The sequence below is a fragment of the Watersipora subatra genome, chromosome 9 (assembly GCF_963576615.1).
Source record: "Watersipora subatra chromosome 9, tzWatSuba1.1, whole genome shotgun sequence".
Lineage (NCBI taxonomy): Eukaryota > Metazoa > Bryozoa > Gymnolaemata > Cheilostomatida > Watersiporidae > Watersipora > Watersipora subatra.
In genome coordinates this window covers 5,691,498-5,742,849 of record NC_088716.1, presented here as the reverse complement: position 1 = coordinate 5,742,849, position 51,352 = coordinate 5,691,498, and the positions used below count along the sequence as shown (strand labels likewise).

General features: G+C 33.7%; 1 protein-coding gene across 1 annotated transcript; it reads left to right on the top strand.

Moving 5' to 3' along the window:
• Positions 1-20,355: 20,355 nt before the first annotated feature.
• On the top strand, positions 20,356-47,569 carry LOC137404728 (papilin-like). Its single transcript, XM_068090960.1, has 11 exons — positions 20,356-20,546; positions 24,583-24,762; positions 26,326-26,490; positions 32,601-32,804; positions 34,156-34,302; positions 34,419-34,607; positions 36,799-37,002; positions 40,724-41,416; positions 42,264-42,452; positions 43,784-43,965; positions 47,430-47,569. Exons 1-11 carry the CDS (start codon positions 20,356-20,358, stop codon positions 47,567-47,569), a joined length of 2,484 nt encoding a protein of 827 aa, XP_067947061.1.
• The last annotated feature ends 3,783 nt before the right edge of the window (positions 47,570-51,352 follow it).

Genomic DNA, 51,352 nt, shown 5'->3' with positions numbered 1-51,352 from the left:
TCAAACTAAAAAAACTTGAAGGTTATCTCATGGAACATCCTCCAGATAATAAATGACTGTTTGTGTAAAATACATAGACTAAACTGCTATCATGCCTCTTTCAAATCGGTTAAAAGCTGCTCCTTTCTGTCGCCATAATAAGGTGGAATTATTGACACAAATGGATCAGAAAAAATGTATTATTTTCATAATCTCCTGGCAACAGACGACATTATGGGCGTTGCAATACTTTTATTAGACAGCTATAAATAATGTAGATTGTATACACGAGAAACCTAAATGTAAGGAGGTAGCTTATGCTCATTGAATAATAAGATATCAATGGACCATGAAGTCGGCGAATGATTCTATTTTATCAAAGCTTTGACGTCAGTCATGGCTAGTGATCTTTAATTTAGAGTCAGGAATACAGAAATAAATTAATTGTATAATCTACATGTACCTATGTTTTGTTTATCACTCATGACAGCTGTATTCTTCACTTATACCAGGATGGTATTTGTGTAATGATATACAGGAATCAGCAAATGATACAAAATAAAATAAAAATTCAACTTCTTTAGCTGATGGTCGATTGGCCAGCTAGGAGAAATTAGCTGCTTAAATAATCATTTTTCGCTATTCATCACTAGAAGCGTACAGTATTACAATTTCTGCTGATGTATAGTATACAAGTATACAGTAACAATACTAGCTGTGATAGCTATATAGGCTGGCTAGGATAAGAGAAATCATAAGTGTAGAACAAGTGGTTGCTGGGCCGAGTTGCTATTTATAGTCAAGGAAGACTGAGGCATAGTCTCTAACATTATGATCGACGAAAGATGCAGTCATTAACTTTATTTTATGAATAAATCAGACACTAATTTAAACACTATACTAACTGTAATTCTATTAGACTTGTCCTTATGATGTAGAGCATTGTGTAATCTAAAAATGTCTATATACGTTTACCATAAAAGCCCACTGTCACCATTATACCTGTACCTATTATGGATTGCACTCAAACACAGCAATTTTCAGACTCTATCATACACAGCAACATAAGATCATCAACTACGCATAAACATTAACCATAATTCTCTTTCACTTGTTAAATAATGATTGTCATTGTTTTGCGGCATGCTGACTTCAATCGGCATTTTAAAAAAGAAACTCACAAATGTCATTTGCTGTTTATAACAAAAACTTTACTAGTAATATTTTATTCTATAAAGTATTTTCAATCATGTTAGCTTACAGATGATTGGTCAACTGAGAAAAATAAGCTGCCTAATTAATCATTTTTCTTTGTCCATTATATTAAGCGTATGCCACTATAATTTTGTTTTGGATTTTTTACACACTGTTTGTGACAACGATCATTAGTAGTGGTGGCCCTCTGTGATAGTGACCCTTTTTGATGAGGATTTGTGACAAGGACTTTTTGTCATAAACACATATTAGGGCGAGGACCTTTTGCGATGAGGACAAGGAAGGAGAGTGCAAAAATAAAAACTTAAGCATCTCAGTGCAGCCAGAATCACATGAGAAAAATAATTATATTGTCTCTTTCGAATAATTTATCAGCACAAAGACCAGTATTTCATTATGAGCCTTAACAAATATGTTGAGTGTGGACAACCTTTAAAACACTGGGTAGATATTCTATTAAAAAGCTAGCAATATCAACAGCTTTGACGCATTTCACACAAATATGCCTTCAAGTTCTTCGTTGGACCATAACAGTAATGTACGTAGATAAATTTCATGTCACTATGAATCAACTGTTCTGTTTCTGGAGCTCTTCATAAGTAACACCTAAGGCACTAGCTATATATTATATTTATAAGCGAGCAGGATAATCAGTTTTGATGAATTACACACAAATATACAAATATGTCTTAAAGTTCTTGCTAAGACCACAACAGTGATTTATGTCAATAACACTTATGACATTTTTAATCAACTGTTCTGCTTTCTTGAGCACTCCATAAGTAATACTTAAAACACTAGCTATATCTTCCATTTAGAAGCAAGCAGGATACTCAGATTTGATTAATGACACACAAATATGCCTTAAGGTTCCTTGTAACACCACCACTTGGATACATGTTAAAAGCATTCATGGCTTCAGAATCAACTGTTCCAGCTTTGTAAACTGCGTAACCTCAGCAAAAGTATTGCAGAACAATTTCTGATAGTTACAATTTGATAACAACTCATAGAAACTGAGATATTTTCTATAAAAAAGTATCTTTTGAAAGCAGAATATATTTCTAATGACTCTTACTATAATATAAATGCATAAGGTTCTATCCTACTCACATCATGCATCCAGCTTGAAGCAAGTGGTTATTGTTTGTTTCTCAGTATTTTATTTTGCTGAGCTGCATTTGAAAACTTTAGTGCAGACTGCTGTTTGCGCACACACAAAGTTTATTTTTTCAGAAAGGATTTTCAGAATATTTATGTGCAAATAAGATATGCATATATGAGATGCAAGTCAGGGACATACACATGAAATGTAAGTCGGAGGTGTATGTATGGGATGTAAATCAGAGATGTATGTATGATATTTAAGTCAGAGATGTAGCTATAAGATGTAAGTCAGAAATGTATGTATGAAATGTAAATCTAAGATGTATGGGATGTAAGTCAGAGACGTACGTATGAGATGCAACTCATATATGCACATATGATATGTAAGTCAGAGATGATTGTACAAGATGTAAGTCAGAGATTTATGTATGAGATGTAAGTAAGATATGTACCTTATGAATTGTGGGTCAGAGATGTATGTATTATATGTAAGTCAGAAATGAACAAATAAGATGCAAGTAACTAAGGCGCTACAAAATAAGTAAAACTCCAAAAAAATTATAGACACATCATTTCGTTAAATCCAATCTAACCTAATACATATTTACTAGAAGAGAATACAGCCTCAAATCAATACATTTATTATCTGGCTGATTAAAAATGCTGTTGAACCTGTGCATAGACATGCAGACTGAATGTGTTGAAACAGCTCAGCCTGTTTGTTACCTGCACCTACCTATAATATAGTTGCACAGTAGTCCAATAGTCTCATACTCCTATCTACTATAGCTGTAAAAGGAAGGGGCTCTCACACATGTCCCTATTAAACTAAAAGGGATTTACATGAGTTTAGACTATCTATATTTGTTTCAGAAGATAAACCTGCTGTATGAACTCATCATTCCTACAAAATAATGCCTTTAAAAAAGAACTACCAGATGATTCATTTGTAGTTGAAGTAGGTATGTACATAAACAGGCCAAGATGCTCCAAGACTGTTGCCTGATGACATTTGTAAAGTGACCTGCTCACGGCATGGCATGTCCTTGAACTTGATGCAGAAAAACTGTCTCAAATTTTGATTAAGAAAATGGTCAAGTGTAGCCAATTTAAAGTCTAACGGTAAGTCTATTACTATTTGGCGGTTTTTAAGGATTTATTACATGCAAAAAAAAACAGTCATATGATACTGATTTTGGCTACAATATTGAGAGAGTGAGCAATTTCTGACTAGCACAAACAAGCCTTTCAATTTAAGGAACCAGTGGCAAAACAAACTCAATACTATTAATTGAAGAGAGGGTGTGGGTCATAGCAACTAATCGTGTGACAGGAAATGAGTGATGAACCATAACAGCTAGTCATGAGACACAAAAGATAGTTTGCTTGCATAGGAGTTATAGAAGCACTGTTGGTGTCAACTTATTTTACAACAAAAACTAAGAGTGCAATTGCTATTGATTTGTCGTTAATTTAGCTAAACTCTTCATCATATATATTACAGATTCACAGCCAGTAAAACATGAAAACTGTACATTGTTTATATGTTTTGTATATTTTTGATAGTAAAAGTGGAAGAATATAAATTTATCAGCTAGATTCATGTTAAATCATATCATATAAAAAGTGTCAGAGACTGTACACATGATAATTCTAGCATAGTTTAATCTATGTGCCATGGAATGAGATCTTCTCATAAGAGACTTTCATCAAGCAACAGTCAGTAGTAGATATGAAAAAGACAAGGCTAGTGAGATAGCAGATACCAACGTTTAGTGACGGCAAGTTTGAAACTAGAAAACACGCTGATCAATTTATTTATGTATGTATTTATTTTCATTATTTTTATATACAACATATAAAAGATAAAGAGTTGGTAGAAAATGAGGTTCCACATGCGCAATAGCAGAGCTAATCATGCCGTCAAACCCAAGTCAGCAGACAAAGCAGCTAAAAGTCAATAGACCTAAGCTATCCCAGTAATCCAAGCAGATGTTGTTTCAGAGTCACTTTAAATTTGTGAGCATTGGCAATCAAGCGTAGACTGCCAGGCAATAGGTTCCAAGCCCTTGCCATCTGATAGGAGACATGTCTATGTGCACATGTAGTAGAAGAAGACGGGAGTGGAAGAGATAGTAATGAATGTCTAGTAGGATAAGCTGGATGTGATAAAGGATGGTTGTAGAATTTATTCTGTGCTAGAATACAAATGCGTAAAGTATAAAGTTGATGAACAGGTAAGATGCTACAAAGTTTAAACAGTGAAGCAGAAGAATATGTGGGAGGTTTATGAAAAATGATTCTGCGTAATCTTTTCTGTATGGTAAGTATTTTATTTAGGTATGTAACAGGTGCATTCCCCCTTGCCTCAATACAGTATATTATTTTACTGTTTATCAAGCTGTTGTATAGCAATATGAGGGTGTTAGTAGGAAGATAGCTAGAAGCTAGGTAAATTAAACCTAAGCTTTTGTGAAGTTGTATTAAATTAGCTATATGAGCGAACCAATTTAGTGTTTGATCCATAGTTATACCGAGGAATGTTATGTTGCTTGTCTCTGAAATAGATCAATGATTAATTTTTAAATTTTCAGCTAGCAAAAATTTGTTTGGTGGGTTTTTTATTACAATATAATTTGTCTTATCAATATTTAATGTAAGTTTATTTTGATTACACCAGTTTTTTATTTTGTTTAGTCCAGAGTTTATTGTATCAATCTCATCATTTATTTTATTTGAAGAAAAAAACAAATTTGTGTCATCAGCAAAGAGGATTGTTTTAAAGTTTCTAGAAAATTTAATTAAATTATTTATATATAACAGGAACAAAGTGGGTCCCAAGATGAAGCTTTGAGGAACACCACATGAAATATTGAGAGGCCAGGAAGTATGCTTGTTTACAAAAACACATTGAGTTCGATTTGACAAATAACTTTCTAAGAGTTTCACAGCTTTATTTGAAAAGTTTAAGCTTTTAAGTTTGTCAAGCAGAATACGATGATCAATTGTTTCAAAAGCCAATGAAAAATCTATAAATATTTCCAAAATAGCCTCGTTTAAGGCAGCAAATGTGTTATTAGAAAATCCAATAAGAGCCTCTTTAGTGCCTTTTTTCTTTTGAAATCTATATTGATTTTTGCAAATAACGTTTTCTGAATCAATGTGATTGTGAATCTGAGAATTTACTATTTTTTCAAATATTTTTGAAAAAACTGGTAAAACAGATATGGGACGGTAGTTATTACAAGAAAATTAACTTCCTCTATTTTTGTATATCGGTAAAACTTGTGCACCTTTCATAGCATCAGGAAAAATTCCTGAACTAATACATCTGTTTATTATATCAACAAGTGGTGACACAATATAATCTGAACATATTATTACTAATTTGGCAGGCACTCGATCAATTCCTTCTGCTTTTTTATCATTCATTTTTGTTATTTAATCTAAGATATGTTGTTCATCAACTGGTTGAATATGAAAAGCTTTATAGGAAGCACTATGATTTGTTACCATATGAGTTTCTGTAGGTATGGCATTTGCTAATTGAGGTCCTATTTGAGTAAAATGCATGTTAAAAACACGAGGCAATTTGAACCGGATCACGGAGTTCAGTATTAGTTTCAGGATCGAGCAGCTTTTTTATTTGTGTAGATTTTGGCATTTTTAATCCGCAAGCATTATTTATAGTATTCCAAAGCTTTCTATGGTCAGATTTTTCTGAAATAATCATATTAAAATAGCTTGCTTTTGCTTGTTTAATCATAGTGGAAATTTCATTTCGTAGTTTGATGTATTTATCACGTAATCGAGGGCTAAAAAGAAAGGCTTTGAATTCTTTGTATAATTTCTCTTTAGATCTAATTTTAGATTTAAGTTTTCTTGTTAACCAAGGACATGATTGTTTTTTTTTTATTCACCATTACTTTTTTGTAGGTGCCAAAATATCAAAGGTTTTAACAATTTCATGAAGAAAATTTTTGTAGGCTTGGTTTACATGTTTTACATTGTATACAGCTTCATTCCAGTTCATACCACCAAATACAATCTTGATGTCATCAGTTTTAATGTTATTAAAACATATTTTTGTTATGTTTTCCGGCAAGCTAGTATTCAAATTTTCAAAGCAAGCAAATATCAGAAAGTGATCGGATGTGTCTTTTTCAATTGTTCTGCAGACTATTTCATGGTTTCAAAGTTAATAAACATATAATCAATGCATGTTTCAGTTAGAGGGGTTGTATGAGTAGGGATGAAAATTAAACTTTTAAAATGGTACTGATTCATAATATCTACATACTCTTCTGATTCAGGTTTAAGAAGCTCAATGTTAAAATCTCCAGTGATTATATGATGTTTACGTCCTACCCTAGGTGTGGACAAAAACAGGTCTAAATCATATAGAAACATACCAGAGTCAGAGGATGGAGCCCTATAAATTGAAGTGATTCTCAGTGACTCACCACCAACACCAGCCAGTTCCACTGAGACAGCCCCCGCTCCCGAAAGCATAACTGGTCCAGACGCCATGACCACCAAACTAGTGAACACATAGACCCCCGAGCCACCACATCTAGATTTTCGGCTGCCACCTATAAACACATAAATAAGAATCGGAAAGCCAGTGTGTTGATACTTGTAAAGAAAAGTTTCACTAACACAAATAACATCAAATTGAAAACTAAAGTTAGACAATAATTCTGTAAGCCTGTCAAAATTTTTCCGTAAACTGTGAATGTTACAATGTATAATACTAAATCCATTTTGTTTTATATTAGCAAAATTTTCCATAGAAAAATGTGGACAATTATATCCTATTTCCATTAATAATGCAATATATAAGAAATACACTACTTAGTTACAAGAAAAAAACAGTACTTTTACTGTTATTAATCACTGGCAGTTAAGGATTTCAAATCACTTGCATGTTTAATAATAGTTTAATAGCCGAAGAATCTTGTGTTTTCTTAATATAAACCGATTGATTACTAGTCCATGCATATTTATAGTCATGTTCAGTTTTGTATTTTTGTACTTCATAAAAAAGTTGTCGTACACTGAATGGCAATAGGTCGTTTGCATATATTCTGCTTTTTGTTTCATATCTTATATCGGTACTGTAAAGCACTTCAGCATCTTTAGATTTAAATGATTTCAGAAAACTGTTTTTAGCATGGGTTTGAGCAAATCTGACAATCAGTGATTTCTTGCTCTTATTTTGATAAATTGTGTCTATATTGTTGCTCTCTAAGTCAACATTATTTTTATCGGCAATAGAAAATACATTATCCATTAGAATTTATTCACTATTAAAGGGAACTCCCTGAATAAATTTGATTGCAACCTTCACCTTGCAAACAGTCAGTGGCTCTGACATTAATTATTAACTGGGTTTGGCAATATGCCCAATTCGCAAAATTATCATCAGGATTATAGACTCTGCTGTCACGCTGCCTCAGAAATAGAGGACATAAATAATTGTAAAATTGTGGCTTTCTACATTAGTACAAACCAAAAAAATAAAGTGGAAAAAAGCGGATACCAATACAAGCTAGAATTCTCTTCACCTAAAGCTACACCACTAAAGGCAAGACATAGACAAAGAAAAAGAAACATAATCTGGTATAACCCCCCTTACAGCAACACCGTACACACCAACATCGGGAAAACTTTCTTTAAATTAATTGATGAAGAGTTTTCTACTGACCACAAGCTACACAAAATCTTTAACAGACATATTATAAAATTAAGCTATAGCTGCATGAACAATGTGAAACAGGCTATCAACTCTCACAATCAGAAGCTACTATCACTGAACCATCAATAACCAACTAATCCTGGCTGCAATTGCAGGAATAAGAACACCTGCCCGTTACCAGACAATTGCCTAGCAAAATCAGTGATATACCAGGCAAGCGTAACAACCACCGATAACAATAAACCTGCAGCCACATATATAGGGCTAACCGAAAACAGCTTCAAAACTAGATATAACCTTCACAAATCCACATTCAAGGACTCTTCTAAACGCTACTCTACCGAGCTAAGCAGCCACATATGGAAACTCAAAGAAAGCGGCACTGACTACAACATTGCCTGGAAGATTTTATCACACGCTAAGCCATACTCTAAAAGCAGCGGAAATTGTAGATTATGTACATTAGAAAAATATTTCATCATTTACAGCCCTGAGAAGGCAACTCTTAACAAACGTAGTGAACTAATATCCACATGTAGACATGCTAAGAAACACCTTTTACGAAATAGCATTACATAATAGATCTTATCCATCTAGCTTTTAATACCTGAGCTTTTATTTCAGCTTACCAGCTAATGCAGAATCTTGTGTGTAGTCCCCACTAAGCATTTTATCTGATGAGTGTTACACACCTTTTGTGTAATACCAAACTTTTAGTAATTTTTTGCTTAGTCAAATTTTAATAAATTTCTTACCAAATTTATATATATATATATATATATATATAGGTCATTACCTGGTTCAAGAATATCCAGAACAGAGATAGAGCTATCTTTATAGAGTTTGATGTAGTCAATTTCTACCCCTCTATCTCAGTCGAACTCCTCCAATCAGCACTGAAATTTGCATCAAACTACAATAACATTACACCCGAGGACACAGACATCATCATGCACACCAAACAATCAGTATTATTCAACGGAAATACAACATGGGGCAAAAGGGGAGAAAACTCCCATTGTGACTTGACAGTGGGGAGTTACGACGGAGCAGAAACGTGCAAATTAATTGGCTCATTCTTACTACACGAGATCAGTAAGAAGCACAGCATCAACCTAGGACTGTATAGAGATGACGGTTTAGCAGTAACAGGATCTACACCCCGCCAAGCCGAAAAAATAAAAAAAGACCTCTGCCTTATATTCAAGAAACACGGACTAAACATCACAGCCGAAACCAACAAAAAAGTGACACACTTCCTAGACGTCACCTTCAATCTAACAACTGGGAAATACTCACCGTACAACAAACCCAATAATATCCCGTCATACATCCACCCTCAATCCAACCATCCACCCTGCATTATAAAGTAGCTACCTTAAGCAATCAACCACCGACTATCAGCAATCTCATCCGATGCTAATGAGTTCAACCGAGCAGCACCACCGTTCCAGCAGGCATTGACAACAAGCAGATATACACACCAGCTGAAATTCACACCCCATGAGACCACTACACCAACTAAACAACACAGACGACGATGAAAAATCACATGGTTCAACCCACCATATAGCAGAAACGTGGCAAATAACATCAGCAAGACATTCATCAAAATATTAAATAAATCTTTGTCGAGCAATCACCCTCTAAGAAAGCTATTTAATAGAAACAACACAAAGATTGGCTACAGCTGCATGCCTAACATCAAACAAACCATCAACAATCACAATAAGAAGCTCTTGAACAACGCCTCGACGCACCCAGCAAACAACAAAACGTGCAACTGCCGCGCACCAAATGAATGCCCTCTCGAAGGAAACTGTCTTAGCAAGTCGCTCATTTACCAAGCTGTAGTCACCGCAGACGACGGTAGCAAACCTACAGAAAGTTATATTGGCCTCACAGAAAATACCTTTAAGACACGACTCAGCGGCCACATATCATCTTTCAGGCACCAGGAAAAGCAATCTGTCACAGAGCTTAGTAACTACATCTGGCAGCTAAAAGGCCTGAACACACCGTATACAATAAAATGGAAAATCGTTCAACACGCAAGGCCATACGACCCAGCCACCAAGCGTTGTAACTTGTGCATATCAGAAAAGTACATCATCCTCACAAAACCAGAAATGAGCTCACTCAACAAGCGTAACGAGCTAGCTTCCACATGCCGACATTCTACTAAATACACACTACGAAATGCAATTACATAGCTATCAGTTGTTATAGTAATTACACCTCTCTTACATATATAACTCAGTTGGACCAAAACAATTTTATCTGATGATTGTCTGCGTAACAGGCATGAAACTAATAGTAATGAAGTTGTTTTTTATCTAAGGTTTTACATGAATAAATTTTATATATATATATATTTATATATATATATATATATATATATATATATATATATATATATATATATGTGTGTATATATAACAAGGCAACTCCAAACGAAAATCTATCACACTAGAGACGATCCAAGATGCAGACTGTGCAAAGATGCACCTGAGACCATCCAACACATCATCAGTGGGTGCAAACAGCTAGCTGGAAATGCATACACTGAGCGGCATAATCATGTCACAGGTGTTGTGTATAGAAGTCTATGTGATGAGTGTGGCCTTAATAATAAACCACAACACTGGTGGGAAGCTCTTGGTAAGGTCAATGAAAATGGCCGCGCTAAGATCCTCTGGGACTTCTACATCTGAACTGACAAGCATGTCCTAGCAAACCAACCAGTTATAGTAGTGGTAGACAAGGAGAACAAGAGAGCTACTATAATAGATATAGCAGTACCCAATGACTACAATATAGCCAGCAAAGAAAAAGAAAAGGTAGAGAAATATCTCCCTCTTGGAAAAGAGATTGAAAAATGCTGGAATGTAAGAACAACTGTAATCCCAGTAGTCATTGGGGCACTGGGCGCAATAACACCGGCACATAAAATGTGGCTTGCCCAACTGCATGTACCAACAACAATCAACTCAGGTGAGTTGCAGAAAAGTGCGCTATTGTGAACAGCTAAGATCTTGAGGCGAGTGCTCAAACTCCCAGGTCTCTGGTAGGAGACCCGAGTTAGAGCAGAATTTACCATCCATACAGAGTATCCGGGGTGAGGAAACAATTTTTTTTTGTAGGTAGATGTAGGTACATGTGCGTACAGGTATGCACATGTTTGTTTGAGTATGTACACGTATATACAAGTATGTACGTTTATGTGCAAGTATGTATATTGATGTGTAAGTGTGTAAATATATATATATATGTTAATATATTTAAAGATGCATATAAAATAAATATAAATAATATAATAAATAATAACATAACATAAATATATATATATGTATATATACATATATTTATATATATATGTATGTAAGCGTAGGAACATGAACGTAAAAGTATGTACCTGCATGGACAAGCATGTACATGTATGTATATGCATGCACATGTGTGTACATGTATGTACATGTATGTACATGCATATACATGTATATAAAGTAATGTACCTGTGCGCACATGTCTGTACATGTATGTAATTGTATGTACACGTAAATAAACAAAGGTGAAAAAACATGCATGTGCATGTACATGCATGGACATGTATTTAGATACATGCAAATTAATTTACTTGTAGGGACATGCATGTACAAGTATTTAAATACATGCACATGTATGTACATGTATGTACACATGTGTGCATGTTTGTATGTGTATGTATATTTGTGTACAGGTATGTAAATGATCGTGAAAAACCAGTATGTGCATGTACATGCATGTATGTGTAATCATATGCAAGTACTTGTTTGTACATGTATGTACATGTATGTACATGTTGTACATGTATGTATGTGTATGTACATGAACATAGAAGTATGTACCCACATTGACAAGGATGAAAATGTAGGTACATGCTTGCACATGTTTTACATGTATGTACATGTATGTACGTGTATGTAAGTATATGTACATTCATGTAAATGAACGTGAAAAAATTGCATGTGCATGTACATGTATGTGCGTATATGTACATGAATGTACATATATGTACATGCATGCACATGTATGTACATGAATGTTCACATATATACATGTATGTACATGTACGTACAAGTATCTACATGCGGGCATGAATGTACATGCAGGTAGACATATGTACATGTATTAACATGTATGTACCTGTATGTACAAATATATACCTACACCCACATGCATATACATGTGTGTACTTGTATGTGCATGTAAGTAAATGTATGTATATGTATGTAAATGAGAGTGAAAAACATGTATGTGCATGTACATGCATTTACATGCATGTACATGTATGAACATGTAGGTAGCTGTATGTACAAGTATGTACCTGCTTTCACTTGTATGTACATGCTTGTACATGTATTTAAATGTATGTACATGTTTGTAAATGAACGTGAAAACACATATGTGCATGTACATGCTTGGCCATGTATGTAAATGTATGTACTTGTAGGTACATGTATGCACATGAGCACAAAAGCATGTACCTACATGGATAAGCATGTACATGTAGGTACATGCATGTACATGTATGTAAATGTATATACATGTGTGTACATGTATGTACACGTATGTAATCATCTGAACATATATCTAATTGAATGTGAAAAACATGTATGTACATGTACATGCATGTACATACATGCATGTATGTACATGCAAGAGAGGGAAGTGTAAAGAGAAAAGTGATTTCATTATTGGAAAGAGAAAAGTGTATGTGTATCTAAATTAATTTACATTGATGTGAATACATGTACATGTACATGCATGTACATGTATTCACATCAATGTAAATTAATTTAGATACACATACACTTTTCTCTTTTTTCCAAGAGGGAAAGGAGATATCTACATGCATGTACATGTTTGTACATGCATGTAGATATCTCTTTTCCCTCTTGGAGAAAAGATATAAAAGTGCTGAGATGTGAGAACAACGGTAATCCCAGTAGTCATTGCGGCACTGAGCACAATAACACCGGCGCATAAGATGCGGCTTGCCCAGATACCAACAGCGATCAACTCAGGTGAGTTGCAGAAAAGTGCTCAAACACAAGGTAAGAGACCCAAGTTAGAACAGAAATTAACACCCATTTGGGTTAACCAAGGTGAGGAAACATATATATACAAATATATACATTCTAATTAATTAATAAATATACACAAAAAAAATAAAAAAATTGTTTCCTCACCCCGGATACCCCGTATGAGTAATAAATTCTGCTCTAACTCGGGTCTCCTACCAGATACCTGGGAGTTTGAGCACTCGCCTCAAGATCTTAGCTGTTCCCAACAGCGCACTTTTCTGTAACTCACCTGAGTTGATTGTTGTTGGTATATGGGCAAGCCACACTTAATGCGCCTGTGTTATTTCGCCCAGTACCCTAATGACTATTGGGATTGCAGTTGTTCTTACATTCCAGCATTTTTCAGCCTCTTTTCCAAGAGGGAGATATTTCTCTACGTTTTCTTTTTCTTTGCTGGCTATATTGTAGTCATTGGGTGCTGCTATATCTATTATAGTAGCCCTCTTGTTTTCTTTGTCTACCACCACTATATCTGGTTGGTTTGCTAGAACATGCTTGTCAGTTCTGATGTAGAAGTCCCAGAGGATCTTAGCGCGGTCATTTTCATTGACCTTACCAGGAGCTTCCCACCAGTGTTGTGGTTTATTAAGGCCATACTCATCACATAGACTTCTATATACAACACCTGCGACATGATTATGCGGCTCAGTGTATGCGCTTCCTGCTAGCTGCTAGCATCCACTGATGAAGTGTTGAAATATATTTATATATATTTATGTTATAACAATTTATGATATAATTTAATTATTGTATTTATTTATAATATTTATATATTTATATTATTTTATTTCTATTATAAAATATAATTTAAATATTTATTTATATTACATTTTATTAATATGTTATATATTTATTTTATATACACAAATCTCATTACAAATGAGAGTTGACACATTCTTTCTTTAATCCGTCAGACAAAGACAGTATATTAGGTCATTTTTACATTTGCACCAGTGTCGATTTTGTAGTGTTTTACGTAGTTGAAATAATTTAAGAGCAAAAATTAAAAAAAATTAATGTTAAAGTTTTCAAACAACTGCAATTTTCCAACTTCATATCACGAAGAAAATTTTTTGTGCAGGTCAAATAAATCAAAAACTGAAACAACTATAAAAGGGTTGCACGTCAGTAAGCAAAAATTGTTTGTTGCTATATTTATTTCTTATCATAAGTAGTTGTTACTTTTGCTTTCATAACTGTAAGCTCTGTAACTGATGTGTTGACTTATCCGATGTGATATTCCTTGTGTGTTGGTGAGGATGCAAATCTGGTAGCTAGTATTTGTAAATGTGAAATTTCATGTTCTGGTGTTGTTCAATACACATCATAGACAGACTCTAGAGAGCGATTTGAGTTGACATCACTTAAACTTTGAAGCAGGTCCATGTATAAATTATCTGAGAAAAACCGCATGAAGCAGATGCTCAAGCTGGTTGAAATTAAATATATTTTATGCCTTCAGCTCGCAACCAGCCCCGGGGAGCATGTATTTAGTCATGGGCACCATCATGTCATTTATAGAGTGAGAATAACTTCAGCAACTTTAACAAAGTTTATATTTTTTAATTTAATCACCAAGTGCATTAAGAAACCATCTCAGAAGGTATGATAAAAGTCAACTGCACCAATCAAAGTTTTATATTTTTCTAAGCTGTCGTGTTTGGGAGTTATCAACAACATTTACATGGGTGAGCAACTTCTATGAAAGCAGAGGTGGAACAAGCTAGCTACCAAAAAATTAGAGAATTTAAGGGGAAATTATTTTGTCTAAATAAATGAGTTGAATCAATCCATTTGAAGTTAGGATAGTTTAATTTTCGAGCATTTAATTGTAGTATTCTGTTTATTGAATTGAAATGAATCGATTCGTACCCGATCTATGATGCAAAATAATTGAGAGTTGAATTGTTATTTTTTATTAGAATCAGACTGAATCAGGTAATTTTTTAAAGCTTTGAAAGATGTATGGAGGGTTTTGTGAAAAAGACAGTGTAAGTTTTAATCAATAAAGCTGACCCAACTGATTGCTTTTTATTTGCAGTAGCTTTTTACTGGTTGGTTGAATTGTGTTATATAGTCTGGTGTGTTGCATATCAGTCAAGATTAGAAATATATCACTCATTTTTAGACTGCATGCTGCGATACAGTGTGCCCTATGACAAGAAAATTATGATTCGGGCAGATGATGAACAAAAATATTTTTATCCAACTTCTTCTATATAGTGTAAAAAAACACCTCGGTCTCAAATATGTGTCATATAGGTCTCACTATGCTGGCCTCACTATGCTAAAAGTATATAAAGAATGCAAGTGTAACAATTGATGAAAAATCCTTGTTTATTTTTAGCATGAACTAACAATATTCACAGCTTCAAGGTATGATCTGTTTTTCCTTGTCACTAAGTGGCAGTATTTTTCTCACAGTTTCCGTATACACATGTTTGAGTTGTTCATGTAACTAAATATTATATTATGAGCAGCCTGTAATTTATAGGGATTGATTTAACGTGATTTGAAAATTCTTAACATTTTATGGCTCTTATTCCCACCAGCAAGAGATCTGTGTTACGTGAGCACAATAATAAATGTCATTGCTACTCATGACAGGCAGAAACAGGTGCTAATATAAACATAGCATACCTGCTTGCAGTGGCATGCTTAAGTATACATTTCATTCTGCCCCCACAAGTCACTCTTGTACTTGCCTCGCATCTTTCAGCATGTTGATCACATCTGCTTATTTTGTTATTGATGCATATTTCTTAAAGTCGCTTCTGTAGTCAATATTAACATATCAAACTGCAGAAGAACGAACAGCAATTAGGGTCCACTGTCTTAGTATAGTTTCACAAAGTTTGAACAAAACTTTTCACCAATTTTTACCAAGTGAGCTCCTCGATACAGCAATTGCATTAAATAGATGTAAGGAGTCTGATTGTATACCTTTCATTACTTTTCAACCTATCGCTTCAAAAGCATATTTTTTATGTGCAGCGATATTTAAAGAAACATTGTGACTTGGCAGCTTCATAATTAAAGTATTTTATTAGTGTAGGCTCTACCGTACGACGCATCTTCTGTGATGTTATATATAAGTAATGTTCTGGAAGTTCACTGCGCCATGAGAGATTGCAATGTGTTATAGCATTGTGCACAATCATTTATAAATACCCTAGGACACTTATATTTCGCTAGAATTTAGTTTCGTGAGTAGTATACAGAGTAAAATTTTGCTGCAATTTAATTTCGCAGCTTTGAAGGGTGCAAAAATATAGTGCTGTGAGAAATAAATGCAGCAGAACAAAGATAATTAGATTCCTCATGTTCAGTTCACCGATAAAGAAATTTCCATTTGGGACTAGTTTGTAATTGTGAACCACAGGTCGAATTGTGTAGCCGAGATTGATAATGTAATTTGATTGCTTGCTGCCATTTGTTTCTTGGACTATCAATGAACAAAGCTATTTAATTTCGCGTTTTCGCTCGTTCGTTATGATAGTTTAATTTCGAACATGAAATTTTCGCGAGAAAATCACTCGGCAAAAACGCGAAAGTTAGATGAGGCGAATACATAAGTGTCCTAGGGGATGTTAGGTTGGGTGATATTTAGAATCTAAAATTCTGTGTTAAATTCCTATGCGGAGCATTATTTTCCTTAACCAACTCAGAATGGCTTTGAACAAACACGGCTCTTACAAAACAAGGATTAAATTAGGTACTTACATGTATCATTATCATGGGCTAGGGTTCAAACGTTTTTGTTAGTAACCAAGTTTTGGCCTTACTCATGTATCTTTGTGTTTTTTATTAGCTCTCTAAATCTGTTACTGTTGACCCCATGCATACATGTATGTTAAAATGCTGCTCACACGGTCCATCACCTGTAATAATACTTATATGACATCACATATTTTAGCTGGCAGTTCATGTTACTTAATGCATATAAACTGGATATGTAACGTGTTTTTATAAATGATATGTGTTATTACCTGGAGTATTTACTATTATATTTTGTTTGGCAAAGTTAATTAAGCGAAATCAAAATTAGCAAACCCTTCTTTGTCATCGTATGTCCATGCATATCTGTGTATTTTTATTCATGTAAATGTTTTGTGTTATCATCAATATTTGCTGATTTCATCCAAGCATTACATACATACACTCCTTGTCTTCTGCAAGATCATAAAAACATTTTGTTTTAAAAGTTTTGTTTGCTTCTAAGAACCAGCCTTTTAAACACTCACCTGCTGTCTTTCTGATTGAAACAGAAAGCAATTTTGGACAAACCGGACCACTGGACCTTTTTTACATCTAACTAACTGTTTTAATTTTTCCACATAGTTTTGTTTGGTTTTTACATAGTTTTATGTTATGCATTTATTTTAATGTTATAGGTACTTGCTTGAAATATTTTTCTTGTCATTATTTTTTGGGATCGTAAAACATTGCAATGAAAAAAGAGTGATTTTCATGGCAACATCCAGCAGCTTTGAAAAACGAAGCAATTCTTAGAACTAACTACTTTTTTATCTAGATAATTGACTAAATATTTTTGCTAATTATAGCAACAATTTTTATATCATAATTATTTTTCAAGACATATAACCTTCTCTGTTTTTACACTTGATTTATGTTGTGACGAGTTTGATAGGACGTGATCTGAAGTCAGTCTACGGTTATCCCATCAATAGCCAGGCTGATTTTGATGCACACTTTATGTCTGTAGATTGTCACTGCCCAGTCTATAGTTATACTTTTGTAAACGATTACATAATGGATTGATAGAAATGCTAATTGTCTGCTACATATCACTGATGTGACTATTATTAGGAATGAGTATAAACAACTGGCAGTTTCAGGGATATCTTTTTCTTCTTGATTGCTGCCAGGGCCATAAAAATCATATGCTACAAGTAGTGCAGTTTTATGATGCAATACGATATAGCAACTGATGGCAGACACGGTTGCTATTAAAGAGCTGTAATTGATAAGAAACTGAACTTTCTCACCCACGCTTTGGTCTTGAATTAAGATTAAATGACTTAACATTACAGGGTGCCTGTAAATTAGTTGATATTTACCACCTAAGCAGATTTTTAATTTACTGTTTTATCTGCGTACCAGCACCTTTCCCATTTGGACTTTAAGTATTTTAAAAATGAAATCGAACAGATTTTCAGCTAATGTTATAAAGAAAATATATTTTACAATCTTTTTTATGTATAGAGGGATCTGACTGTCAGACTATTTTAAGATTAAAAACCACAAATATTGCTTGCAAATAAATTCACTAAAGAAAAATATGTGCCCAAATGATGTTACCCCTGAAGACTCAAGATGGCACTTTCTCAAAGATTTAAGCTTAAAACTGATGAGACTTGATGGCAGTCAAGTTGTTCAGAAAAAATATATGAGCGACATGGCGTCACTAGATGCTATCATTGCTTTAGTTGTTATAGGCTATTACATTTAAATTGCAGCATTAAACATCTCGATTTTGTCAGTTTCATAGAAATCATGCTTGTGCTTCTGTTTGCTCTGAGCACTCTAACCTTAATCAAATTTTGTTGATTTTAGTTTATAAACATTTTGCCAGTCAGTTCACCTCCACCTTCACAAACAATAATAATTCACAAAATAAATGATATACGTTACTGCCGGAAGTCACGCTAAGATTGTTAAAAAAAATATTGCACCACAAGGATGATTGAACCCTAATATTCATATTTACGGTCAAAGATGCCGTCATCTGCCTCACTCAGGCCTGTATTCTCTGGTAGCAAGTTGAGACGGCAAATACTACATGACTAGTTATTAACACCTGGAGGTTTGGGGGTAGTGTAAGCCCCCAACGGGGCAGCAACCCAGAGCTATGGACCTTTTAAGCATCAACAACTCACAAAATATGCATAAATGCAATCAAGTGTAAGCATCAAAATCTACATAAATGTATTGCTTATGGTTCATGAAAGGCAAAAAAATTTTTATTTAACGAACAATAATAAAATTATGATATAAAACTCATAACACTACAGATTTCTGTAAGGGACATTGACAGAAAAAGATCTATTATTTTTTTATTGCAATGGCTCTTGCTCTTGGTTCTGTATCTATTTTAACATTTTTATATGTGTAATAATAGAAGAATATTTAGACGAGCCTGCCCCACAGTTCTCCTCAGCAATGTTTTGAATCGTTTAAGTTATAAAAAGTAAAATGCAAGTTCGGGGGTCTTCTTCACACCCCAACTATAAACAATAAAGTGCAGTTTCCAAGTCTTAACAAAGTCTCACGAGATCACACATTTAGCGAGATCTCCACGGCGCCAATATAGAACACTCGTTGCAAGTTAATTAGCTGTTTGGAACTACAAGTGAATGAGCTTAGACTGAAATTCTTAGTCGACAGCCGCCGAAAATTACTAAAAAGTTGGAGCGGATCAGCAGGCCAGCGGCCTCAGGGAATACGCGCTCGGTCTCACCTTTATAGTTTTTATACGTGATAATTTTTCACAGTGCACCAGACTGTCAACATAATGGTATCTGCCATAGTAAATGCTGTGAACAAATATTGCATCAAACAGTATTGGAACAAGTGACATGCATCTTTTCTCTCGGCGTGCTATCACTTACATCAATCCCTCATTTTTCGCTATGGTAAAGTTGTTTCTTATATACTTATCATCTGTGTTTTATTGAAATTTCAGACTGTCTCAAGCAGCAAACTATATCATCAGGGTACTAGTCATTATAAGTGTAAATATAGCCAGCGAAAGTGACTATTGAAATATGCTATAGATAACTGTTCTAAAAATAAATGATAAAAAAAGTCTTTCGATAAATTCAATATGAATTCACATTACGTTGATTTTATATATTGATCTATTTTTACTTCCATGTCTATTAGCCTTAGTAACTAAGTCAGATAAATATAGATTATTTCACAACGTAATCATCTTTCATTGAAGTTAAGTTATTTTCTCCAGCACTGCTTTTCAAAAACTCCTAAAATATGACTCTAAAAGCTCCTTTGCAATGATTTCGACTTTCTCCTCGAATCTATTTGCCTGTCATACAGATATAGATAGAAGCGTGTGCTAGCAAGCTGCCAGCATATGACAGTTGTTTAGAACAGCGTGTACGACTATCAATTAAACAACTGGCCACATGATTTGACACAAGCACCTGCTCATCATCATTCACTGGTCTATCGGCATTCAAATGAGAAGCAATGAAAAATCAGCTCATCCTCTCAGGGATATTGATCATCTCTTTCTGTTCCACTGTCGCTACACAGTTGCAGTGTGATCTGCCCTTAGTGACTGGACGATGCAGGGCGAGCTTTCCAAGGTGGGGGAGTAAGGATGGTAAATGTGTTACATTTACCTATGGGGGCTGTGAAGCTAACACCAACAACTTCATGTGAGTACAGGAACAGTTCGTATGTAATGCAGCTTTTAGAGAAAAAAGGTTTAGAAGAAACTATTGCATAATGTAACTGCAGAGTTCTGAACTATGAAGGAAGCAGGTAGGAGAAGGTTGTTGTGATCAGTATCCTGGCATTAATGTACACTGTGAGGGATTGATGTGTGCAATAGCTATGTACACATTTATTCCACAAAGCAGTAAAATGTTTGAGTCGCGCAGATAGTGGTATGCGTACCAGCAAAGTTGAATATTCTAGTTAGATTCTCTTGTGAAGCATTTTTTTCTAACTTCTAAGCAAGGTTTTGGTCAAATGGACAACAATGGCTCCAATTATAGCAACGATTTATTAAAAGAGACAGATAGTTCGGCTAAGTTACTGTTAGATTTTCCTCATTGAGTTTGCGTTCAGCCTGGTGTCATGCATATCACCATCAATTTCTAGCTGCCTGTGTTACTTTTCATGCCTTCTAAATATACTAGATAGGATGAACGTTTACAAAAATTCGAGAATAGGGCTCAGTTAAGTTTTTTAAATTTCATTGACCATTTTAAATTGAAAAGTCTCTAATTTGCGCATATATAATCAAACTGCTCATTTGACTGATTTCTTTGACACTTGAAGACGTTTTAAAAATGTGATAATCACCAATAGAGCAAAACAATAACGTATTTCAGAGCTCAAAGTATTTCACAACTCAATAGTCTGCCTCAATAAAATGCAGATAGATAATGTCCAGCTTTCTTATTGAAGCGACTTTATCACAACCTCAGAGATGTGATAGTCAGGTACAAGTTAGTATTTTAGGTCTTAGTCTAAACTACTGCAGTCTAAACTCAATAAACAAACTTTCTGATAAAAAAGCAAATACTCTACTAGTTATTTGTCTCTACATACAACTTCTTGTTAAACATTTCCAGCAATTTATTTGATCCAATTCAGTTTAGTTTTTCAAGTAAAACTACATCATTGAAAAAGTTGAAAATTATTAATAATGTCAATTAAAAGATGTAAATTAATTTCAACCGTAACCACTTTAAGTTCTAGATTTTTTTATATTTTACTCTTTCATCTTTATCACTTTAGCTTATCCTAAGTATCTAAGGCTAAAATTCCAATCATGCTTCTTTAAGGTAAGGTAGCAATATAACATACTTCTAATTTATTTCTATTAATTTTATATTTGTATAAAATTTAATATTTTCCATAGTTTTAAGTAATTTACTAGTGTTGAAAAGAAACCTAATTAATTAATATATAGTATTTCTTCTGAATTTAAGATCAATTCCAAGTAAGATTGTTTATTACTATTGGAACAATGATTCAAAAATATAAAATCTACAAAATATGGCAAATATCTGAATGGGGTAACTTTATATGTTAAGATTTACCTGCATCAGAATAGCTCCCAGTTTTGATAAGTCATCTGATTTTTTAAGTTTATCAATCTGAAATATTTGAAATTACACATTTACCTAATCAGCTCTTGTACTTGGTATACATGATGCCAATCACCTGCCCCTCAGTTTTACGAAATAACAGTCTAGCTTTCGATCTTAATAAATAATACAACTTTTGTAAACAACAAATAAACATAAACTAAACGTTTCTTTTATAAGAATTAGAACCATGCCAGTTTAGCATGTCATGAGAGGTTTTCAGGTAAACTGGTAAAACACAAAGAATAACTTAGCCATCAACCGTTAAAAAACTCTCAAACGGGGATGGATGTTGCAATCGTTAGAATGTCAGGCTGTTAGTTTACAAGTGATGAGTTCAAATCCCCTGGGAAGCAATCTTTTATCATAACATGTAGCCTTGACTAAAGATAGGCTAATAGAACTGTGAACTGCAGAGTACAGATTTGTACCCTGGAAGGCCAGTCTGCTGTGAGAAATTGCCAGGTGTTTAAATATATAGCTAATGGTTTATCATTTATCAGGATGAGATAACTCTAGGCAAATTTAACCAGCTATATTTCGGCTTATTTAGTCTCAAGGCATAGTTGTTATAACATAAGCATTTTAAATAAGCATTAAGGGTTGGCGAGCAAGTGGCAAGTTTTTTACCGAGTTGACCAGTCTAGTTGTTTGTAGTTCTGGGATAAACTCTAATCCACTGCAGTAACTCTACATCGCTTAGGTGTAAAAACTGTTAACTTGTAAGTAAAACTTTTGACGGACATTTCCTTACAAGTAATTTAAGCACATACATGTACTTACAGTCTTACCTTTTACAATAGTCTGTAAATTAAATTTGACCCTTCTGTTGGGAAACCAAAACTCTTATTCACAGTACCGTTACTCGTCGGGAATTTAGTCTATAGTTGTAAATAATATATTAAATTCATCATTTTGTATCCTGATTTTGATTATGTAAACCAAAGAGCTGTATCATTTTATTTTTCACTGATCTTGTTGGCTAGATTCTGAACAGTCATTTGATAATGGTTGAAGATAACCATGTGTACAGATATCGTTAGGCTACACTGCATACCTTTTTATTTGCTTATTTACATGTAAGTTTATACACATATATATTTCAGTTTATTTCACAGACCACTGCATGTATAAAGAATATTAAATAGAAGGCAGGTAGACTAATTATCGTCTCATCTACACATAGATTACATTTACTACACAATATTGCATGTAGGCAGCACAGGTAAACCACCTATTTATGCACAATGATCTATTGTAATTAATATGTGTCTCAAGTTTTCCTTTTCAACGATTTGCTTTGCCAATGTTGTTTTAACAATTTCATTATTGATACTGTACCACATATTTAATCGTGGTCATCTTCTTCTTTAATGAAATGAAATGCTGAAAACTCCTGGATTGCAAACATATTTAAAACCCTGTTGCAACACACTGTCAGAATTCATCACCGACAGTTAGTTTAAATATTTTCTATGACTAAACTAGTGATTTTCGACACTGCTAAAAGCTGTGTAGGCTAATGTTAACAAGGAATTTCGCCGAGGAGATTTGGCCCTATTCGTGTGAAGCCCATAGCATTCTCATGCATTGTATGGTTATTATCAGAATGTTTATAGTATATTGTGGATTACCAATAGCATTAACGTCTCTGTATTTATTTGTATTGATATATTTTGCTTTGAGATAAGGCATTACAGTTTATTGATGAACCAGCAATGTACAAAAATACTTCAATTAATGACTTTCAAAAATCTATAGAAAATATAATTTAACATATTTAGTTAGCAAATATATAATTTAGAATGCTTTATTAGCATTTCTAAGATGTACTAGAGGCTTCTATATATCTGTTACAACTGGGTATATCTTCGTTCACATACAAGTAGTTGTTTGTCAAACCTTGTTGTCATTGTCATTTATGACTCACTCTTTTCTTATTAGCTTGAATTTGATGTGAATAGCATTTTATCAATATTGTTGCAATCAACTATTTCAGGCAATCATAGATGCATCAGCTTTATTTCCACTGATGTACACCAGCATTCTCATTTTAAATTGGTGTGTTGACAACTCCTCCCTGATGCTTTGCCAACATGTCGGCTGTACAAAAAATCTATTTCATCAATTTGTGTAGCCAGGCTGTTGAAAGTTTACAGGTTTATTTGTACATATAAAAATTACTTTCGAAGTTCAATCTTGCTCAGGTAGAAGGTAGATGAAATGTTGAACTGCCTTTTTCCTACTGCCTGATGGAACAGTCTTTAGTTAGAATGTATCAGGATGGATAACTTAAGGTTCACTACTTACTTTCTGCTATGTGATGCTTGGGACTTTTTCATATTCAAAGCAAATTATTTTATAACAGCAATCCATTCACATGTTCATTAAGAACAATTGTTCTTAAAGCATGCTCAGACAGGTGCTCGTCATGCATAACCTCTGACATAGAATTTTTTTCCAAAAAATAACGCTACCTTAATGTGTGCCCATTTTAAATCTACACACAAGGAAAACAGTAGTAGACATTCATTGGATATCAGATAGTCACTACCTGCAAAAATAACTGTTAGCATTATATGATTTGTTGCAGAACTAAAAGTGACTGTGAGAGAGCATGCCCTCCTACAACAACAAAAGAACCTGTTGAGATTTGTCAACTACCACTAGCAACAGGATTATGCAAAGGCATATTTCCAAGATGGGGAAGTAAAGATGGAAAATGTGTTGAGTTTACCTATGGCGGTTGCGGAGGAAATGATAACAATTTTCAGTAAGTTTGTTGTGTAATCATAGTGTGAAATAAAAAATTACCTTAGCAGCTATCTGTAGCAGAGTTAGAGATGATAATAGCCATAAATGAACTGGTGTTACATCACATCGATCAGACGATGGTGCTTTAGCTAACCAAGTGAATTTTATTTAGAAATTTTGCTTAATATGAAGTCTGTTTATAAACAGTCATTCATAGTTTAATAGTTTGAATATTAAAAATAATCAACTTGTTTGGTTAAACATTAGCGTAACAGCATCAACATTTTTGCTAACAATTTATGTAATTTTTTTTCCTCAATATAATGCCAATTGACAATATTATTCTGAATACAGATTCAAAAATTTCAACCTAGTTTTTTGGTAATCATCAGCTTTTCAAGGGTCATATAAGCCTCAAATCAAGAGACGCAGAGGGTGAGACTAAATCCACCTTAAGCTGGTTTCATATTGGCCAAACTAGAAAAGTTGTTAGTATTTCAGGGGTCACCGGAACCAAAATATAGCTACTACCCATAAGTTGTTTTTTGTGGATTATAATAAGTTTATTCATCAGCTGTCTTCATAATTATATAGCCTAGACTATTTGTCTAGCAATTAGTCTCTATTCATGTAAATAACACTGACACTTCAGAATAAAGTTAGTTTTATGTTAATCCTGATTTCATGCTATTATTTATATCACTCTATGTCATGAGCTGCTTTAGTAAGATTCTTAATCTTTTTTACTGATTAGTGGGTAGTTAGTTAACCTACATATCTGTGCTTTAACAATCTTCTACATGCTTTTCCCAATATAAATCGAGTTACCAAACTGCCCTTAGCAGTTTTTGCACAGCAAATACTTTTTACTGCAATTTGTTTTTCACATTGACCAGTAATTTTAGAGGCGCTACAGCTACTGAGGCTTTACTAATTGTAGATCATTAGACTTCTGATGGTTCTCTATTCGATAATGTCACACACTAGTGAGAGTATTTTTTTTGTTTTTAGCAGCAATAGTAAGGCTAAAAGCTGTAATAGTTTTGACAACTTGTTTCGACACAAAGCATGCTCATGGTTTTAGCGAAATAAGCAAATTAAAGGCAAATTAAATTGTTCATTAATTCTTAAATTTTCATCAGATTAGTTTGCTAACAAAATATTTTTCTTATACCTTGCGCTTTAAAAGTTATTAAATTTATATGCGTCATTGTGAAATATTAGGTTTTACTAAATATATAATTATGTCCTGCTGAAAAATAATTGAGAAATGAATATGACTGCAAAATTAGCTGTATGAACTCAGCTGGCCATCTGATCCTCACCATTAGTAATTCAAACCAACCTTTTATTTATTGCATATGTTTTTTGAAAAATATATTAATCTCTAAGTAGACTGATCAGGCCAAATACAATTTAGGTTGTTCAAAATCAATTGCAAGAATAAGGACATTTTTTTAGTTGTGATGTTGTTTTATATGCATATATCATTACAACAAAAATTTAATAAATTTATTCTATGTGAAAAAAATGAAGTCTGGCTCTGTAATTCATGTTGTTAGTGTTTTTTTGCGTATTTTAGAAACAAGCATGACTGTGAAGCAACGTGCTCCCAGCCAGGGGACTACTGTAAGCTTCCACTGGTGAAAGGACCATGTAGTGCTCGGCTGACTAGATGGGGAAGTAGCAATGGCAGCTGTGTTGAGTTCGTCTATGGTGGCTGCAGCGGGAACTCTAACAGTTTTTGGTGAGTCTTTTTGATTTTTGTGTACTTACGCTCTCTTGTTTCCTCACTGATGGAAGTTTAGAACCAGCCATTTTATTAGGAAAACAATGTTTTCACATGTGTGAAAGCAGAAATACAAATATTCTGGGCATATTATAAGCAAGATTTTGAAACCTGCCTCAGAAAGGCGGAGACGAGCAGGTTTGAGATAAATCAATACATTCAAACATTCCTTGATGTGATGTGATCAGTGGAATTGTGGTAAATAAATATGTGAAATGATTGTAAATGAGTAATTGTAGAATGGCTGCAATAAATAGTTTTTTTTGGATTCACTCTTAGTAGTTCCACTGTTCGAACTAATAAACAAATACAAATGTAGCACAGCTACATTTACATCTTTTAATCACACCTTTTCATTAGCTAGAGACTCTATTGAAACAAATGTATAAGCTAGAATTATAGGAAATTCATAACTTAAAATCTTATATTTTATGTAAGCAATTGCTTGTCAATAAAAAAATGAATAAATTTGTTTTCTATAGAAACTTTATTATATCAATATGTTATCGACAGTATAGCCTGACCATTGTATAGGTTCACCCATTAGAGTAATAATAGCGGTATACAAAAAACCTTTATCTACCCAAGTTAGAAGTTTTACTAAATTATAATTTGGCTATTTGTATATTTTTGTGAGTTTTGTTATCTTTTACAAAGTTTTATCTCATTTGAGCATTGCTTTATCATTGCTTTATACTTGCTGGTTATTTCACTATGTTAAACAACGCTTTGACAGCGTTATGCAGTAGAAACCTTTTTATACCAACCACAATTGCACTTTTTTGGCTTGTGGAACAAACTGTTGAGATGTTGATGACTGCATATGTAAATTTTTAAAGACACAATAATTCTTTTTAATATATATATAGTGGCAAATAATATATATATATATATATATATAGATATATATATATAACATATTGGGCCGCTTTCATGCATGAGCGCATTTACAAATTGAAGCATATGCATGGAAATTCTTAGTAAAACTTAAATAACTCAATAGTAACACTGTCAAAACTAGAATTTAGAAGATTGTAATATTAGCTGCCTTCAAAGTAATTCTAAAATCAATAGACATGACATCAATTGACAAAAGAGCCTTAAAATCCAGTGCATAGACACGATTAGTAAATATTTGTATTTAATGTAAATGCTCATTTGCTAGAGCGACACTAACTTGCATTTTGCTCAGAACAACCCACTGAACAAGTTAACATAAACATTGACTTGATGATAAGCTAATAGACCTACAAGTAGCTAGGTGCACATTATATTTACACCAACCTATTAACAAATACGCCAAACCTGTAGAAAACGTTGGGTTCTACGCAAAGTAACGTGTGGCACGAGCAGTGAATCAGCACTATTGAGTTAGCTAGAGAATGTTTTGGCGTATGTTAATTATCTATCAACCATAAGAAATCTTTGGCATTCATATAAAATTTTTAAATACTAATTACGGTGGCAAATAAATAGATGTTAGCTGCGAAAAAAAGATAAATGGAGATAACTAAAAGATAGCGATATAAACTAGTTTATTTAAAATGGTACATTATTTAAACAAACATTGTCCTACTTTATCACACTAATCATTTGATTTGAATTAAAAACTGTTCTCATTTGTGCAGATTTGGTCAGTCGGGAAAACACTTCAGTTTAAAATAATTTATCTCTGCAAATGACGTGTTGAAATAAACACACCACAAAAACATGTACTGTACCAAATATATTGTCATTGGGAGCTAACGCCCATAAGCTTTGATAATATTCTTGAGTGTCCTGAATTATTTATTAGATATTCATGGGAGTGGTGGTCAGCAAGTCAGCTGGTACAAATACCTGCTGTAGCAAGTTGAATAATCATATAGTAGGTGTGTGGGATGATGCAGTCATACAGTGATTATTTTTGACAGGCTCTCATTATTTATTTGAGATTACTAACAATTTCACTTGCATAATCAGGTGATTCTATTGATTTTCATTGTCATTGAAAATAAAATACAAAAGTAACCCATTCTAATGCTAAAGTTTGTTAACCAAAAAAATTATCATTTTTATGTTATTATTTCTTTTGTGAATGCTTAAAAAAAGCTCCTTTTTAGTATCACAACAAAAGTTCTAGAATCATTACTAGCGGCTACAATGTTTAATCTTTTTTACTTTTGGGCAATAATTTCATTTTATGCATTTTCATCGATTTCATGTATTAGCCTATAGTCATATCAGAAGAAATTATCTAAAAAGTAAAACTTACCTAAGACACATTTTAGGTTAAAATTATTTTTGTGCAAAGCTTTTGATTTTTGTTACTTTGTGTATTTTAGTTCAAAAGAAGAATGCGAGGAAGCGTGTTTAATAGATATTAAGGCTTTACCATTGTCTGATGTGTGTAGTTTACCATTGGATTATGGGCCATGCAAAGGAAATTTCGTAAAATGGGGTAGCAACCGTGGGAGATGTGAACCTTTTACTTATGGTGGATGTTGTGGCAGCAACAATAATTTTGAGTAAGTTCTAAGGCTATATCATTTGCCTGTAAAATGTTCTAGAATTAAAATGCTACCAAAGAATGATCTATTTCCTGTTATGTAGCTGTTTATAATTTCCATTGTTCAAGTACAAACTTATATGTGGGTCAATCTAATAAAACATTGATATGGCTAAAATATAATGTCCTTAACTGTAAATTTGTCTCTAGGGCTGCTAAAGCTTGACCCATTAGGTTCAGTTTACGTGCTGATGAACCCCAATTTAGTTATAAGAACTCCCATGACAGAAACGTGTCAAGGTCAATAGTTTGGATTACAAAAATGGTCTGGTTCTGAATGTTTTGGTATCTTGTTTTGTTTATAAAACAAACAGTGTACCTATACCTTCTAGTCAGTGTTTTATTAATTATCATACTATTTCTTACTCTTTTGTTAAATCCATAGTTTTTTTCCAACTGAACTTTTAAAAAATGTCCACTTCAGCTGAGAAAATCTTGGCTGGAACAATATTTCTTACGAAAATATTTCATTGTTAGCAAATCATAGCAACCATTTTTTGTAAGGCAGCTTTTCGTTCTTCACTTGTTCGATACCAAATACTGATACCAATTTAGGGCCTAATTATATATTGACTGTTTTCAATCATATCGGCTTCATGAACAAATATTTATTACTGTGAAGTTATCTCCCTTCTGTGCACTACTTGCCTTTTGTATCTGTAATAGCTCTATCTAATCCTATTGTTCGTTTATATTTAAAATTCAGATTTTTTTGATTTACTCATGGTCACGGAATGAAATTGGCAATTTATAACCTAAATGTCATTAATATTCCGCTATAACCTTTGATATTAAAATTATATTATCAAATATCTACACTTTGTGTGTATATTTCAACAAGCTCTTGTTTTCTTACCCTTTTCTACTCCTCAGCCAGCAGTATTTATTTTGATTATGTAATTTTATATATCAGCTTAGAGTTTCCTCACATCTTGTGTAATAATCAATAGTACAATAAACTTACTTTAATAAATATGAATTTGCTCAAAAAATTTTAGGAGATTTTGTCAAAATATTTTTGCTCTTTGAAACGATTTGAGTGTCATGATTTTTCATATTTCATATTTTGTCATTCTGACAAAGCTTGATTACGGTTGAAAAGCTAAAACAAATGAGTGTTGAAAAGGTGTCTCTAGTTGCTATCATTGCTCTGGTTGGTATCAGTTGGTGTGTTCATGTTGCTGAGCTACTCTTCGCTATTCTGTTAGTCTCTTTGCAACTATATTTGTCGTAATTGCACTTTCACTCAATTTGAGCATTTTAACCATGATCAAGTTAGTTTGGTTGGTTTGAATTTTGATAAGGCTCAAGGAGCAAATCACTGCAGACGTCAAAAGCAGTTGAATGTGATACAAAAATACTAACACTGTCACATAAAAATTTGAAATAAATGTGTGAAATTTAATATATTAATCTTTGGCTTCTAATAGCCGGTATTCAAGCATTATATAGAGCATGACAGAAACCCTAACAGCCAGAAAACTAGCATTCACACGACTCTGTTTACAAATGATGTTTCAGCCTAAACAGTAACAGCGTAAACCAATCAAATCAATTTTGGCACAGGACATTAGACCAAAAATTTATTTTCTATTTTTAACTGTTTTGAATATGTTTATCTTCTTCCTTCGTTATAATGACCAGTTTTATTGGAACAGTATTGCAAAAGAATTGATTAGACTCGTTAGTTGGTAGGTTATGGATGAAGGTGATGCTAATGATCAATTATATGATAGGCTTCTAACTTTGATTCTCCAGTTCATTTTGAATCATGAAACAATGATGAATGTGAGCTTAATAGATATCACACTACGGTAAACAATTTTACGAGCTTTTAAAATTGTACAAATATTCATGGTTTTAGCCCAAATAACCGTAAAACCATTTTTTTCTGTTTGGTGACATTTGCTGCGTGGTGCCAGAATTTTTACTATTTTTTCTGTCAAATATCATTGTATTAGAGCACATTTAGATTTAATTGATAAAAGTTTTAAAACTTTGGATCATTGGACAAATTGCCCAGGGTTAACGGCACACATTGACAAGGTCAGCTAAGGTTTCAAAGGTTAAGCAGCAAGATTTAAAAAATGACATCCAGTATTAAATAACATGGTAAGTTTTACTAACAATATTCCCTTTAGAGATTACCTCGGCTAGCTTGATTTGTAATGCCTTTTTCCTTATTCTAATTTATCCAAAAACTTCACTAATACTCACTAATTATTAACAATTACTAATTTATATGTTTAGTACATTAACCATAAAAACAATAACAATAATAAAATTATTAAAAAACAATAGTTTGCTGTCATCTATCATGTTGCGAGTATCCAGCCAAATGGTTGGAAATATTTTACCCAAACCTTAATTAAACGATTAGTGAATATATCAAGATAAACTTATCAATTTGGAATAATTTAAAATTAATTTAATTTTTTATCAAGTTAGACCTAACTAAATTACATTATATTTTTTATCTTATACGCTCATGCACAAATTATCAAAAAATTTAAGTCTTGTGACTTTTGCACTTGAAAACAGTAGTAAAACTGTGAATTGATGCCCATCCTATTCTTCACTGCTTCATGATTCACTGGGTAGACAACTCCACTAATTAAACTAACAAAATAATATTTGGGTAAATTTACACCTGGTAAAAACAAAAACAGGCTGTAAGCTTTTTTAAGCTTGAATGGCTCTTTAATGAACTTATCACATAGTTCTTGTTGAATCATGTACCCAAAAGCAAGCGAGATATCAACAAGTAAAATGCTTTGTTATAAAATGCAGAATGAGCAGATTTAGCGAGATAGTAAATTGGAAAGAGGTAAAAAACTTCTTGTAGTATATTAGCTAGGATTTTAAACAAAGGTTTTTGAAGCGAAAACAGTCTGAGACAATTTGTTACCACATTATTACATTTGAACCAGGTCTGCTCATAACCCAATAATTTTTTTACCTCAATCGTGGTTTTGCACAGACAGACAGAGATCTTATTATAGTAAATACTATAATAAGATAGTCTTTAATACCAGTGATTTTAATCAGTACGATAACCTGATAGTTATGATTGCACTGTTCGAGATCATCAGGTACGCCCAATAATCACAGACAATATGGATTTGCTCACTTATTCAAAAACACTGGAAGACGTCGCTTAGCTCACAGTTGGACTGTCTTGCATTTAAGCTGCATGTCAGAAGTTTGAGTACAAAGCAATATTTTATCCTAACCCCTCACTATGGATAACTTCTCATCATGGATTTGGAAATCTGGACAGACACCGCTGATAATATTGTAAAAATAGTTCGGAGAAAGTTCTTTTTTTTTAATTTAAAGCAAGTCAAAACCAAATTTGTATATTAAAAATACATTATTCGACCATCTGAAAATGCTGATTATCACAGTTAGCAATAAAATTTCATTTGTAGCCTTTGGTGAATATATAGTGAAAATACAGTTATAACGATGGTACTTGTTGCTTCTGAATCAAGTATTTAGAGAGAATTTCCATTTTCAGGAGTCGCGAGGAGTGTGAAAGAGCCTGTCCTCCCAACTCAACCAGACCACCTGTTGCTGTAGCGCTGCGAGAACCTGTTGACATTTGTCAGCTGCCATTAGTGACTGGAATGTGTCTAGCATACTTTCCGTCATGGGGTAGTCAGGCAGGAGAATGTGTCAGCTTCATTTACGGAGGCTGCAGTGGGAATGAGAACAGATTCTCGTAAGTGAAATTTATGAGTCCTGTATGCACATCTACACCGACCCTAAAACTACTTGATTGGTGTTACAATAAGTTTTTGTTGAAGTGCTGCAGGTTTGCAGTCGGTTTTATTGCTCATATTAATCAGCTCAATCAGAAATTGGTTTGTTTATCATCAGTTTTTTTTTTCAGCATTTTGTATTAGTCTTAGCAAAACTGCTATAGGAGTTTGAATATTTGGGAAAAGAGAGAAAATTTAGTTAATCAGTGTGTAGATTTTGTAATCTTGAATGACTTTAAACACTTAAGGAATTGTCTTCCTTTTTTGTAAAACTAAGTCAGGAGTTGACTACTTTTTTGAACAAAAACAAAAATTTTCAAACGTTCTTTTGTTTGAAGGACCAAAGCTGAATGTGAAAAAGCCTGTCCACCTAAAGAAATTACTACAGCACATGTACCTGTTGATACTTGTCAGCTACCACTAGTGGCCGGACCATGCAAGGCTAACTTGAGATCATGGGGAAATAGAGGAGGAGCTTGTGTGGAATTTATTTATGGAGGCTGTGAAGGGAATGAAAATAGATTCCAGTGAGTAAATTAGATGAGATAAAAATTGTTTCGCGTTTTAAACAAATCACTTAGGGGTGATTACATTAGGTATTTTGTGATCTTATGCTTTCTGACTACATATCTATATGTACATGTATATACACCCATGGTTTAGAAATTGGAATAAGTTACTGCTTGGTATGAATTCCAACACTCTGCCTGGTTGACTAACACTGTAACAACTGCGCCAATTGAACGCCCATCGATTTTCAAAATAATTTGTGCATATACTTAATTTCTCTACATTATCGACATACATAATTATCCCTCACAGCACACAACCACACTAATTAATGTGTTGAGGTTGTCAATTTTGAGTAAAAGAAATTCGGAAAATACTATTTTTGAAAAGTAACTTCAATTTTTAGTTTGGTGTAAATGATCATTAATTTGAATTAGGCAAGTAAAGGTTTAATGGAATTTATAAAGTTAACTTTTTATTTCCTAACTAAAAGGATGTGCATGTTTTAAAAAAATTTACCAGGACCAAGGCTGAATGTGAGAGAGCATGCCCATCTCAGTTAACTAGTGCTACTCAGACACCTGTTGACACATGCCGACAACCTTTAGTAGCAGGACCATGCAGAGGCTACTTCCAGTCATGGGGAAGTAGAGATGGAGTATGTGTGGAGTTTATTTATGGAGGCTGTCAAGGCAACGATAACAGATTTGGGTAAGTAAAAGTTTGAGTAAAAAACTTGAAATGCTAGCTTTAATTTTCACAAATGTTAAAAAATTTAAAGGCTTTTGTAATATTTACCAGGACAAAGGCGGAATGTGAGAAAGCATGTCCACCACTACCAAACTTTGCATATTTGTCACCTGTTTATACTTGCCAGTTGACATTAGTAACAGGACAGTGCGTGGGCTATTTCTCATCATGGGGAAGCAAGGATGGAATTTGTGTAGAGTTTGTTTACGGATGATGACAAGGGAATGAAAATAGAATTCAGTAATCAATTTTTTTTACTGAAAACTCCAGCTATTCATCTTCTGTAAACTATTCCATTAACTACCATTTACCAGGACCAAGGCTGAATGCGAAAGAGCATGCCCATCTATGTCAGCTAGTGTTACTTCGACGCCTGTTGACACATGCCAGCAACCATTAGTAACAGGACAGTGCAGAGGCTACTTCCCATCATGGGGAAGCAGAAATGGAGTATGTGTGGAGTTTATTTATGGAGGATGTGAAGGAAATGATAACAGATTTGAGTAAGTAAAATTTTAGCAAAAATTTCTACTTCTAGTATTTATTTTCATGACTTCACGTGTTTGTATTTGTATGTATGTGTACTTTACTAAGGATTTGTTTAAATCATTGAAGTGTCTTTTTCATCTTTTCAAATGCATTTTTGTTAAACTTACAGTAAACCATCACTGCCATGGATGTATATATGTAAAATACATAAATCTCTCTAATATTCTAGTTTGATAAACACCCTGTCGTCAAGCAACATAAGGTTAGGAGTTGCTGCAACTCGAGATTTTCTTGTTAAGTTTAGACAAGTGTAAAAGAGCAAAGGGCTTGTGACTTTTTCCTCATACCTTTGAGTGTCATCAATGATCAAAAATTTCTAATGAACCTAAAGATAAAACGAAAATGATTGCAGTTAATAAAAAGTCAGTTCATTAGATATAGGCTGATTAGTTTCCAATTTGTGTGAATTTTCCAATACAACCAGCAAGGGGGAGTGGTGTTTTTGATAAAAATCTAAAAGCAGAGATTACTGTACGATTGGCTTTCAAGATTGAATGGAGTGTTGTTGAGCAGCGGTAATCATTTGATATTCAGCCTAACTATAATTATACTGCTACAATAGTACCTAGTTGTTTTATACATGTATAGCTTCTTTTCCCTAAACTAAATTCAACAACGATATTTTTGAAATTGACTTTTTCATCGCATTTTGATTTAACAAGTCAGTAGAACTTTTGAAGTATTAAAATAAACTACAGCTCAAAAGTCTATGATCTTTAAAAGTGATTCTGTAATATATTGTTCCTTGGAGTTTGCATAACTTTTGTGCTGGATGAGCATCTTTATAGATCAGAAAATGTTTAGTTTTAGTTTATTGTAATACCTTGACAGCTCTACTGGCTTGTTGAACCTAGACGCTTGCATAAAATCAATATGCTACATAAAAATGTACATATTTGTGTGTATATACATATACATAGATATGTATCTATACATACATACATACATACATACATACATACATACATACATACATACATACATACATACATACATACATACATACATACATACATACATACATACATACATACATACATACATACATACATACATACATACATACATACATACATACATACATACATACATACATACATACATACATACATACATACATACATACATACATACATACATACATACATACATACATACATACATACATACATACATACATACATACATACATACATACATACATACATACATACATACATACATACATACATACATACATACATACATACATACATACATACATACATACATACATACATACATACATACATACATACATACATACATACATACATACATACATACATACATACATACATACATACATACATACATACATACATACATACATACATACATACATACATACATACATACATACATACATACATACATACATACATGCAGGCATGCATACATACATACATACATACATACAAACATACAAACATACATACATACATACATACATACAAACATACATACATACATGCATACATACATACATACATACATACATACATACATATATACATGCATACATACATGCATACATGCATACATCTTTTTCCTCAATCTTTGCTTAGCACAAACAAGCAGAATGATATCTTATTATAGTAAAGGCTATAAAATAATAAGATAGTTTTTAATACCAGTTAATATAATCAGTAGGATAACCTGAAAGTTAGAGATCATCAGGTGCGCCCAATAATCACAGATAATATTGATTTGCTCACTTATTCAAAAACACTGGAAGACGTCGCTTAGCTCACTGTTGGACTGTCTCGCATTTAAGCTGCATGTCAAGAGTTTGAGTACAAAGCAAAATTTTATCCTAACATCTCACTATGGATAACTTATCATCATGGATTTGAAAATCTGGACAGACACCGCTGATAATATTGTAAAAATAACTCACAGAAAGTTCTTTTTTCTCAATTCAAACAAGTCGAAAAAATGTTGAATACTAAAAGTATATTATTCAACCATCTGAAAATGTTTATTATTACAGTTAGCAAAGAACTTTCATTTGTAGCCTTTGGTGAATATATAGTGAAAATACAGTTATAACGATTCTACTTGTTGCTTCTGAATCAAGTATTTATAGAGAATTTCTATTTTCAGGAGTCGCGAGGAGTGTGAAAGAGCATGTCCTTCCAACTCAACCACACCACCTATTGCTGTAGCGCTGCGAGAACGTGTTGACATTTGTCAGCTGCCATTAGTGACTGGAATGTGTCTAGCATACTTTCCATCATGGGGTAGTCAGGCGGGAAAATGCGTCAGCTTTATTTACGGAGGTTGCAGTGGAAATGAGAACAGATTCTCGTAAGTGAAATGTATATGTCCTCTATGCACACCTATGCCGGCCCAAAAACTACTTGACTGATGTACCAATGAGTTTTTGTTAAAAGTTAACAGTTATTACCCCGTTAAATGATTAGGAGGCCATTCAAAATGCTTAAAAATAAAATTAACCCGCAGTGTATTAGGTCAAAACTTAATAGTAACTCTTTGTGAAAACTGCAAGCTATGTACTGCGGCTCACCAGAACAGTTGCATATGGCCTGGAGTCATGTGGCATGGCAAAATTAGTTTTTATGCAAGGTTTTCTCTGATTAGTGAGAAATTTAAAACATAATTTATTGGCTTATCAGATCTGTTTTTAAAGAAAAGGGTTCATCCGTTGAGCCAATAGAAACTATGTTTACATTCAATTTTGATCATAGTTTTGCTTTTTAAAAACCTTATTTTTACTCACAATTCTTTTTAGCAAAGACGCATTATGGCTACAGAGGTTTCATGCATTTTAAGTATATGAGCTTTAAGGGGTTTTTATTAAAAATAGTACAACTGACAAATATTATTTTATTGTTATCAAATAACAATGATAAAGCTGTAGTAATATCGCAAACTTGTCCAACCGTATTTGGGAAAAAGGCTGAAAACTGGCCAAGCTCATTCTGCAATTTGTTTATGGAGTTTGTATGGCGTCATCCGGTGTAAAAGATTTTGCTAATTAATTTTGCGTCAAAGATTTTTTACAGGCATTGTATTTTAGAGGTTATGACAATTTGTATGCACCCTTGTTTCTTGTAAAACATTAGGTTTTAACAAATATGTAATTACATGTATGTTTTGGTAGGGTAAGTAACTTGACTGCAAAACAAGTTGAGCGTAGAATATTTACTATAACAAATGATGTGGATGTGTAAATTCAGGGTAAAAAATTACAATAAAATATTTTCCTGCACAGGACTTGAACCCATAAAGTTTAGCTTAGTTGAAAGAAAATATATTACTGGCACAAACCAACTTGCCTGCTCTGTGCTTTTTTAGGACACTTGATGATATTTCACAACTTTCTAGAGTGTGTGTGTACTAAGAGATATTTTTACTCATTAAAATGTTTCAGTTGAGGTCTTTGTTTGGTTTATTATTGCAAAATATCTACAAAGTGATGTTAAATTCTAAACTTTGAGCAAGCATTTCAATTTCCATTTTTAATTCATTGGTTTAATTTAGGAAAATTTTTTAAATGCAAATAAAATTTGGAACAGGTGCTATATTATTTGGTGCTTTTCTCAATTATTAATTTATTTGATTTATTAGGTTAATGCCTTACGTTGCCCGTGCAATGAAAGTCTCTGCACAAAATACTTTTTTTTCATTTAACATATAACAGCAGCTACCATCCTCACTTTCAAACTTTATTTCATGAGGACAGTTTTTGTTGCGTTTTATATAAATTAACAGAAAAAATAAAACAATTGTTAAGAGTTTAAAGCTTTTTCGGACAACTATAACTTTTTAAATTTCAAATCAAGATAAAAAAGTTTTGCGCAGGCCAAATAAGTTAACAAACAAAATAAAACAACTATAAAAGTGTTAAAAGAAAAAATGGGATAATTAGCAAGTAATAGCTAAATTAAGTCTGTTTGCTATGATTACAATAGAAATGATTTGATGATGATACAATTAATGCAAACTGAGAAATCAAAATGGAAACTGTGAATAGGTTGAACTGATAATAAAAAATTATTACATAGAAGTGGGTGAGTATGCAAAAAGGTTACTGTTTTAGCAAAAGATATTTATCAAAACTTTGAATACGACAATACTGGTGCCTCTCGATACTGTTACCAATGTAAGACTGATATATCGGAGTGACTTTTTCTGACCAAACGGGGATAGAGAATATAGAGAATATACTAGCTCAAAATAATGCGATTGTCCACGTGAAAAGTATTACCCTTTAGGGCTAATACATACTAAAACCGATTTCGATTAAACCACAAAAAAAACTGGAGATGAAAGTTTGCCAAAAGCCAACAAAGTATTGTTCTTAATAGAGTTAATAGCGATTATAGAGGTTAATTTAATACCTCTATGAACTTTTTTAGCTCTATAAACTCTATGGAATATATGAAATAAATGAAATTATATCATGTTTCCTAGAGGTAATAGAGATTCGATTATAACGTCATCTAGCGTCTATATAGGGAAAAGGGTTTATAAAGCATATAGTGAGGGTTTGAATTGTAAGGGCATGCATGGTCTCATGCATAGAAAATATATTGCAAACCTGTGGTTGTGATCTTGAAAATAAGTCCAGCAGAACAAAAATTTTAAAGATTCCAGATTTTAATAGCTATAAATGGACAGACAGATATACAAACAGACAACGACAAACTGAGATTTATATAGATTGAAAGGTTTGATGCGATGAGAAGGTAATTGTTACTTTAACCAACTGTCTAAAAGTTGACTGATATGGCTTCTAAATATTTTGCATCTATGCAAATCAACTGTAAACCTGCGGCAGAATTCAATTCTTTTTACTAGCTAACTTTCACTATCAGGCCTGTTGGTACTAGAGCTGTGAAGCTGAGATTAATGGCTGTCAAATGGCCTAATCATGACTGATTTTATTGACAACTTGCACCCTGGCAGTCAAGTGTGTCATGAGAGATATAATTGTAAGAGAAATGAGAGAAATGTATTGTGAGAACTCATTGTGTGTGATAGGTAGCTGCATAGTTATTTAAAAATGTTGTTAGGCAATCAATTAGCACAGGTAGTAGCGTCCTGGACTAACAAATTAAACTGAATGTTAGAAGTTTGAATCCTGCTGAAAGCATTTGTTTTTTTGTAACCGACCGGCATGGCTTGAGTCAAATAGACAGACACAGCTGTTATTATAGTAAACCCTATGGAATAAAAATACAGGCATATCTCTTTTACCAACAAGAATGAGTGGCTTTATTTTCTCTTTTAAGTAGGCTAATCTTGAGGAACTGATCCTGTTACAAATACATTATTAACTGTAATGAAAGTATGGTCTGTCCAAATCCATGGTTGGAGGTTAGGATAAAAAAATATTTAGACACTATTGACATTTACCATGGTAGATCGACACTTTTAAACTTGCACCAATCAACTGCTTTCACTCATCTTTGAGTATTTGTTCTAGATGACCAGACTACCGAGGAGCTGGTACTGTATATACGAGGTCTGATCAATAAGTTCCCGGAATTGTGTTATCATAACTAGTAGTCAATGTCGGAGTTACTTTTTCATGGTTGCAAACGAAAGAACAACTCCTAATTAGTTAGTACAGAAAGTTTTAGACCAAAATTCTTAGTCGTTGCTAAGCAATATTAATACAATCACGGACTAGTTTGGATCTTTCGGCGAATTTTTCAAAATGGCCGATCAAAACGAACAACGCGTCTGTATAAAATGTTGTGCTAAACTCGGTAAATCACCATCAGATACCCTTTAAATGTTGCATACAGCCTTCGGGGATGAGTCCCTAAAAAAACACAAGTCTATGAATAGCACAAACGGTTTAGAAAAGGAACAGAAGAGGTTGAAGACGATAAACGCTGTGAAGCTCCAACATCACGAAGGACTGTCACTGCTATTGACACTGTAAAGGCTATAGTCAACGCTGATTGCCGTGTTACTATACGAAAAATAAGCCAAAAAACTGGGCTTTCCTTCGGTACCATTCATAAAATATTAAAAATGATCTTAACATGCATAGGGTAGCTGCAAAGTTTGTTCCACGTTTGCTGAATGATGATCAAAAGCAGAGAAGAATTGACATTTGTAGCAAACTTAAGACAGCAGTACTGCATGATCCCGACTTCCTAAAAACTGTAATAACAACTGATGAAAGCTGGGTGTATGGGTACGACCCTGAAACCAAAATGCAGAGTTCACAGTGGAAGTCACCTGAGTCTCCTAGACCAAAGAAGGCGAGGATGTCACGGTCAGCGATCAGAACGCTTCTGGTTGTTTTCTTTGACATTGCTGGAATAGTACACAAAGAATTCTTACCTCCAGGAACTAATGTTAATCAGTATGTTTACAGAGATATCTTAAGGCGCTTGAACGAAAGTATCAGGCGCAAAAGACCAACTTTAGCGAAGCCAGGTGGTTGGAGGTTACATCAGGATAACGCCCCAGCACACACATCTTTGACTGTGAATGAATTCTGTGCCAAACACTCCATCTCTATTGTGCCTCATCCCCCGTACTCATCAGACCTTGCTCCCTGTGACTTCTGGTTGTTTCCAAAGTTAAAATTTTCCCTTAAAAGTGAACGATTTGAAGACATCAAATCAATTAAAAGAAATACAACTTTGGAGTTGCGGGCCCTGAAGAAAGCAGACTTCTGTCACTGCTTTGAGCAATGGCAGCGGCGTTGGACTAAATGTATAGACTCTCAAGGAATGTATTTTGAAGGAGACTAATTTAGTTTGTTTGTAAAACTATCTATATTGCAACAATACAGCCATTCCTGGAACTTGTTGATCAGACCTCGTATAATTAGTCTTCTCTGTTTAGAGCTGTGTATGCTTTAGCTCCGATTTAAATAAAGCACCGGATTATATAAAAAAAACATATCCTGAAATAAATATAAATAAATAAATATATTTCATTAAAATGATAAAATACACTGTTTTATGGCGTCTCCATAGTAACAATGGCATGTATATATATTTCATGATTGTTGTAGAATAAAACTGTTGAATTATTCATAAATATTACTTCTAATAGGTTTTCCAATGTAGTTTTCTTTGGATTCAATAAAGTTCAGCAGTTATTAGGCTACTATATTTTTTTATCCTAGCATTTTTGGTGGAAGGTTATTTACAAATAAAGTTTCTGTTTCAATTGTAGTAGCTGTTCTAAGGGTGTTCACACAGAGTTAGCATCAATAATTTTTTATAAATATTAGAGGCATAAAATAAATACAGCTTTATAAAATAACACATTAGGAGGTGCTGCAGGTTAGCAGTTAGTTGTATTGTTCATGTTAATTAGCCCAATCAGAGGTTGGTTTATCATCAGTTTTTTTGGATATGTTTAGCATTTTGTAGTGGTCTTAGCTATACTGTTATAGGATTTTGCATATATGGGAAACAAAAGATAATTTAGTTAATCAGGGTGTAGCATTTGTAATCTTGAATGAGTTTGGACACTTAGGAAATTGTCTTCCTTTTTTGTAAAACTAAGTCACGAGTTGACAATTTTTTTTAACCAAAGCAAGAAATTTTCAAACGTTCTTTTGTTTGCAGGACCAAAGCTGAATGTGAGAAAGCCTGTCCACCTAGAGAAATTACTACAGCACAAGTACCTGTTGATATTTGTCAGCTGCCACTAGTGGCCGGATCATGCAGGGCAAACTTGAGATCTTGGGGAAATAGGGGAGGAGCTTGTGTGGAATTTGTTTATGGAGGCTGTGAAGGGAATGAGAATAGATTCCAGTAAGTAAACTAGATGAGATAAAAATTATTTTGTGTTATAAACAAATCACTTGGTGGTGATTGCTTTAGATATTTTGTGATCTTACACTTTTTGACTACATATTTATATGTACATGTATATACACCCATTGTTTAGAGATTGTAATAAGTTACTGCTTTGTATGAATTCTAACATTCTGCCTAGCTGACTAACATTGTAACAACTGTGCCCATCGACTTTCAAAATAATTTGCGCATATACTTATTCTATCTACTTTGTTGACACCCTTAATGATCTCTAGTTTTACTAGAGATAAATAAGATAGTGTGTGTGTGTGTGTGTGTGTGTGTGTGTGTGTGTGTGTGTGTGTGTGTGTGTGTGTGTGTGTGTGTGTGTGTGTGTGTGTGTGTGTGTGTGTGTGTGTGTGTGTGTGTGTGTGTGTGTGTGTGTGTGTGTGTGTGTGTGTGTGTGTGTGTGTGTGTGTGTGTGTGTGTGTGTGTGTGTGTTTTATTTCACCTTTAAAGATTACACAATTGAATTAATACTCGAGACAAAAATAATTAACCAATGCGTGAAAAAATAACAATAAGTAAGAAATGATGATGGGGCCCATTGCGAAATGGCAAAGCCAGTGGTACGCGAGCCCGAGTCAGCAGCACAAAAACCAGACCGTAACACTCACTCTCCAGACTGGAGATGGTGCCTCAGTTCCACCTTATATTTACCGAGACATTTTATTGATCTTATTGAATTAGGTAGTCGATTCCACAGCGCAGGTGTTGCAAAGTTTGAGGATCGTTGACCGGCTAAAGTTAGATGATTAGGTACGGGAAGAGAAAGTAATTGATACCAGTCTTTAATACCAGTCAATATAATCAGTAGGATAACCTGACAGCCATGATTTCATCATTTGAGATCATCAGGTGTGCCCAATAGTCACAGATAATAATGATTTGCTCACTTATTCAAAAACACTGGAAGACGTCTCTCAGCGCACTGTTGGACTGTCTCGGATTTAAGCTGCATGTCAGGAGTTTGAGTACAAAGCAATATTTTAACCTAACCCCTCACTATGAATAACTTATCATCACGGATTTGGAAATCTGGACAGACACCGCTGCTAATATTGTAAAAATAACTCGCAGAAAGTTCTTTTTTTCTCAATTCAAAGCAAGTTGAAAAAAAGTTGAATACTAAAAGTATATTATTCAACTATCTGAAAATTTTTATTATCACAGTCAGGAAATAAATTTCATTTGTAGCCTTTGCTGAATATATAGTGAAAATACAGTTATAACGATTCTACTTGTTGCTTCTGAATCAAGTATTTATAGATAATTTCCATTTTCAGGAGTCGCGAGGAGTGCGAAAGAGCATGTCCTCCCAACTCAACCACACCACCTATTGCTGTAGCGCTGCGTGAACGTGTTGACATTTGTCAGCTGCCATTAGTGACTGGAATGTGTCTAGCATACTTTCCATCATGGGGTAGTCAGGCGGGAGAATGTGTCAGCTTCATTTACGGAGGTTGCAGTGGGAATGAGAACAGATTCTCGTAAGCGAAATTGATATGATCTGTATGCACATCTACGCCGGCCCTAAAATTACTTGATTGTTGTAACAAAAAGTTTTTGTTGAAATTTAGCAGTTAGTATCCCGTTGAATGATTTGGAGGCCATCCAAAATGCTTAAAGATAAAATTAACACGCAGTGCATTAGACCAGAACTTGATAGTAACACTTTGTGACAACTGCAAGCCCATGTACTGTGGCTCACCAGAACAGATGCATATGGCCTGGAGTCATGTGTCATGGCAATAGTAATTTTTATGCAAGGTTTTCTCTGATTACTGAGAATTTTAAAACATAATTTATTAGCTTATCAGATCTGTATTTAAAGAAAAGGGACCATCCGTTGAGCCAATAGAAACTATGTTTACAATCAATCTTGATCATAGTTTTGCTTTTTAAAAACCTTATTTCTAATCACAATTTTTTTAGCAAAGACGCATTATGGCTACAGAGGTTTCATGCGTTTTAAATATATGAGCTTTAAGGGGTTTTTATTAAAAATAGTACAACTCACAAATATTATTTTATTGTTATCAAATAACAATGATAAAGCTGTAGTAATATCGCAAACTTGTCCAACCGTATTTGGGAAAAAGGCTGAAAACTGGCCAAGCTCATTCTGCAATTTGTTTATGGAGTTTGTATGGCGTCATCCGGTGTAAAAGATTTTGCTAATTAATTTTGCGTCAAAATTTTTTTACAGGCATTGTATTTTAGAGGTTATGACTATTTGTATGCACCCTTGTTTCTTGTAAAACATTAGGTTTTAACAAATATGTAATTACATGTATGTTTTGGTAGGGTAAGTAACTTGACTGCAAAACAAGTTGAGCGTAGAATATTTACTATAACAAATGATGTGGATGTGTAAATTCAGGGTGAAAGATTACAATAAAATATTTTCCTGCACAGGACTTGAACCCATGAAGTTTAGCTTAGTTGAAAGAAAATTTATTACTGGCACAAACCAACTTGCCTGCTCTGTGCTTTTTTAGGACACTTGATGATATTTCACAACTTTCTAGAGTGTGTGTGTACTAAGAGATATTTTTACTCATTAAAATGTTTCAGTTGAGGTCTTTGTTTGGTTTATTATTGCAAATTATCTACAAAGTGATGTTAAATTCTAAACTTTGAGCAAGCATTTCAATTTCCATTTTTAATTCATTGGTTTAATTTAGGATAATTTTTTAAATGCAAATAGAATGTGGAACAGGTGCTATAATATTTTGTGTTTTTCTCAATTATTAATTTATTTGATTTATTAGGTTAATGCCTTACGTTGCCCGTGCAATGAAAGTATCTGCACAAAATAGTTTTTTTTCATTTAACATATAACAGCAGCTACCATCCTCACTTTCAAACTTTCTTTCATGAGGACAGTTTTTGTTGCATTTTATATAAATTAGGAGAAAAAATAAAACCATTGTAAAGTTTTTCAAGCTTTTTCGAACAACTATAACTTTTTAAACTTCAAATCAAAATAAAAAACTTTTGCGTATGCCAAATAAGTTAACAAACAAAATAAAACAACTATAAGTGTTTAAAGAAAAAATGGGATAATTAGCAAGTAATAGCTAAATTAAGTCTGTTTGCTATGATTACAATAGAAATGATTTGGTGATGATACAATTAATGCAAACTGAGAAAACAAAATGGAAACTGTGAATAGGTTGAACTGATAATAAAAAATTATTACATAGAAGTGGGTGAGTATGCAAAAAGGTTACTGTTTCAGCAAAAGATATTTATCAAAACTTTGAATATGACAATACTGGTGCCTCTCGATACTGTTACCAATGTAAGACTGATATATCGGATTGTCTTTGTCTGACCAAACGGGGATAGAGAATATAGAGAATATACTAACTCAAAATAATGCGATTGTCCACGTGAAAAGTATTACCTTTTAGGGCTAATACATACTAAAACCGATTTCAATTAAACCACAAAAAAACTGGAAATGAAAGTTTGCCAAAAGCCAACAAAGTATTGTTCTTAATAGAGTTAATAGCGATTATAGAGGTTAATTTAATACCTCTATGAACTTTTTAGCTCCATAAACTCTATGGAATATATGAAATAAATGAAATTATATCATGTTTCCTAGAGGTAATAGAGATTCGATTATAACGTCATCTAGCGTCTATATAGGGAAAAGGGTTTATAAAGCATATAGTGAGGGTTTGAATCGTAAGGGCATGCATGGTCTCATGCATACAGAATATATTGCAAACCTGTGATTGTGATCTTGAAAATAAGTCCAGCAGAACACAAATTTTAAAGATTCCAGATTTTAATAGCTATAAATGGACAGACAGATATACAAACAGACGACAAACTGAGATTTATATAGATTGAAAGGTTTGATGCGATGAGAAGGTAATTGTTACTTTAACGAACTGTCTAAAAGTTCACTGATATGGCTTCTAAATATTTTGCATCTATACAAATCAACTGTAAACCTGCGGCAGAATTCAACTATTTTTACTAGCTAACTTTCACTATCAGGCCTGTTGGTACTAGAGCTGTGAAGCTGAGATTAATGGCTGTCAAATGGCCTAATCATGACTGATTTTATTGACAACTTGCACCCTGGCAGTCGAGTGTGTCATGAGAGATCAAATGTATTGTGAGAACTCATTGCGTGTGATAGGTAGCTGCATAGTTATTTAAAAATGTTGTTAGGCAATCAATTAGTACAGGTAGTAGCGTCCTGGACTGACAAATTAAACTGAATGTTAGAAGTTTGAATTCTGCTGAAAGCATTTGTTTTTTTGTAACCGACCGGCATGGCTTGAGTTAAATAGACAGACACCGCTGTTATTATAGTAAACCCTATGGAATAAAAATACAGGCAAATCTCTTTTACCAACAAGAATGAGTGGCCTTATTTTCTCTTTTAAGTAGGCTAATCTTGAGGAACTGATCCTGTTACAAATACATTATTAACTGTAAGGAAAGTATGGTCTGTCCAAATCCATGGTTGGAGGTTAGGATAAAAAAATATTTAGACACTATTGACATTTACCATGGTAGATCGACACTTTTAAACTTGCACCAATCAACTGCTTTCACTCATCTCTGAGTATTTGTTCTAGATGACCAGACTACCGAGGAGCTGGTACTGTATATACGAGGTCTGATCAATAAGTTCCCGGAATTGTGTTATCATGACTAGTAGTCAATGTCGGAGTTACTTTTTCATGGTTGCAAACGAAAGAACGACTCCTAATTAGTTAGTACAGAAAGTTTTAGGCCAAAATTTTTAGTCGTTGCTAAGCAATATTAATACAATCACGGACTAGTTTGGATCTTTCGGCGAATTTTTCAAGCTGGCCGATCAAAACGAACAACGCGTCTGTATAAAATGTTGTGCTAAACTCGGTAAATCTCTATCAGATACCCTTTAAATGTTGCATACAGCCTTCGGGGATGAGTCCCTAAAAAAACACAAGTCTATAAATAGCACAAACGGTTTAGAAAAGGAACAGAAGAGGTTGAAGACGATAAACGCTGTGGAGCTCCAACATCACGAAGGAATGTCACTGCTATTGACACTGTAAAGGCTATAGTCAACGCTGATTGCCGTGTTACTATACGAAAAATAAGCCAAAAAACTGGGCTTTCCTTTGGTACTATTCATAAAATATTAAAAATGATCTTAACATGCGTAGGGTAGCTGCAAAGTTTGTTCCACGTTTGCTGAATGATGATCAAAAGCAGAGAAGAATTGACATTTGTAGCAAACTTAAGACAGCAGTACTGCATGATCCCGACTTCCTAAAAACTGTAATAACAACTGATGAAAGCTGGGTGTATGGGTACGACCCTGAAACCAAAATGCAGAGTTCACAGTGGAAGTCACCTGAGTCTCTTAGACCAAAGAAGGCGAGGATGTCACGGTCAGCGATCAGAACGCTTCTGGTTGTTTTCTTTGACATTGCTGGAATAGTACACAAAGAATTCTTACCTCCAGGAACTAATGTTAATCAGTATGTTTACAAAGATATCTTAAGGCGCTTGAACGAAAGTATCAGGCGCAAAAGACCAGCTTTAGCAAAGCCAGGTGGTTGGAGGTTACATCATAACGCCCCAGCACACACACACACACACACACACACACACACACACACACACACACACACACACACACACACACACACACACACACACACACACACACACACACACACACACACACACACACACACACACACACACACACACACACACACACACACACACACACACACACACACACACACACACACACACACACACACACACACACACACACACACGGTCTTGTAAACGCATGCAATTGGGGACGCGATATTTTTACCATCACTTTGAGGACAATTTTTATCTATCATTAAGAGCTTTAAAAAATAACATATTAAAACATTTTTTGTTGGGTTTACAAATGCACTGATTTTTGGAGCTGTCATCTTATCCGTTTTTCAGTTATAGCTCATGAGAATTTAACATTAACTTTGGGGACATCACATCACACACATGTATGAATTTTTTATCTAATAAACGGGGACTTTTGCGTAGAGAAGATAACTCTGGCTTATTTTTGTTTTTTTTAACCATTTTGGAGTTGTCGGTACGTGATACTTTTACCACACTTTCGTAAATGTGCTTGAAAAGTTATCCATCACTTAATTTTTCCCCAAATGTCAACATAGAAGTTTAATAGTTCTTTATTAAACCTATTTAAAGTACTAATTCTACACATGTATGGTGCGCAAAGGTTAAATCGACCTTAGACTTTTATGTTTAGTAATAAATTCAGTGTAATCAATTGCTTCACAGAATTTACGGTGATCTGTTCAAGTTAAGGTTTTGAACTGCAAACAGCCAGGCCTGGATTGCAGGCTGATGTCTATCTAGATTTAAGACTTTTCAACATTTAACGCGAGTATGTTCAAGGTAAACATTTTAACATAGTTTTCATAGAACTCTTAAGCCCTGAATAGGCAACAAATTTAATTACTATAATCGATAAAGTATTTTGCTACATCTCATTTTATCACTACCAAAAGCAGCTATCAGAAAATTTACATTGCGTGATCATGAGTTAACTTTTTTAAACAAAAGTAAAAATAACCAGGCAAGCAAATGTGAGTAATTTTTTTTAAATCAGGAAGCTAAATAAACATGGATACAGTTAATTTTAGTCATACTTTTCTGTTTGGTTGCACACGATGATTGCCACTTTTAATTTAAACTTCTGTGCAATTCCTTTGTTTGTAAGCCATGCATGAAAAGCCAAGCATAGGCGGAGACATATTAGAATCAAGCTTTGGAAATGAAGCATTGGTATCTCCAATATGCCTAATGTAAGCCCAATAACTTTTACCTTATAAAAATATCATTATGTTTAATAAAACGTGTAATCCGTACCAAAAATTTGCCTTCTATTACATTTTCTTAAAAATATATTGAGTTGCCCATCTTTGCAAAAACCATACATTTAATTGTAATCTATTCAAATATTTAATAACAAGATTGACTCAACTTTGAGTGCAGATATGACCAAAAGTATGCAAAATATTTTAACCATTAGTTTGGGAGTGTTAAATAAATACTATCACTGCACACACTGATTTGAGCTATCTCGGTACTATTGAAATAAACTTTGTTCCATTTGAAGGTGTGTACGTCATCCAAATTATGTATGATACTACAGTCAATGTTTTTTGAAGTAATTGGCCAGTTATTGTAACTGCAAACCGTCAACAATAGTCTCAAATATGTTGTCATACAATTTTTCTGATGTATGATGTAAACATAAAAGAAAAGTGTGTTTGTATTAGTATACAGGTATATTAGTTATTTAGGTACAATTGACAAACTATTACAAGTGCGCACGATATCATAAATTTGCTCAATGCTAGTCTAATAGGGAGTCTGTACTTTTCACCATCAACTATTTAGAGGTCAATATGAACACAAGGGAATGTTTGGTATTTTAATCAGCAAGTTTGTAACCATTAGTTTAACAAATTAGTAGAAATATTATCATGAAAATAAATCCCGATATTGGTTGTAGAAAAATTATCGCAGGAGTGTATGATATTTTTACCATTGATTTGGGGACACTTACTGATTATTTTATTTGATATCACAGTCATCATCATTCCTAATACCATTGCTGCTCGATGTTCCAAATTTAATGCCAAAATATTAACCCTAATGAATATACAACTTCTTAAGCAGTTTCCTGAGCACATTGACCAATTATAACAAAAGAGCACAGTCATTCATAGAGTATGTCAACACCATTGCAACAATATGTCCCCAATTTGATTGTAAAATTATTCTCACAAGTGTGTATGATATTTTTACCATTGATTTGGGGACATTGACTGATTATTTTATTTGAGATCACAGTCATGATTATTCCTAATACCATTGCTGCAAGATGTTCCAAATTTAATGCCAAAATATCAACCTCGATGAATATGCTTCCTAAGCAGTTTCCTGAGCACGATGAACAATTATAACAAAATAACTCAGTCAGTCATGGAATTTGTCAACTCCATTGCAACAATATGTCCCCAATTTGATGGTAAAATTATTCTCACAGATGTGCATGATATTTTAACCATTGATTTGGGGACATTGACTGATTATCTTATTTGATATCACAGTCATGAATATTCCTAATACCATTGCTGCTAGATGTTCCAAATTTAATGCCAAAATACCAACTCGAATAAATATGCTTCTTAAGCAGTTTCCTGAGCGCATTGACCAATTATAACAAAAGAACACAGTCAGTCATAAAATATGTCAACACCATTGCAACCATATGTCCCCAATTTGATGGTAAAATTATTCTCACAGGTGTGTATGATATTTTAACCATTGATTTGGGGACATTGACTGATTATTTTATTTGAAATCACAGTCATCATCATTTCTAATACCATTGCTGCTCAATGTTCCAAATTTAATGCTAAAATATCAATCCCAATAAATATGCTTCTTAAGCAGTTTTCTGAGCACATTGACCAATTAGAACAAAAGAACACAGTCAGTCATAGACAATGTCAACACCATTGCAACAATATGTCCCCAATTTGATGGTAAAATTATTCTCACAGGTGTGTATGATATTTTAACCATTGATTTGGGGACATTGACTGATTATTTTATTTGAAATCACAGTCATCATCATTCCTAATACCATCGCTGCTCGATGTTCCAAATTTAATGCCAAAAAATCAACTCCAATGAATGTGCTTTTTAAGAAGTTTTCTGAGCACATTGACCAGTTAAAACAGAAGAACACAGTCAGCCATAGACAATGTCAACACCATTACAACAATATGTCC

Coding starts and splice junctions, on each gene's coding strand:
- LOC137404728 (XM_068090960.1), top strand. CDS start 20,356: ATGAAAAATCAGCTCATCCTCTCAGGGATATTGATCATCTCTTTCTGT. Junction 32,805..34,155: donor GGGAATGAGAACAGATTCTC/GTAAGTGAAATT, acceptor AATATTTACCAG/GACAAAGGCGGAATGTGAGA. Junction 43,966..47,429: donor CTTCATTTACGGAGGTTGCA/GTGGGAATGAGA, acceptor TGTTGCATACAG/CCTTCGGGGATGAGTCCCTA.